This window comes from Wyeomyia smithii, chromosome 1 (assembly GCF_029784165.1).
Source record: "Wyeomyia smithii strain HCP4-BCI-WySm-NY-G18 chromosome 1, ASM2978416v1, whole genome shotgun sequence".
In the NCBI taxonomy this organism is placed as follows: domain Eukaryota; kingdom Metazoa; phylum Arthropoda; class Insecta; order Diptera; family Culicidae; genus Wyeomyia; species Wyeomyia smithii.
The window spans coordinates 126,964,043-127,036,131 of NC_073694.1; the positions used below are offsets into that span (position 1 = coordinate 126,964,043).

Consider the following 72,089-nt stretch of genomic DNA (forward strand, 5'->3'; position numbering starts at 1 on the left):
GATTGCCAATGTAGGATCCGAGTCAATCCGTCGGGACTCCAGCATTCGGGATGTTGCTTTACCCACCGTGAGTTTGGATACTGAATCGATCAAACCGCTATTCCGTCTTCGTCTCCGCCGTCTGGTTAACTGTTGGATCGGGGACTGCTAGTCGAACTGGACAGCCGAAATGCCAACACGTGGACTGATTCGACTCAACGGTCTTTCTGTTTTTCGTCTCTGTAGGCCGATAGCCTCTTCGATCGGGGACCCCTAATCGACCTGTACCGCAGAAATGCCAGCACGTGGAATATAGCGACACAATCCAACACCTCTAAGCTTGAAGGCGGATTTTTCAGGGGTTTCTGTTCCTGCGAAATAAAACTCGGAAATTGATTCCAAGAGACGGAAAAAGGCCATATCAGGCCTTTTCGATTTTATTAGCTAACTCATCGAAATTCCCTTTTTTTTTCACTGTTACGATACAATATCAAATACATTACAAATATTTTAACAATTTTACCATACCTTTTCCGTTTTTTTCTTGTTTTTATATTTTAAGTCGTACAGCGTGCACTAGCTTTTAAGTCGCAATGTGTATTATTTAGCTATAAGTTTTAGTGAATATCAAACCCTGAGATAATTTAAAATTATATTTAACACCACCAACCTTCGTGCTCACTTCTACTTTTCTGTACTAACTTTAACTACTTAATTTTCTGTGTATCCCTGTGGGTTTTTTTTGTTATCTTCTTTGCCTTTGGTAAGACCAACACTTCCTTTTATATTATAAATTTTAAACGATTGAAATATTCTTAAGACTGCGCTGCGCACTTCTACTCTTGTCGAAGGTCGGGATCAGAAGAAAGACATCTCCCCATCAGCCAAGCTTCTGAAGCTAAAGGTTGTTAGGAGGGAGTTTACATCAGCGAAAAGTAGCCGAAGTTTGACAATTCCTCCGCATCCGCTTGCGTTAGTTGGGTTCCGGAGGACGCGGTTAGTGAATGTCCCTGATGTTTATTTTTCGGGGTCCGTTCACACCATTCTATGGGCAGGTATGACGGTTGGTACGCAGCCCCAGAAGTACACCGCTGCCAAATAATTTGGTAGTGGTAGTATTTCTGTCACCTAATCGAACTGTCAGCCTGATTTACAGAGCCAAACGAAGGAGAACGACTGCCCGTGAGTGTTGCAAATAGCTTGGGTTGAAGACCCAAGGCCAGTCCCTTTGAAACCGTTGGTTACAGTACTTCTGGGTAATATCGACATAAACGTGAATTCCCGAATTGTTCGAAACATCCCTTTTCTACGAGTTCCTTTTCGTCGCACAAACTATGGGGCAAACGGAGCTCTCATCGGACTACAACGTGTTTTCAACAGTGTCTCCACCGGGTTCGACTATCACCTTCCTCGCACTAGGATTAGAAGTAATTTTTTAAGTATATTAAGACACAATCATTAGGGCCAGATAGAGTCTGTTGATTTTTCGTGTAAATAAATAAGTTGTATGCTGGCTGCTGCTCTGGCAAGTGCGTGTATAATAAAGAGTTTCTCGAAAGTGTGTGTGTGAACGACTGGAGAAGCGTAGCACACATCACATTGTCAAGCAGAAAGGAGTGGAAATGTTTTGCTTCTCGCTCGTTTAGCAACGCTGGCCGGAAGTAGCCATCTTAGAATTCAAAATGGTGTCTGTGGTCGATTTTAGCCCCTGTGTATCATTACGATTTCAGAAATACTTATATTATATTGGGTGCAAATCGGTCATTTTTGATTCCGGAGATACTCATGTTAAATGGAAACCAGCCATTTTTGGCTGTTATCCAGAAACCGGAAGTCGCCATCTTGCAATTCATAATGATATCTGAGGAAATTTTTTTTGCTGCTTGCATCATTCTGGGGCCGAGATGCTCATATTGGGTGGTATTGGTTTCTTGGGGCTGTTTTCCAGAAACCGAAAGTCGTCATCTTACACTTCAAAATGGCATAAGAAATCAATTTCTGTCCTCTGGGCGTCATTCAGATTCCGGAAACATTCATATTGAATGGTATTTGGTCATTTTCAGCTGTTTTTCAGAACCGGAAGTTGCCATCTTACTCTTAAAAATGTAGTCTGAGGTCAATTTGTGGCTCCAGTACATCATTACGATTCCGAAAATATCCATATTGGGTGGTATTTGGTCACTTTCCGCTGTTTGTCAGAAACCGGAAGTCGCCATCCTGGTTTTAAAAATGGCATTTAGAGACGCTTTCTGATCTCTGAACGTCATTTTCGGCTGTTTTTCAGAAACAGGAAGTCAACATCTTAGAGTTCAAAATAGTTTCTGTGGTCAATTTTAGCTCCTGTGTATCATTACGATTTCAGAAATACCCGTAAAGGGTGGTATTTGGTCACTTCCCGCTATTTCCAGAAACCGGAAGTCGTCATCATTTCAAAATGGCATTTGAAGACATTTTCGGACCTCTGGGCGTCATCCTGGTTCCGGAAACACCAATATTATAATTCAGAAGTTTTTATCTTAAATTTAAAAGTGGCCTCTGGAGTCGAGTTTTGGCTCCTGTTGAATTTGTATGGGAGCACTCCCTCCCCTTCCAGAGTACGCCATAGAAATTTGTGTTCGATTTTTATAAGAGCCCTCCCATCCAGTGAAATAGGTGTGGAACCACCATGAATATATTGTTTGCTCCCAAAGACCTCAACATACCAAATTTGGTTCCATTTATTTGATTAGTTCTTGAGTTGTGAAGAAATTTGATTTTCATTTTCATGAACCTGCTCCTTCAGAAGAGGAAGGGGTGTCGAACCACCATCCAAATTTTCTTGCTCTCAAAAAACTAAAAAGATCAAATTTGGTTCCATTACTTGATTATTTCTTAAGATGTGCAGAAATTTGTGTCCCATGTGTAGGAAACCCCACTCTTCCAGAAAAGAGAGGGGTGTCAAACTATTATGGACAAGTTTGTTACCCCTAAAAGCATTCACCTGCCAAATTTGGTTCCATTTACTTGGTTAGTTTCCGAGACGTGCAGAAATTTTTGTTTCATTTGTATGGAACTCCTTCCTTCCACAAGAAGGAGGGCTAAAAACATTCACATGTCAAATTTTGTTGTATTTGCTTGAAATACGGGAGCCAAAAATCAACACCAAATGCCATTTTGAAATCCGGTTGCTGGAAATCAGCCAAAAATTGTTATTCCAGAATCGAGATGAAGCTCACGGACGGTAAATCAAATCCAAACCCCATTTTTAAATCCAAGATTATGACTTCCGGTTGCTGGAATAGAGCTAGAAATGCCCAAATACCAAACAGTATGGTTATTTCAAAACCAAAATGATGTTCAGAGTCCGGAATTCAATTCCATTCCTTAAATCCAAGGTAGCAATTTCAAGTTTCTGAGATACAGCCAGAAATGGTCAAATATCATGGATATTTTCAAACCGCAAAGATATCCAAAGGTCGGAAATGGACCCCAGAAGGAATTTTAAATCTTTACAGGGCCACCACACAATTTCTAGAGAGTTATTTTATAAGTTTTTGGAGTGAAAAGTTGGCTTCGAACTCATTCTTGGTGATCATTCTCAAATGCAAGTAATGTGACAAACAGCATTATGCTGAGGTAGTTATCAAAATGGATGGATACCCTTTTTATTGGCAAAACAAATACACTTCACAAATTATTTTGAATCGAAATAACAGATTTCGAATTGTTTACGTTTGGCACCTGGGTCCTTTTGCACGTATTGCTTGACTGAAGATTAGCACAACACTTCAGCTATTCCTAGCCAAAATAATAAACTTAGTATCAGAACGTTCCTTGAAGTTTCTAACATTTTCATCTATTGCTATTTTCTCGAATGTATTCGTTAGAATTTTGTTAGGAATTGGAACATTGTAGAAACATAATTCAGAAAAACAGATTATTGGGCAGAATACATAGGATAAGGAACGACTTAAGCAGTCGCGCCTATTTCAATCAGTCGAAGAAAACAGGCCTTGAACTGCTGAATTTTGATCATAATCGACAATTCCAACAATGGAAACGAAAACTTTGATTGTCTAGCTGTCTTACAAATATAGGAAATACCGTTTATCACAAAAAAATCTGTAAACAAACATCATTCTAAACAAACCGACCTATATTGCAGCCATTCAGGAGCCACTTCGGATGCTGAAAAAAAGCCTGCGAAACAGATGGAAACTGCTTAAAATAGGTACGGGGTGATTGGAATATTGTGCATTTAAATAAAAATTATCAAAATGTCGCTGATAAACTGACAGTCAGGCTCACTTCTGATGTTTATTTTTGGTGTTCTCGCAACACTGCAAGCACCTCAGCCGCCAATTTTTTTCAATCCCAGTTTAAATTTGCGATAAATTTGTGTGTTTTAGTGTTTATATAAAAAAAAATACACAAACCTCACAAAAACAGTGTTATATCGTTGCAAAAACAGCGACTCTACTATTTGTGAGAACTTCCATGCGTCTGGTAGCTTTGACTATAATCCAGCGCTGCCATCACTAAAGTGGTTAAAGTCGCAAGTTGTAGAAAGATGTCGTTAGCATTCCAAACGAGTAAGAATTTAAAATCTTACACGCGATTTCTGGAGTTTTTTGTTCTAGCTTGGATATCTGTTATCTGTGTTATTACTATTTCATATTATGTATGTTTGAGAGATATGCGGTTGTCGTCGTAAACTTAATGGCGCAGCAACGCGGACCGGGAATCAGCTACTACCTATAAAAATGCAGTCCGATCTGTCTGTCTGTCTGTCTGATCCATATAGGCTCGGAAACTACCGAACCGATCGACGTGAACATTAGGGACCGTTTTAGGAGCCGGGAAAGGTTCCTATGATGGCTTGAGACCCCTCCATCTTCTGGAACAGAGGGGTCCCATACAAATGAAACACAAATTTCTGCACATCTCAAAAACTAACCAAGCAAATGGAACCAAATTTGGTATGTGGATGTTTTAAGCAGTAACAAATATGTCCATATTGGTTCGATACCCCTCCTTCTTCTGGAAGGCAGGGGTTCCATACAAATGAAACACACATTTCTGCACATCTTGAGAAATAACAAAGTAAATAGAACCAAATTTGGAAGGTGGATGTTTTCGGGGGTAACAAATATATCCATAATGGTTTGACACCCCTCCCTCTTCTACAAAGGAGGGGTCCCATACAAATGAAACACGGATTTCGCACAGCTCGAGAACCAATCAACCAAATACAACCAAATTTGGTATGTGAATGTTTTTAGAGGTAACAAACATGTCCATAATGGTTCTACTCCCCTGCCTCTTCGATGAGGGAGGGGTTCCGAACAAATGAAACACAAATTTCTGCTTATCTCGAGAACTAACCAACTAAATAAAACCAATCTCGGCAGGTGAATGTTTTCAGGGGTAACAAATATATCCATAATGTTTCGACACCCTTCCTTCTTCTGGCAAGTCTCCAAATGCCATTTTGAAATCCAAGATGGCGACTTCCAGTTTCTGAAAAACAGCTTCAAATGACCAAATACCACCCAATATGGGTATTTCCGAGATTGTTATGATGCACTGAAGCCAAGAATCGACCTCAGACAACATTTTGAATTGTAAGATGGCGACTTCCGATGTCTAGAAAACAGCCGAAAATGACCAAATATCACCTGTTTCTTTAACCAGAATGACTCTCAGAGGCCAAAAACTGTCTCCTAATGCCATTTTGAAATCCAAGATGGCGATTTTCGGTTTCTGAAAAACAACGAAGAAGAATGATGCTCAGAGGCCAGAAATTGTTTCCAAATGCCATTTTGAAATCCAAGATGGCGACATCCGGTTTCTGAAAAACAGCGGCAAATGATCAAATACCACCCAATATGCGTATTTCCGAAATTGTTATGATGCACTGAAGCCACAAATCGACCTCACTCAACATTTTGAATTGTAAGATGGCGACTTCCGGTGCCTGGAAAACCGCCGAAAATGACCAAATACCACCCAATATGAGTGTTTCTTTGACCAGAATGACGTTCAGAGGACAAAAACTGTCTCCTAATGCCATTTCGAAATCCAAGATGGCGACTTCCGGTTTCTGAAAAACAGCGGCAAATGACCAAATACCACCCAACATAGGTATTTCCGGGATTGTTATGATGCACTGAAGCCACAAATCGACCTCAGACAACATTTTGAATTGTAAGATGGCGACTTCCGGTGTCCGGAAAACAGCCTAAAGTGACCAAATACCACCCAATATGAGTATCTCCGGAACCAGAATGATGCAAGGAGCTAAAAATTGACCACAGACACCATTATGAATTGTTACATAACAACTTCCGGTTTCTAAAAAACGGCCAAAAATGGCCGATTTTCATACAATATGAGTATCTTCGGAACCAGATTGATACACAGGAGCTGGAATGGACCACAGACACCATTTTGAATTCGAAGATGGTGACATCCGGTTTCTGAAAAACAGCCGGGGCCAGAAATGGTCTCCAAATGCCATTTTAAAATCCAAGATGGCGACTTACGGTTTCAGAAAAATAGCCTAAAGTGACCAGATACCACCCAATATGAGTATTACCGGATCCAGAATGATGCAAGGAGCTAAAAATTGACCTCAGACACCAGTTTGAATAGTAAAATGGCAACTTCTGGGAAACAGCCGAAAACAACCGAATACTACTACATATGGATATTTCCGTAATCGAAATGATGCAAAGGGAACACCCTAAAATGACGTAGCTTTTTATAGGCTATTTTTGACACCCCCCTCCCCCATCGTAGTATTTCGTCACGAAATCAGGACCCCCTCTAGATATTTACGTAGCTGTATGCTCAGCTAATCTGCGGCGTACTGTTCTAGTCGAAACCGCCAACGATAAGTTTTCCTGAATCACTTTGACAGATATTTTGGGAGATTTTTTCACTTCCCTGATGATTCGTTGATCCGTCCGCCTATCGGTCTTCCGACGACGGCCTCTTCCGGATCTGTCAGCAAGCGAATTATAAGTATTATGCTTCTGCACATTTCCACGGACTGCTCCCCGGCTTGTTCCGAACTTCTCTGCAATCTTCCGCTGCGAAATCTGCTTCAAATGATCTTGAACAACTAGATTTCGGACTTGCATGCTGATTTTCTTTCCACCCATTTGAATTTTGATGAATACTCTTTGTGTAAACAACAAAAATCGAATTTTATATGCCAATGTGAACAACACTTTGTTTATACTGCGTCAACTGAACCACTAAGTGATTGTAAATAACATCGCACAGCCCTAGCTGTCAAAACATGTGAAAACAACGAGTTACTCAAAGGTTTTCAATGATTTCAAAACAACTTTTTGGGGTTGGCTTTTATTTTTGTCAACACATTTTTGCACACATTCAAGAGGTCATGTAAGTGAGTAAACAAAATCCAACAAAAATGACAAAACTTGTTAATTACCTGAGAAAGTGATAAATAACGAACAATTGTATGGAATGACGGCTGCAGATTTTTATAAAATAGCCCAGAAACCGAGCAATGTTTCTAAATACTCAAGGTGGGCTTTTATTTATGCCTATCACTGTACATTTCAGCCGTACACTTCTTTTCGTACTGCAGCGGTAGGGTAGATGAACCAACAGTTGTGGTAGCACCAATAGTTGTGGCATCGCTTTTAAATTCATCGTTTAAACTAATTAGAACCGAATTGCTTATGCTACATGTTGCAGAAATAAAAGATTAAACATAAGTACATATGTTACTACAACAATATATACTGAAAATATCCAAATTACTGAAGAATACTGTATTTTTCAGAAACTTACCCGGAAGGCACCACTCACTACCCATTTTCTTATTTTGTCCACGAAGGTTTTAAGATATATGTGTGGTTTTAGTACGATTATTACTCATATAATTATTTTTCCAGATAATAGTTTATTATGGAAACTGTTTCACAGGTGAAGTTCGTTAATAGATGATCATATTATTTATAAATTACTTCCTCCACTATTGGATCACAGGATACACTATGCTCTTATAGTTGCGGTATGTTTCGCAATTCTGATTTACGTTTATCAGAACATATGTATGTGGGACTACTTGTATATATTAGGGACAAGCAGGTACTAGGGGACATACCTAAATGATGTAACTTATTACTGTTCAATTTTTGAACCCCACCTTCCCCTGCCACCGTGTATTTATCGATACTTCATACATGATCGGCCACAAAAGCTATCGCTCTCACCCCTAAAATGCTATATTATTTATGTATGACCTCTTAATCGATGCTTACCCACTGCTTTTGGTCTTGTAAATCTTTTAACGAGCCTTTCAAAGCTTCAGTCACTCTTTTAGTAAACACTAACGTCGAAAATGTAGGCGCAAACATGGTACGAAGCAGAGGTAATAGACTCTAACTTCCAGTGTTGAGAAGTCACTATTTATGAAAAAAAATTCTTCTGAATATTTCAAAATGAGCGCCATTGGTCTTTCTCTTCAGCCAATTTTAGCCCTTTTTAAATGTTAGTCTAAAGACATTTTTTAAAAAGTATGCAAAATTTGTTTTATTTTAATAAAACCTACATACCCTCACTGAATTTTGCCAACATCTGACCAAATTGGCGCAAAATCCGTCTCTTAGTTAACTTCGTGCATTTTTGTGTTTACTTGCAAACCGACTTGTCAACCTATTAAAAACAATATGATAAATAGTAAAACAATCAAAAACCACTTCAAGGGAGGCAAATACCTTCATTTAACCAAGCAAACACCAATGTTTTATATACCGCAACTACAGGAACACCCATTCACAACTATAGGAACTCTACCGCAACTATTGGAACAAAAGCGTGCAACATATTTTAGTTAATTTAAACCCTCAAAGCGGGTTCAAAGTCAATTTTGAGGTGCAAAATAATCAAATAGAACCCATTTCAACGGAAAATAGTGAAATGGACCAGCTAGATTCGTTTTTCTTAGCCAAAACATGGCTAAACATGCATAACTCGTGCTTAGCTCCTCCACTATTGGGTCATTTACCCTACTATTCGTATTGCAGTGGTACACTTTAGTTCGTACATTTCTATACGTGTGCAATCGAGGAAAAACTGCAATGCTGCTGTTGATGGTAATTGAAAGTTTATCTCATAAATATGATTACCATAAATCACTCAACAAGAATTGTAAATTTTTGCACCGGATATTTATTTAATTTTATTTTCGATATTTACTAAATAATCGTGACCGGATAATATCGAAAGAGTAAATTCCTAAATATATACATTTATAGAAGGGTAAGAGCCTGCGAATGTTTGTGAATTATTTGTTTATTTACTAAGATTCATTCAGAATCTCTTTTTACATTTCAAAATTGTTAAATGATATATTATTATTCTAAGCTTTACCATAATAAACGTATATTAGCTGTCTTTGTAATACAGCGAATGTAGTTGTAGGCAAATGAAAAAAAATGTCAAGCAAAAAACAAAAATGTAATTGTGGATTGCTACGATTTTTTGCTGGAACTTGTTAATAATTGTGTTTAAAATATCTTTTTATGTTTGCCAAATAATGAACCTTTGTAAGGGATTCCATATTATTTTGAAAGTAAGATCCATATTATAGATTTGATTGAATCAGAGTTAAATAAGACAAAACCATTCATTATGATAACGTAAGTATTATTGGATTTGGTTTTTAAGGATATAGAGTTAATTCTGACACTGACGCATTACGAGAAATTCTTGGTGCTTCTTTAACAAGCACGATAAGCTTGTGCCTTGTCAAATACATGTTGTTTGCACACAAAAAATACTACAGGCATAATACTGCCAAATATAAATTATATTCTTTCAAGTGTTGTTGAATATATTTCAAAAACTGATTTCCATGGGAGGCTGAAAATAAAAACACGTACAGTCGCTGAACAAACACATTGATTCTGTCTGCAGACTCTGTATATTTTGTAACAAAAAATCCCCTAATTACAGTGTTTAGTCCCACGTCACCATTTCATACAAGTCTAGGGCTGTAAATCTTGTAGTATTATTGCAAATAGGGACATTTTTTCCAAAAAATCTAGGTTTGTAATGCTAAAAACTGCATTACTTTTTTTGCAAAGTTAAATTTTGTGCAACAAAAAATGATCGTTCATGAACCAACGACAACGAAAAAAAACGGTTGAAAAGTTCTTCGGTAAACGTGAACACGGGAAAGTCATTTTGCGAGATAATCACTCTTAAAGTTTCAAGTTTAGTTTATGTGAACGTGACGAGGCGTGCTTCAAATCGCTCCGACTTTCAATCTATAGCATAAACCGCTACGAATAGCATAAACCGCTACGAAAAAATATTGTCAAGAAGTTGTACTTAGGCATTTTTTTATTTTTTTGAAACACAAAAAGGTATATAACCTCAATGCAAATGTATACAAAAGAATTGTAAATTTCATATGCTGTTTCAGGAAATATGCTAAACGAAAAAATAGATTATACAATTATGTTCAGACAGTTGAATATGAAATAAAAATATGACTTATTCGAATTATTCAAAGTTAAAAATATATGTAACATATATAATTCGGAATTCAAAAATGTGGGACTGTTATATTGAACTTATACCTTCACCACATGAATCTTCGTTTGAAGGTAAATGTTATTTCAATTGATAATTACAATGGGCGACAAAATAAAATAAAAAAGTGCATTCCAAAAGCTCAAACCGGAAAAAAATGAAAGATTATAGCTATTCAATAGGCTGTCCCAATAAAAAAAGATGTTGAAAAAGTCAAGGTGCTCAGCCCTAAATTGAAAGATAATGTTATTTAAAGCATTTTTGTAGAACATTTCGACTTTCTAAAAGGTCGTTTTCAGGTTGCCCAAACGTGATTTATGAAAAAGTGACTTTTTCAAGCTACAAAACCGCACTTTTGCACTTTTTTCAAATCTGTTCGATTCCTAAATTTTTCCATATATTTTTTTATTTTTATGGGGTTGTTTTTGAATATTTTCCATGGTTTGGTTCGGCATCGCATTCAATTATTTGACTCACAGAGCCCACTAAACATCACAAAAAAGTGAATTTTCCTTATAATTTTCAGATAAAACCCTTCAAAACACATATAAAATTTTTTTTTTGTTCAAGAACAGAAATTTTTACCGCAAAGCGGAACTCAAGACGAAAATTTACACGAAAAAAGATCCTTGATATCTTATCGGGGGGCTGAGATATCGGCGTTTTCACATGCGATGGAAAACCTTGCATTTTGTCAAAAATGCCACTAAAGCTCAATGTCTCCATTGCACAGTGTTTTATTTTGCCGTTTGTGCGTATAATTTCCTAAATAGTGATTCAAATGTTGATTATAGCCATGAGGTATGTTCGGAGAAGTTTCAGGATATTCAAAAATGCATCTTTTAATGTAGAAAGAAGGGTGATGAAACCACCAATAAGTGAGATCAAAAATTTACTTTTTAATCAGAATAAGATAGACGCAAGGTGTCTTCAACAAAGTTTTAGGTTATCTTAAAACAAGAAACTTTACCGAAGACATCATGTTTCTATCTCTTACACATTACGAGCAACATTGAGTTTTCTATTAGAAGGCACGAAAAATCATAATTTTCGTTCTAACTTTTTTCGCAGATTTTTCCAATTTTTGAAACCTTCTACTAAGTTATCAGCCATCCAAAAATGCATTTGTTTTTTGAACATTTTTATTTTTTATCTCCCAAAATAAAACAGTTATTTAACATAATTGTTGAAATGCATAGTTTTCCATCACATAGAAAAATGCCTTCATCTCAGCTCCCCGATAAGATATCAAGTATCTTTTTTCATGTAAATTTTCGTGGTAAATCCCGCTTTGCAATAAAAATTTCAGTTCTTGCTCGAAAGTTTTTTTATTTGTGTTTTGAAGGGTTTTATCTAAAAATTATTAGAAAAATTAATTTTTTTGTGATGTTTCATGGGCTCTGGTAGTCAAAAAAATGAATACAATGCTGAACCAAACCATGGAAAATATTCAAAAAGAACCCCACAAAAATAAAAAAAAATACGAAAAAATGTAGGAATCGAACAGAATTGAAAAAAGTGCAAAAAAGTGGGTTTGTAGCTTAAAAAAGTCATTTTTTCATAAATCACGTTTGGGCAACCTGAAAACGACCTTTTAGAAAGTCGAAATGTTCTACAAAAGTGCTATAAATAACATTATCTTCCAATTTAGGGCTGAACACTTTGACTTTTTCAACATCGATTTTTTTTTGGGACACTCTAATGGATACCCTTTTTATTGGCAAAACAAATACACTTCACAAATTATTTTGAATCGAAATAACAGATTTCGAATTGTTTACGTTTGGCACCTGGGTCTTTTTGCACGTGTTGCTTGACTGAAGATTAGCACAACACTTCAGCTATTCCTAGCCAAAATAATAAACTTAGTATCAGAACGTTCCTTGAAGTTTCTAACATTTTCATCTATTGCTATTTTCTCGAATGTATTCGTTAGAATTTTGTTAGGAACATAATTCAGAAACATAATTCAGAAAAACAGATTATTAGGCAGAATACATAGGATGAGGAACGACTTAAGCATTCGCGCCTATTTTAATCAGTCGAAGAAAACAGGCCTTAAACTGCTGAACTTTGATCATAATCGACAATTCCAACAATGGAAACGAAAACTTTGATTATCTAGCTGTCTTACAAATATAGAAAATACCGTTAATCACAAAAAAAATCGAGAGGAACCACAGGTGCGAACCTATGGCCCAATACTAGTTCGACCGGACTATGGTATAACGCTACGTTCGTTGGATTATGCCTGAACGCCTCTAAGGGGTAACAAATATATCCATAATGGTTCGACACCCTTCCCTCTTCTATAAGGGAGAGGTCCCATACAAATGAATCTCAGATTTCGCACAGCTCGAGAACCAATCAAGCAAATATAACCAACTTTGTCATGTGAATGTTTTTAGGTGTAACAAACATGTCCATAATGTTTCGACACCCTTCCTTCTTCTGGAAAATACCATTTCGAAATCCAAGATGGCGACTTCCGGTTTCTGAAAAACAGCGGCAAATGACCAAACACCACCCAATATGGATATTTCCGAGATTGTTATGATGCTTTGAAGCCAAGAATCGACCTCAGACAACATTTTGAATTGTAAGATGGCGACTTCCGATGTCTAGAAAACAGCCGAAAATGACCAAATATCACCTGTTTCTTTAACCAGAATGACGCTCAGAGGCCAAAAACTGTCTCCTAATGCCATTTTGAAATCCAAGATGGCGATTTTCGGTTTCTGAAAAACAACGACAAATGACCAAATACTACCCAATTTGAGTGTTTCTTTAAACAGAATGACGCTCAGAGGCCAGAAATTATTTCCAAATGCCATTTTGAAATCCAAGATGGCGACATCCGGTTTCTGAAAAACAGCGGCAAATGATCAAATACCACCCAATATGCGTATTTCCGAAATTGTTATGATGCACTGAAGCCACAAATCGACCTCAGACAACATTTTGAATTGTAAGATGGCGACTTCCGGTGCCTGGAAAACAGCCGAAAATGACCAAATACCACCCAATATGAGTGTTTCTTTGACCAGAATGACGTTCAGAGGCCAAAAACTGTCTCCTAATGCCATTTCGAAATCCAAGATGGCGACTTCCGGTTTCTGAGAAACAGAGGCAAATGACCAAATGCCTCCCAACATGGGTATTTCCGAGATTGTTATAATGCACTGAAGCCACAAATCGACCTCAGACAACATTTTGAATTGTAAGATGGCGACTTCCGGTGTCCGGAAAACAGCCTAAAGTGACCAAATACCACCCAATATGAGTATCTCCGGAACCAGAATGATGCAAGGAGCTAAAAATTGACCACAGACACCATTATGAATTGTTACATGGCAACTTCCGGTTTCTAAAAAATGGCCGATTTTAATACAATATGAGTATCTTCGGAACCAGATTGATACACAGGAGCTGGAATGGACCACAGACACCATTTTGAATTCGAAGATGGTGACATCCGGTTTCTGAAAAACAGCCGGGGCCAGAAATCCTCCAAATGTCATTTTAAAATCCAAGATGGCGACTTACGGTTTCAGAAAAATAGCCTAAAGTGACCAGATACCACCCAATATGAGTATGCAAGGAGCTAAAAATTGACCTCAGACACCAGTTTGAATTGTAAAATGGCAACTTCTGGGAAACAGTCGAAAACAACCGAATACTACTACATATGGATATTTCCGTAATCGAAATGATGCAAAGGGAACATCCATAAATGACGTAGCTTTTTATAGGCTATTTTTGACACCCCCCTCCCCCATCGTAGTATTTCGTCACAAAATCAGCTGTATAACAAACCCCCCCTTCCACATAACATTTTTTTTGCAAATTTTATTATCAAAAACATACCTTGATTCAAAAATGAACAACAATAGACAAGGAGGTAATAAAAATAACCCTAAACATACAAAACAGTGATAAAAATGAACAATCAGAAAAAATCCAATTTTTTTTTCTTAGTTTAGGCTGATACAAATTTCGAATTCTTTTTATGTCCAAGGTTATCAAAGTTAGCAAAGGGGGTGGCAAAAAATAAATAACACCGAGACGAAAATAAAGAAATATCTTTGATCAAAGTTTGTGTGCAAGTTATGACGTTTGTAACTTGCACTCAAATAAATGTTGAAAAATAACACTTTATTATTATTATTATTTATTTTGCTTGCCTTTTGACGACACTCTCGCTGTCACTGGACTTGTTTGTTGCTAAATAAGCATATATGCTGTCGGAAAACCAATAGAATGAACGAAACGGTTTGAGCTTTTTTTTTTCTTCCCCTTCCAATATTCAAGATTTTTGAAGAGGGGGGGGGGTGACATAAAATGAAAATAAAATTTGTAACAGCCTTAATATTTGCTACGTAGCTTGGCTTGACCCCCCACCCTCCCCCTCATCACCTTTCATCACAAAACTGCAAACCCCCTCCTCCCCCCTCATGTGCTACGTCATTTATGAATGTTCCCAAAGAAGCCAAGCATTGACCCTGGACCGCATTTTAAATTCGAAGATGATTACTTTCAGTTTCTGGAAAACAACGAAAATAACTGAAATGCACCCAATATATTTCCGGAATAGAGGTGATATACAAAAACCAAATGTTGTCGTTCCGATAAAACCAATCATTTCAAACGATATAAACAAATCGCAAGGAATCAATGAATTTGAAATGTTTAAAATTGTTAAATTAAACACTAAAATAGGCGGGACGTAATTTGCCGGGTCAGCTAGTCTTTTATATATGAGAACTGTAGGAAAGCTAGGTTTATATGAGAAAAACGAAGAAATTCTTCATTAAAAGCCACATGTGTGAGTATTTTGGGGAATCATTAGCATGGGCCATACTACCCAACTGGTGCATCATCATCGGTTGTCCCCTACAAGTTTGAAACCAGCGCAATGATTGCGTGTTGGGCATAACGCAAATCATGCTCTAGCGTTTTATCAATTTAGCAGCTCCAAACTACTACGCTTAAAACATTTCCACTGGTGTTATTATCGTCATGTTGGTTTGTACTGTTATTGATAATGTTTCTCAGAAGGTTGCTCTCGTTGAAACAGTGCAACCAGCAATCAATGCTGATAATTTAGGTACTGCCTAGATTAATGAAAATACTAACTGATCGGTTCACTTTCAAGAATCCGGTTATTCGAAAACATTATTGAATCATTGACAATTGAAAAGACATCTGGTTTTGTCCATATGCATATGATTCCACGTTACTGGCACCAGCGTCACTGTGTGGGGGAACATGAATCGCTGAAGGTTGTTTTGGCTGCAGAGTATTATTATTATTATGAGCAAGTCGTTCATATGAACCGGCGCACGAGTATCAAGGACGATTTTTTGAGCGCCCCGAAATGAATGTTCGCCCGAAACTGAATTATATCCGAACATCACGATTCTCGTGTATTAGAGATGGTCGGGTTTCGGGTTTGAAAACCCGAAACCCGAGCCCGACCCGTACCCGACGAGTTCGGGTCGGGTTCGGGTTTGAAAATTTTTGAAAGTGTCGGGTACGGGTCGGGTTCGGGTTTTGTGAAAAAAATATTTTCGGGTTCGGGTCGGGTTCGGGTTTGAAAATGTCGGGTTCAGGTCGGGTTTGGGTATGAAAACCCGAAACCCGACTATAAAATCAATGAAATCTCGGGTTCGGGTTTCACAATTTCGGGTTCGGGTCGGGTTTGGGTTTCACAATTTCGGGTTCGGGTCGGGTTCGGGTTTCAAAGAAATAAAATTTTCGGGTTCTGGTCGGGTTCGGGTTTGAACGAAAAAAAAAGTTTCGGGTTCGGGTCAGGCTCGGGTTTCGACCGAAAAAAAAATTCAGGTTCGGGTCGGGTACGGGTTTGAAAAACTTTAAACCCGACCATCTCTTTAGTGTATGTGATATATATTCTGAATCTATGTCAATGTATTCGCAGTACAACTGTTGCGTTATGCATTTCACACATTTATTGTTCGATTTTAGTGCAAAAGTGCTCTAGTGAGAAATTTTTCGCTTCGAACTTATCACTTGCGATTCCTCTGGAATGCAACAATATAAGTAATCAAACAAAGAGCTTTATGTAATTCTACGTAAACCTTGTGGTCATGATTTTGTGATTAATTCTGTTTCGAATATGTATGAGGTGGAGGCGCTAATATAAAAGAGTTTCATCCATTCATTTAGGATGAATAATTGTTTATATCGCTTAAACGTCCCAGCATTTAAAATTGTACGGTAAGATAAAATTGCAGAAAATACCAGCGATACAATTTCGTCTATTAGTTTTGATGTAATATGAAAAAAACGTAGTTCAACGCCATACAGTCGTGTCCTGTTACTAATCGGCTTTTCGGCTTTTACGAGAGAGAGTTAGCAGGTCAACTGATACATAAAATCTGTAATATTCAATTAGTTTTGACTTTGAGTTGTACAGGGTGTGTTAACGATCCTTTTTATAAGTAAATATTTCATTTTTGCCGTGGGACTACGTCTTTTTTACTATACTGAGATGCTTTCTGTAAAATTGTAATAAACTGGCAAATATTGCGTCAGATTTCAAACGTTAATAACAGCATAACGACATGATGGATAACAATAACCAATATATTGTTGGATAGATAAAATGTATAACAATTTTGTAATATGCTAGTTATCACTCTAATTTCATTGCTAAGTGGTAAAATTGATAAAAAGTTTCAATAACAAATTCACGCGAATAATGAACCAATTACATGCGAGCATTCCTAGCACAGACGACGTGAATGGACACCATCCGTTCCCTGTGATATTCTCTGTATCAATATCGAAATAAAAATTGACAGAGTCTCGTTATTTTTGCTTCCATGAGCTTAGACTAATATGATCTCTCGAAGGTAAAAGTTTTCCGATAAGCTTGAAACAATCCCCATTCTTGAACAATTTCTAAACTTGCTTTCAGAACCTAATAAAAACTGATGTCTTGGAAGAAAACATGCCGGTAAAAGCAACAGTACCAGTGGAGTAAAGAACCGCAGGTCTCTCGTCGTCTATGATTGCAGCGGTACTCTTCTATTCGTACATTTCAGCGGTATACTTCTTTTCGTACTGCAGCGGTACTATTCGTATTGCAGCGGTACACTTTAGTTAGTACATTTCTATACGTGTGCAATCGAGGAAAAACTGCAATGCTGCTGTTGATGGTAATTGAAAGTTTATCTCATAAATATGATAACCATAAATCACTCAACAAGAATTGTAAATTTTTGCAACGGATATTTATTTAATTTTATCTTCGATATTCACTAAATAATCGTGACCGGATAATATCGAAAGAGTAAATTCCTAAATATATACATTTATCGAAGAGTAAGAGCCTGCGAATGTTTGTGAATTTTTTGTTTATTTACTAAGATTCATTCAGAATCTCTTTTTACATTTCAAAACTGTTAAATGATATATTATTATTCTAAGCTTTACCATAATAAACGTATATTAGCTGTCTTCGTAATACAGCGAATGTAGTTGTAGGCAAATGAAAAAAATTGTCAAGCAAAAAACAAAAAGGAAATTGTGGATTGCTACGATTTTTTGCTGGAACTTGTTAATAATTGTGTTTAAAATATCTTTTTATGTTTGCCAATTAATGAACCTTTGTAAGGGATTCCATATAATTTTGAAAGTAAGATCCATATTATAGATATGATTGAATCAGAGTTAAATAAGACAAAACCATTCATTATGATAACGTAAGTATTATTGGATTTGGTTTTTGAGGATATAGAGGTAATTCTGACACTGACGCATTACGAGAAATTCTTGGTGCTTCTTCAACAAGCACGATATGCTTGTGCCTTGTCAAATACATGTTGTTTGCACAAAAAAATACTACAGGCATAATACTGCCAAATATAAATTATATTCTTTCAAGTGTTGTTGATTATATTTCAAAAATTGATTTCCATGGGAGGCTGAAAATAAAAACACGTACAGTCGCTGAACAAACACGTTGATTCTGTCTGCAGACTCTGTATATTTTGTAACAAAAAATCCCCTAATTACAGTGTTTAGTCCAACGTCACCATTTCATACAACCCTAGGGCTGTATACCTTGTAAATATTGTCAAGAAGTTGTACTTAGGCATTTTTTTTATTTTTTTGAAACACAAAAAGGTATATAACCTCAATGCAAATGTATACAAAAGAATTGTAAATTTCATATGCTGTTTCAGGAAATATGCTGAACAAAAAAATGGATTATACAATTATGTTCAGACAATTGAATATGCAATAAAAATATGACTTATTCGAATTATTCAAAGTTAAAAATATATGTAACATATATAATTCGGAATTCAAAAATGTGGGACTGTTTTATTGAACCTGATACCTTCACCACATGAATCTTCGTTTGAAGGTAAATGTTATTTCAATTGATAATTACAATGGGCGACAAAATAAAATAAAAAAGTGCATTCCAAAAGCTCAAACGGGAAAAAAAGGAAAGATTATAGCTATTCAACCATTCCTATGAATTTTGGAGTTCGTAATTTTGTACGTGGCCGCAGTAGCTATCCAAAGCTATCCAAAAAGTCAAATATTCACGGGGAATTCTGCGCTGTTTCGGGTTAAAAAATCTATAGAAAGAAATTGAAATTGATGCTATTTTTGCAAATTTACAGTACCGAATTCAAATTTTCTTTTCGGTGCCGTTAAAAAAAAAGAATAAAAACTTTTAATATCCAATTCAATAGAATTATTTGTATTTCAATATAACTAATATCATGAACTAAAATGAAAATTATACTCGCCCGATCTCGTCTTGTCTTTTCAATGACAAAGCGTGAATAACAAAAATAAACTCTAACAATAATCAATCGGATCCCGAAATAAAATCTAAACTGTTCCACTAACACTGCAGGAAAATACATATCACTGTACTGGTTATTTATCTTTATACAATCACCATGATTATTTATCCTTATCGCCCAAATTTTGATTCCTCATAAACGGTTTAATATATACGCAAGGAACTGATAAAACGCTTTTAGTCATCGCAGGGTCTCGAACGAGTTACAACACCTGAATTTCTTACATGCGATAAAACACGCTAACCACAGTGCGTAAAAAAAATATTTCAATTTCTTCGTGCGCTACTGGTGAATTGATACGATCATACGTATCGAAGTTTTTTTTAAAGATTGTTTGATAACGATTGAAAATCGCAAATAGTGGCAGTGTGCGATGGAGATGGGTTCATCCAAGCGCAAGTCATCATTTAGGATCGATGATATTTTGCATCAACAGGCAGAACAGCAGCAAATGTTGTTCCACCATCAACAGCAATTAGTACAGAACAGTGTTCTTAAACAGTTGTCAGATTTAAATGCCGTTCAACCTAGCTCTTCAACTTCACCATTAACAACGACAGATTATTGCAGTACACAAAAGTCACCTTCTAATTCGCCGGTGGCCATTCAGGCCGGCCGAGAGTCTCCAAAGAAACCAACGGCACTCTATCCAAACCTGCTGGAATTTCAAAAAACCAGCTTTCCTCTGCATCTTCAGTTTGGAATGCCCTCGTTCAATCCTGCACTTAGTCCTGCTCTCAATGCCGCTTATCTAGAGCACTACGCCAACGTGTTACACAAAGGTTAGTTTGATAATAACATTATGATGTTATTATATTAGATAAAAATTAGATTGTTAAAAAAATTAATTTTTCTATGGATTTTCCATTACAAGTGGTACGTAAAAGCCTGTTTCAAAATTATTGCAATATACATACGAACAGTTAACAATTTTTTTCAGAAAGCAATTTAAACGAATTTGCCATATAACGGAAACCAATAAAAAACTGAACTTACGATTTATTTTGTATGCGCATGAAAGTACTCTGATAAAGAGACTGTTCCGATATTACGTGGACTGGTCGCGAGAGTGGTTCGCCATAAATATGCATCAACTAATCCTGCTAGCGCAATATCGACGCTCGCTAACAAGCTTATTCGAAGTAATTTCCCTTTGAACGTTTTGCCGGTCAAAGAGAACCGCCACCGAAAATAGGCGGTAATCTTTCAACTGTAAGATTTATAGACATCAACCATATCAAAGCGATACGTTTGCGTTGATTTACAATCATCAGTAACAATTGTGACATTTTTTCACTTTCCGTTTTTTTTTTTTTTGTACTGTTTGCTTCTGATAAGTTCAAAGCAATAACTGCGTGTAGCAGACTATATTAATACGACATTTCAACAAATATGCCCCTACCACACAAAAATGCGAACAACTGTAACCAACACTGAAAACCCTCGAATTAATCTACTTGACGGTGAAATTCGCCTTTTTAACAGTTATAAGAAAATTAAATCTAACGTCCTTAAGAAAAACAATAAATTAAAACAGATTTAGTTAACTACATTTTAATTGGATTTGTAGTAGAGGTGATTTTGTACCGGAATTTTCTTAGCCCGTTGCCGTCCTGAATCCGAAATACCTTGAATTTTGTTTACCTCTTAGGTGCCCGACGAAGTAACCGGGTACCCAAAAATTAAAATTCTTGTTATTCTTGCAGTTATCATCCGATTTCGATAGTTTTAGCACTTAAACATTCACCAACTTATTCACTTCGAAAGCACTGTTAGCGGTGCCCCGAAAGAATTTTCGCAATACCGGAAATCCGGGTTTCCGGGGATATATTCCGAAACTGATGACGTTCATGAACATTTAAACAAAATCTTATTTTTTATTTGTACAAAGATTATAAAATTACTTCCACAGGCCTCTTTTAGGATTTTGTGTGTTATGGAGATATGCCCTAAAATGATCCCTTTGGAACAAATTTCAACAAATAGATAAAACAAGATCAAATACCATCCAACATGGGTATTTCCAGATGTCTAGAAACCCGAAAACGACTTTTGAATTCCAAAATGGCGACTTTAGGTTCCTGGAAAAGAACCAAAAACGACCGAATATCAGCCATAATGGGTATTTCTGGAAACGAGATGATGCCCAGAGACGTGAAATCAACTCTAGATGCCATTTTGAAACTTAAGATGGTGACTTCCGGTTTCCGGAAAATAACTAAAGTTGACCAAATACCAAAAGAGAACCAAAAATTCGGATGATGCCTGGAAACCAGAAATCAACTCCTGACACCATTTTTAACTCCAGATAGTGACTTCCGGTTTCCGTAAAATAACCACAATTGCCAGATACCACCTCATATGAGTACTTTCGGAATCAGGATGATGTCCAGATACCTCAGAAAATCAGAAGTCACCATATTGAATTTCAAAGATTTTCGCTCGCTGGGCATCATCCCGTATACGGAAACACCTATATTGGATGGTATTCCGCCAATTTTGAGTTTCTTACAAAAACCGGAAGTCGCCATTTGGGAACCCAAAGTGGCGTCGGAGATCGTTTTCCGGTCACTTGTATCATTCCGGTTTTAAAAATACCTGTATTGGATGGTATTCAACCTTGCGTTTTTACTTTTCTAAGGTCACTAGAAGCTCCGGTAAAATCGGTTCCGGGAGAACCATTCTGAGGGCACAACGCCCAAAACCATAAAAATGGCATGTGGTAGTTGATTGTATGAACATTAAACCAATTATTTTAGGATTCTGTCCAAATATTCATAAAATTCCTTAGTTTCGGAACATTTCCCCGGAAAACCGGGTTTCGGGCTATTAAGAAAGTCCTACGGGGCACCGTTGACATGTATTCCAAGGTAGATAAGTTGCTGAATCTTTAAGTGCTAAAACTATCGAAATCGCATGATATGTAACTGCATAGTTACAAAAATTTTAATTTGTGAGTACCCGGGCACCCCGTCGGGTACGTAAGGGTGTTTATTCGTCGATACACTTTATTTAACGAATTGTAAATCGAAAACCTTTGGCTGTATAGAAAACTGAGTCAGGAAAAGTTATGATGAACTAATAGAGCTTAGCGAAAAAAAACTGAACGAAAACCACTAAGTTTTGAATTTTAAAACGGATAGTTGACTTTTTTCTTCGTGTAAACATTAGACACATTCGTGTGTAACGCGACACCATGAGGAACCGACTTTGATGTACATTTTAGGCTGGATATTAGAAATTAACTTGAAGAGCATATGATTAAACAGGTCGTAAATAATGCCAACTAAATGTACTTTCTTATGATTTAGATAGTTGTATCATGCACTGCAACCCGATACATTTTGTAACGCGACACCTTCGCTGAATATCTGCTCTGCTTTAAGTTTTTGAACCATGGTTTCTTATAGACATTTGTTCCGGAGACAAAATCCAACAAAATGACATATTACAACATAGAAAACACTGAATTTTGAGCGAAATGTTCCCAAAAACATTTCGAAAACATTAAAGTCAAAGGGAAACAAGTAGTTTATGCAAAGCTATCACTTCGCACCCTCCACTTTTCGACTGACAAGCAAAAATAGCTGTATCATTATGAAACATTGTTCCTTTTTACTGAAGCCTCGGCAAGCAACTCATCCCGTTAGGATTTCTCTGCTGCAATCTCACTCAAAATTGCACTCAAATTGCAAATTTGTTGAGGTTTCCAAGATATACCTGAGGTAAGAAAAGATATGAATCCGTTTTTTTTTTTTGAGTTCGTTGTGGCTTGGAATATTAGGGTATATTAGGTAGTGTCGTAACCATCAGGTATTGAGTGAGTTTGGTAGGAATATTGTTAATTTATAATGTACCTAGAGTTTGATGAGTTTAAATGAATGTTGAAAATTTTTCTTTATTGCTTTATTAAGGTGGCTGTCAGCCACAGGCTAGTTCGCCACCGTGTGTTGAAAAGGTATCATTCAGCAACTCCCCAAGGAACGAAGTGAAGTGTAATTGCCTGGTTGTTTTCGTGTTTCGGAGGTTTTAGCATTGAAGACCAACGAGTTTCCATCGTTTGATATTTAGGTATATCGTGTGGGTAAAATACGTTTTCAATTTTCCACTAGAAGTAAAAACATTACCAGAGTATATATGAGGTTTCTGTTTATTCTGTGTCATGTGGCAATGATTATTGTTGATGTGTTTTTCGTAAATAACGTGGTTGTTTAAAACAGTATTTACGCCAAAAAGCAAAGAAACTTAGGAATTGAATCAATTGCTTATGTAACAGCATAAGTCTATTTGAGGTTAAAATAGTCAAATACACTGTTTTACACTATTTTTTGAAATTATGGTATATTCGCGTTTCCATAATTGATTTTAATTTGCAAGCACAAAGATATTTTTACATTTTTAATGTTATCTGAAAACCATTCTAGTAATTTCCCATGGGTTTCCATTGGCATTGAATATGTAATGATCTAATTCCAGTGAAAAGCAAACTCTTCACTTCTAGGTGGATATAATTTGATGCAGATGACTATTATTTATCATGATTCCATGTTGGTTTATCAATATACACTGACAAAAGCTCGAAAACTCGTTTTTGGTAACTTTATAAAAACACATAAAATTTTCTTAACGGGACACCATAACTTTGACCCTATTGTAACTTTAAATAGAATGAATCAATTTCACATACCAGCATATGCTAAGGAAGGTCTCATCAAGTACTAAGAAAATCCTGAAAACTACTTTTCTACAGTTTGTAACATTTGCACAATACGAAAAAAAACTACTATTTTCGTAACGCGACACCATAATACAGGACCTGTTTTCCAATGACTTACCAATTGAATCTACAAAATTGCAGCAACAACTGCGTTTAGGCGGATTTATCATCCGCCCATAAAAACCCTTTACTTTCTGATGTATCATAGCTTCAAAATAGTATCATTTAAGCATATTTTTTTAAAATAGTATCAAAACTATGATTTTACTTATCTTTTATGAGTGTTTTAATTCAATCATTTAGTCAAGTTTTGCATGTAAATTCAAATGAAACAAACGTTTTCCGTGAAGTTCAATTTATCCTCTTTCACAAAGGTACAGTTCTGGGTCAAATATGCAGTTTGAAATTTTGATGTCTGGGCGTAGAAGAGCTAGGTATGTGTCATTAGGTCATAAAAATATTTTTGTAAAAAGTCCAAGATAGACTAATGTTCAACGATTTTTTCCTAAAGGTTAAGCTTTAGAGTATTTTTAAGAAAGTTCGACTTATTCATAAAAATATGACTTTTCTTGAACTGTTTGTGATTCTCTAGCAACAACTATAAGATTGCATGATAAATAATACACAATTCACTCTTTGAGAATAAAAAGATCAGATGAAAAATTCAGAAGTTTTTTTTGCATGCATTATAGGGTAGGGAATATATTCTAAGCAGCTTTAGGAACCGCCTGTGTATTGCAGCGAAATACTCGAAATGTGTTGGGTGAAATTCAAACAGAAATATATCAATCTGTTCTCTAACTTTTTCTCTGTCAGAACTTGTTTTCAGATTGTAAAACTCAGTTAGCAAACTTTTACAATAATCAATTGAAGTTACCAATCGAGGGACACTATTCCAATCACCCCGAACCTATTTTAAGCAGTTTCCATCTGTATTGCAGGCGTTTTTTTTTCAGCACCCGAAGTGGCTCCTGAATGGCTGCAATATAGGTCGATTTGTTTCGATTGGTTATTGTTCACAGATTTCTTTGTGATTAACGGTATTTCTTATATTCATAAGACAGCTAGACAATCAAAGTTTTCGTTTCCATCATTGAAATTTTCGATATTAATCAAAATTCAGGAGTTTAAGGCCTGCTTCCTTCGACTGATTAAAATTGGCGCCACTGCTTAAGCCGTTCTCTACCCTATATGGAGCGTCAAAGCTTTAGTTGTCGGAAAAAAAGACGTCTGAGAACGACCTGCAAGGAGTTGGTAATATAGCTTTAGGAGCCGCCTGTGTATTGAGACGAAATACTTGAAATATATAAAGTGAAATACAAACATGAGTATATCGATTTGTTTTCTCTGTCAGCACTTGTTTTTAGATTCTAAAACCGATTTAGCAAACTTTAACAATGATCAATTAAAGTTCCCTATCGAGGGACGCTATTCCAATCACCCCGAACCTTTTAAGCAGTTTGCATCTGTTTTGCAGGGGATTTACTTTAGCACCCAAAAAGCGCCTGAAGACAGCTAGTCAATCAGAGTTTGCGTTCTCATCATTGAAATTGTCGCTATTGATAAAAATTCAGGAGATCGAGGCCCGTTTATTTCGACTGACTAGAATAGGCGCCGCTGCTTAAGCCGTTCCTCACCCTACCTACACATAAAAATATACTTTCAGTAAAACGCCGACAAGTGAAGATGAGCGAAATGTGCATTTATATACACTAAAGTCGCTTTTGACGCGGGGGATACGTGCCGCGTAAATTCCGGAATCTGCGTAAATTCCGGAATCCGCGTAAAAAAAACCTTGTAAATTCCGGAATCCGCGTAAAAAAAACCATCGTTAATTTTGCATTCCGAGTGAAGGGAAACCGAAATCAGGGCAAAAAAAAATACCGCGTAAATTCCGGAATCCGCGTAAAAAAACCGCGTAAATTCTGGAATCCGCGTAAAAAAGCCGCGTAAAAAAAACGCGTGAAAAGCGACCTCAGTGTACATATACATACAGACATTTAGTATTCGACATTAGACATTAGGTATATTTCTTAAAGTCCAGTTTAAAGTGTGATCAGAATAAAATTCTCAAAAAAAATAAAATTCGATGTGGATTCCATCTTTTTTTAGCATCCACTAATTGAATTTTTTGATAAATATTAGGGACACTCAGCTTTTTTTTCCTAGAAAGGTATATAGACCGTTCCGATATTTATAAATACACTTACGATCAGCCGTCATTTCAAATAACGTGCAGTATTCAACCAAACGTTGGCTGCGTCCTGTTGTTTACATCCAAAAGAAACAGATGCTGTCATTTTTTCTAACATTTAGTGCGAAATTTTGAAAATGCGTGGCCTTTTTCCCGAGCAAAGAAAGCGAATTGTGCACAAATGGGGCACCGTGAGTGGTCTTTCTATAAGAAAATTAGCCAGAGAAGAAGGTATAAGTGTCGGAGCAGTTCAAACCTTATTGCGAAAGTATTGTGAAGAGTGCACATTTACTGATGCCCCAAGACGTGGTAGAAAACCCGGGCCTGTTGATCCCACAATGGACAAAAAGGTTAAGGAATACTACAAGCGGCACCCTTCAGTATCAGTACGAGATGTGGCGAGAATGCTTGGAACCTCGGCGAGTAACGTTATGCGTGCCAAGGGAAGAATGGGTCTGCAGACCCGTCGGAAGCAGAAGCAGCCAAAACGAAATCCAAAACAAGCTGAATCTGTGAAACCGAGAGCTCGGAAGCTTTATGACAAACTTCTGACCAAAATAATGGGGTGTGTTATCATGGATGACGAAACCTACATAAAACTGGACTATAAGACTCTGCCAGGACCGCAATTTTATACATCACCGAAGGGAAAGGCTGTCCCTGGACCAGTGAAAGCCATTTACACCGAAAAATTCGGCAAGAAGGTATTGGTTTGGCAGGCCATTTGTGAATGTGGCAAAATATCTCGGCCATTCATTACGAATGACACAATGAATGGTAAAATTTACGTGAAAGAGTGTTTGCAGAAAAGGTTGCTACCCATGGTTAAGCAGCATAACAATCCTCCAATCTTTTGGCCCGATCTTGCTTCCTGCCATTACTCTAAGGATGCACTAGGGTGGTATAAAACAAATAATGTCACATGTGTCCCAAAGGAGATGAATCCTCCAAACTGCCCTGAAATTTGCCCTATTGAAACTTTTTGGGCTTTGACCAAGGCAAAGCTGAGGAAATATGTCAAACCAGCGGACAATGTGGAAAAATTTTAAGAAGATTGGCTTAAAGTGGTAAAAATGGTCGGAGAACACACTGTGCAAAAGCTTATGAGTAGTGTTAAGAGAAAAATTAGAGAACTCGCGTATCCTACGAAAAATAATCCCAACTTGAACTGAAACTGGAAAGAAAACACTTATTATCTATATTTCAGAATCAAATGACCCGAAAAATCCTGTATTTTTTGTTTTATTCAAGAAAGAAGATGTATTTATAATTTTCGGAACAGTCTATAGCAATCACTGGCAAAACCGAAGGTATAAAAGTGCTCCGAATCAGTGTCATATGGAAGGTCTAGTTGCCCCATAAGACGCAATTGATTGGTTTTGCAATTGGACTCACAATCTTCACCCTTTTGCAGTAATTTTCAACAAACATTTTTCAATAGTCATTTTTGTTCTGGCTGAAACAATGCTCAAATGTTTCTATGGGTAAAAGATGTCATTTTGTGCAATTGGTTACTTGTTTGGAATTACGACTCGTTTTTAAGAAGCTATGTAAAAAAATTTTAATCATTAATTTACAAAAAATTTTAATCAATTAATTTTACATTTGCTTCATGTATGATGTATTAATGATTAAAAATATTTTCATAGTCAAAACGGTTTCTTTGATTGGTGTGACGTCTTCGGTAAAGTTGTAGATAAAAGTTTTGTCTTTCTAAAACCTGATTTTTTTTTTGTGGAACAAGTAAAAAAAATATTTATTGAAAAAAATCTTATTTCAAAAATCTATGTTTTTTTTTTCATAAAAACTGTAAAAGATTAGCTAAACATTGGTGGCTGTCCGGAAATTAGAAGCAAAAAAATGTTTTTTAGAAAGAAACACGTTGTTTACTTTTAGAGAGAAACACGAATATATAATTGTGAATTAAGTATCTCAAAATACCCACTTTTGTAAAATCTATATGATCTGTTTTTTTTACAAAAACTACACATTATTAACCTACAAAAAATAGTTCACTGAACTTGGAGAAAGAAAAACAAAATAACTTGAAATTTGTCAAAATTTCATATGGTAAATCATATAGTAAATAAGTTGTTCATCGAGAAAACTTATAAAGTGATGTTTTAAAAATGTTTAACCAACTTTTGTAAATGTTTCAAAGACAAAGAAAGGTTTTATTTACTTACGATTGAAAAAGGGTTTTGTTTTACTTTTAAACCTCGACACGAGACTCGGGCCCCGGGCCCCTCAAAAGTTCAGATATTTTTTCTTCCTACTTGCAAAAGTGGAAAATCTCGCCCAGTGCTTCTAAAACTCAATAGATAATTTTTCCTCATAAATCTCGAGCCAAACAATAATCACGTTGTCAAGATGAAAGAGGTTATTTTAAGTTAGTCTGACAAGGTTAAGTACTTGGGACTAATTTACGATTAAAAAACTTATTTTCAAAAAGCACATTGGGAGTATACAAGCAAAGTCCATCAAATGTACGAGATGGGTAAAAAGCAAGGCAAAGCCTTGGTGCTACATTCCGCTTCGGAATTTGACATTCTGTTTTTTATACACAGACTTCGCAGCCGAGTGTACAGGACAATTGCGGGGCTAGCGATACGATCCTACTGACACCAATAATCTCTCCCAGACCGAGACTCGAACCTACGACCGACTGGCTTGTTAGGCCAGCATCGTACCTTGAGTACCACAAAAGATTAAAATGACGATCGTGGTCCAAATCTTACAAAAAAAAATCGTACCTTTAGACCATCTGGGAGATATGTACGAGATGTGTATATCCTCGCATTAACAGGAATTCTAAACTTTGTTTAAAAAACAAAACTTTTGATTTACAAATTCATAAATTCGAATCATTGCTTCGATTATTTACATATTTAACTGCGAGAGTTACTTTTCGAACCTATGTTCTAACAACGTACAATATTTTAAAGATGTCTAGAGTTCCTCTATTTCCGAGACAAGTGTAAAGCTGTCCCGTTACCGTAAAATAGGGTTCGAGTTATCCTACAAACCAGGATCATATGAACCAACTAGCTCAAGATAATTGAGATTGAAGTTTTGCCACACCAAAGATTTCTTCAAGTTGTAGTGGACTTGAAATTACTGTGATTCTGATGCTACTATTTCAATGCAAATAGTAATACAATCTTTTCATACGAAAAATGTAATCAACACTTCCCTCCCTCTTTCCCCGTCCTTGTAGCCTTTTGGAAAGATGTGTCTAGGATGGCAGTTTTTGCGTTATAACATCGATAGACGCTCCTTCAAGAAACATCTCTATTATTATACAACGCCTACTAAGATACCATTGTGATTGCAGCATTCTATGTAAAAGCGTTTTCGTGCGTAATAAACTCCAAAATCTGACAAATTTGAAAAGGATGCATCACTGGAACGTTATATTTTGTTTTTTTTTTTCTGATAAGTAATTCCTGCGTAGAATCGTCTGCTGGCTTGGTAAAAAATCAAGATTGAAGAGAAGGGGGCATTTTCAAAAAATTGCAAATTAAGTTTCAAATCTAAAAAAACGCAATGCTGGCTATACTGCCGAAAAAATGATCACGTAGTTCGATTATACATCTAATACCCTTCAAAATGAAATGTCAAGGTTACTTGTAGCTCCAAGGTCCAAAGGGCCGAATATCATATATCACTCGACTCAGTTCGACGATCTGAGCATTTTCTGTATGTATGTGTGTGTGTATGTGTATGTGTGTGTGTGTGTGAGTGTATGTGTGTGTGAGTGTATGTGTGTGTGTGTGTGTAAATGTATGTGTGTGTTTGTGTGTAAGTGTGTGTGTAAGTATGTGTGTAAGTGTGTCAGTGTGTGTAAGTGTGTAAGTGTGTGTGTATGTGCAACTTTTTAATCTCACTCGATTTACTCAGACATGGTTGGACCGATTTTTTAAAATTATTCTTAAAGGAAAGGTCTAGTTCCCTATAAAACCCTATTAAATTTTATTGTAATCGGATTTTATTCTGCATGTTATTTACCAAAATGTAAAAATCGCGAAAGTTCATTATCTCAGAAAATACACAACCGATTTGAAGAAAATTGGTTTTAAATGAGCGGGCTACCTTAAAAACCCTTTACTTTTGAAATTTATAAAAATGGGACATATGGTTTAAAAGTTATGGACTGAAACGAGTTCTGGAGACTATTTAAAACAGCAAATTAAACTTCAAATCGAAAAAACGTACTGTTGGAAATACTGCCGAAAAAAACCATTAGTTCGATTTTACCTCTAATACCGTTCAAAATGAAATGTCAAGGTTACTTGTAGCTTTTCAGGGTCCCTAGATATTTGCAATTTAAAAAACTTTGGATTACTGAGTTTCTTCCCAAAATACATCGACTCACAAATTTTGATTGAAATCGAAGATGGTCGATGCGTTTCCTCGGACACTTGAGATGAAATGACCCACATCTTTCATATGTTTAAAACCAGAATTCCTTGTATTTTCCCTTGTTTTTACAAAACCCTGAAACATGTAAATAATGACGAGCAAAAAATTGAATCATATAACAATCTACGTATACGCAGACACCTCAGACCAAAACATCACTGGTTAGGCACGTACAAATGAGTACATTCTTTAATTCAAAATAGTTAAAAACAAAATTGTAACTCCCCTCCCCTCACCTTAAATCCCCACTAGCTCGTAGTCGGCCGCGAGATATAAAAATATGCCTCCCTCTTTTCCCTGCTAATTTAAAATTTAAAAAATGTACTTGGCTCAGTTAAACATAAATTGTATCGTGCCGTGTCAGATAAACTATTTTAAAACTAACAATCTACGTAATCTGAATTTAGCCTTTAAGGATATTATCGAGCAAAATTTTCCCTTTCGCTAAGGTTTTGGTTAGTGGTGTCAACTCATACAAAGGACCAATGAAATGGAAAAGATAACAAATTTCCATTTCATTGGTCCTTTGTATGAAATTAATTTGCGCATAAAACCTACTTTTCAAGTTGCATCCCATCTTAAATTACTGCAAATGTCTATGCATGACATCTCGAGATTTTTTCTCGATAGGGGAGTGTCACCCCTCCGGATCTCGCCCGAAGCTTGCGGGACTAGGAGGTAATCTTCAGGCCTTCAGACGAACGAAAATTTTCGACCCGCTCTGATAACGTCATAGGGTGAACATGTTAAAAACGCTTCTCGAGGCATAGCTCCTGGGTCCATTTATTAAGAAACATGCAGAAAATCATATATGAGACTATTTGGAATCCCTAGCAATTCATGAAACAATCCTTCCATGCAAATTCGACATATATTTTCAAGACTTTCAACCGACGGCTGGTTCACCTCATTCAATGTTTTCTGCTACACGCAAAAGTTCAAGTCTTGTACAATCATGTGTCTTCCCAATTCGCACAAATTTTGCACTAAAATCGCACAATCAATGTGTGAAATGCATAATGCATAACAAAATGTACTGCAAAAACATTGACATGATTAAAATCAGAATATATATCATATACACGAGAATCGTGATGTTCCAGTAAACTTCAGTTTTGGGTGAACGATCATTTTGGGGCGCTCGAAAAATCGTGCTTCACAAAACCAGAGTCATGAATAAAAAATGCAAAATGTTCCGAAAAAACTTTATGTCTTTTTAATTGTTAATGATTCAATGATGTTACTAAATTACCGGATTCATGAAAGTGAACCGATCAGTTAATATTTTCACTAATCTAGTCAGTACCTATATTATCAGCATTGATTGCTGGTCGCACTGTTTCAACGAGAGCAACCAGTTGAAAACATTATCATTACCAGTACAAATCAAATTGACGATACTAACACCAGTGGAAACTTTTTAAGTGTAGTAGTTTGGAGCTGCCAAATACATTAAAAAAACGCTAGAGCATGTTTTGCGTTATGCCCAACACGCAATCATTGTACTGGTTCCAAACTACATCAACAACTGCGCTAAAAACGCACAATTTTGTACTGGCTTTGCACCATCCATTACAGCTACGGGCGAAATGCCCCACCTCCAGTCGGGTGGATATGTGTCATTGCTTTAGTGTTTACTTCTGAGACTTCAAGCGCTGTTTCACTCCGTGTGCTGAACTGTGGGTGGGGCATATTAGCTTTCTGCATTGGGGCATGGGCATGCTATATTGCACCTGGAGAGTTTTCCCCGGTAGAATGGAAAGCTTGCGATTTCTTTTTTTATAAATAAGTTATAGTGTTTTTGTATAATAGTAATTACAAAACAAAGTAATAACAGCAGTGCATTACCTACTAAATAGTGTATCTAACTGCATATAAAATTTGTTGTTTGTAATAAAAAGAACAACAATATTGACCAGAAAACCTGTTTTTATTTCAAAAACATTTTTTTTTATTGCTAAATGTCGTGAAGTATTTCATGGCTTAGATAACGGGCCGAGAAAGCCATCATATCATCGAATCTCGACTGAACAAGTAATTGGAAACACTAACCGTTGGCTACAGAATATATATAGAATATTCTCACATCAGAGATTTGCCTTTTTTCGCGGCAAAATCTCTTCTCGATTTTTCACCACTTTATAACTCTCTCTTGAAATTTTTTTACAGCGTCCAACAATTCTTGATTCCTTGAGTTTTTAATCAATTTCATACATTCTCAATTTTATGCACTGATATTTTTTTCAATTCGATCAACCTAATCATTTCTGATTTTTTTGAAAAAAAGTATTTTTGCCTTTCTCCTAGAAAGGTATAGCAATCACTTGCGAAACCGAAAGTATAAAAGTGCTCCAAAGGGCCGAATGGCATATACCACTCGACTCAGCTCGACGAGCTGAGCATTTTCTGTATGTGTGTGTGTGTATGTGTGTGTGTATGTGCAGATTTTTATTCTCACTCACTTTTCTCAGAGATGGCTGGACCGATTTTCACGAAATGATTGCAAATGAAAGGTCTTTTCTCATAAGACCCTATTCAATTTTATTGTAATCGGATTTTTAGTTTAGAGGTTATGTATCAAAATGTAAAAATCATGAAATATCATAATCTCGAAAACTACACAACCGATTTAAACAAAATAGATTTCAAATGAACGGGCTACCTGAAATACCCTCAACTTTTGAATATCATGAAGATTAAACTTGTGGTTCAAAAGTTATGAAAAGAAACGTGTTATGAAGACTGTTTAATCTCACTCATGTTTCTCAGAGTTGGCTGAACCGATTTTCATAAAATCAGTGTCAAATGTAAGGTTTACTTGCCCCATAAGACCCTATTGATTTGTTTTGCAATCGGACTATTACTTTGCCTGTTATGTTTAAAAATGTGGAATCCAGCTATGAAAAGTAACATATTCCGAAGACTACTTGGACTCACTCACTTTTCTCAGAGATGACAGAACCGATTTCCACAAAATTAGTTTCAGTTAATAAGTCAAGCTGCCTCATAACACCCTATTGAATTTTACTGTAATTGAACTGTAACTTCGTCTGTAATGTACCGAAATGTGAAAATCACGAAACTTCATTATCTCAGAAACTACACAACCGATTTGATCAATATTATTATCAGATAAGCGGGCTAGTTAAGGGTTAACTGATGAATTATGATTGAACACGTTGTTTCAAAGTTTGGCTGCTCTATACGTTCCCATTTCATTTGATTATAATCGAACTTGAGCAACCGTTGTGTATTGAATTGTTAATATAACAACGAAAGTCTATTATCTCAAAGATTACACGACTTATTTGAACATAACTAGTGTCATACGAACGAGTCATCTCTCAAACTTACAAATAACAAACTTCATAACAATTTGATATGTGGCTCAAAAGTTATGGAAAAACCTAAATTAATCCACCTAGCGGTGAGACCCAGCCTTTCTCATTCGAACTTATTATTTGTTAAAATAGATTTACACCAACACTTAAAAAATACACCTTGATAATTTCTGCTGGATTTGTTATTCTCTTGTTTCTGTTCACACAACTATACCGAACATTTAAAATATAACATTCACACACATATGAACATACATTAACACATATACATGCAAATAACATTAAATCCTTTCAAATATATGATGCGATTTTGTTTTTGATCAAGGTATAATCGATTTGTACTCATATACTGCGTATAAATATTTAGATTGTTTATATCAACTTTAGTTAGTAGATTTTAAATAATTTATAATTAAATGTTCCTTATAATTTAATTTGAATTCTTTAACGCAGTTGATATTACTAATCGTTTCTGAGGGGCATCCAATGAATGGGCAAATACCAATCAATATGGGTTCTTGATATCTGGATTATACCCAGTGGCCAGAATCCGACCTCAAACCCCATTTTTAATCCAGATGACTAATACGATTTGGGGTAGCGGTGTGATACCCGGAGGCCAGAAATTATCTTTAGACGCCGTTTTAAATTACTAGACAGTAGCTTCCGGTTTCTGGAAACCAGTCTAAAAGGGACAAACATTACGCAATGTGAGTTTTGCAGTACCCGGGGTGATGCTCAGAGGCCAGGAATCAACTCCATACTTCATTTTGAAAATCCGAATTTGCGCTTCCGGTTTCTGGAAAACATCCTTAAATTGCCAAATATAACCCAATAAAGGTATATCCACTCTTTGGATTTTAAAATATTGATGTTGTATTTGAAGGAATAATTGGAGCATAGTATTTGAAATTCGACGTAATATAATAAATAAATAAATAAATAAATAAATTTGTACTAATTAAAAAGTTTTTTCTATCATATCATGTCGTAATTTCAAACTCACACAGTCCGTTCATTTGATACTTATTTTGTTCAAGTCCGTTGTGTAGTTTCTGAGATAATGGAGTTTCATAACTTTTACATTTTGATACATAACAGACAAAGTTACAGTCCGATTATAATTAAATTCAATAGGGTTTTATCAGGCAACTAGACCTTTCTTTTGTAACTTATTTTGTGAAAATCGGTCCATTCATCTTTGAGAAAAGTGGGTGAGCTCGAGCAGTCTTAGAAACCTGTTACTTGACATAGCCTGATTTCCCATTATTATACATAACGGACAAAGTTAAAGTCCAATAACAATAAAATTCAATAGGGTCTCATTTGGCAACAAGACCTTCCATATGACACTAATTTTGTGAAAATCGGTATAATTAAACTCTCAGAATGCTTCTAAGACAAGAGCAAGAAATCCCCAATTATTACTCCTATTTTCCATTAGAGTAGATTTTCTGTTGAAAGTTTGTGAAAAATGAGATATTCTCAGCAATTGAACTCCTATCCGTCATTTAAAATTTAATTCAGCCTTCTATGTTTGTAGAGTCCCAGAAAATCGATTATTCTCAAAAAAAAATTTTCCTGGATGACATCTAACCTTGACCTTTCATACCTTTCTAAGTCATTTGACATAAAAATTAATTTCATTTGTAAAGCAGCAAAAATGAAAGCGACCAAGCTGATCTGAAAAAAGTAACTTTTGTGACCATTTCTAGAACTAAAAAGTGACCAACTTGCAGCCCTGTATATATACCGTACGGCGCCCTAATTCTGCGCGGCTCCCAATTCTGCGCACTTCAATCAAAATGTAGATGCCGTTTAGCAAAAGAAAAGATACATAAGCAGAAAGTGGACAGTAATTATATAGGAAATCACTTCCAAACATCATTTTTGAAAATCTGCTTTAAATTGATTTTGTTTAACACTTGACCCCTCTAGTTCCCAGTGCCGCCCTCAGACGGTCTTTAGACATACCTCTAAAAAGCTTCAATCAATACTTAAAAACTGTTTGTAAAGTTTCATAGTTATTTTTTCGAAGTCCTTCTGAAATTTAACTTGGGCACTAAAGGGTTAATATGAAGTGTGCAAAACTAAAGTCAACTACACAATGGTACAGACCTCCAACAAACAAACAATAGACAACCAGCGAGGACAAACATACCGATTAATCTCAAATTATGATAGGTGTCCACAAATAAATATGTTGTAATAAAACAGATTGTTCTATCGACAAACGAAGGGGGCTTAAGAAGACGCCAGCCAGTCACATGATTACACGGGGCTAGCGTTATTGGCGCCGCAATGATCCCATCCTTCGTTTACGGTATAATCCTACATCGAAATCAGTGTGCTTTAGAATACTCAATACATTGTCCCCTACACATATTGTGTGAGGTACACCTTTCGAGGAAATATACGTTAAACACTTTCATGAACCTCCACGCAGCAGTAACATATATAGGCTAACCCAAAACTAACCATACGGGTGCTGATAGAATGCAAAGAGCACCGGCTCGCCATGGATTCAAACTGACAAGCGAAACTGTCTGCTGCATAGTCCCAATGCTAGTTGATCAGCAATCAATTATCGATGTCTTCCTCAAGTCAACGACGATTTGAAATTTGAAAAACAGTCAAAAGCGTGTGCGCCTATCATTGGCGGCGTAGGTTTGCCCATCTGACAGTCGCAGATTGATAAGTCAGCAGTGTTCTGACGGGTACTCGCATACCATCATGCACATAGCCAGCGCATTAATTGGCTTCTACTAGATAATTCAGATGGAGGTCTTAGGTATCAGTTCCGTGTGCAAGTGTTCACATTTGGATTCAATTCAATTATTTCATAAAATTATCATTTCATATGGATTAGTCAACCGTTTGTAATCTTTTCGTACTCGAAACGATAAACGATAATAGATAGCACGAAGAAAACGAGTTCATAACCGTTGTCCAAACTGTTTATCACTCGAGTGAATACAGAAAAATTGCTAAAAAAGTATAGCGTTCATAGCAAAGCTGTTCGCCGCTGGATTTGCCTAATTCCAAAATCAATGTTCAACCAGAAATGATAACGATTAGCTTCGGCACGTATCGCAATGATCTAGCTATCTTTGCACTATCTGCAGCAGTGATTTGGGGTTTATTTGTCAGCGAATCCGTATCAAAATGACACCTTTTTCCTAGGGCGATTAATCGACTGTGGTTGGAATAGGGGATGGACAAGCAAATAAGACTATGTGTTGATATGGAAAAATTCAAGGAGCAGTAACGGCTTCTTGCCATAGGCGCAATTTCAAGATAAACCATTCGTGCTAGAGTGCATAATTGAAACAAATTAGTACGTCAAACATGTGGGTAAACTTGGCACAGGATAATATAAAAACCAAACACAAAGCCGTGATATAATATAAACAGAATATGTCCTGGATCGTAGGCTCAAACCACAAAAGAGGCATCAACTAATTTGTATTCCATAAGAAAGAGCTCGATATTTATTCTCCTTTTAATCGCAAGCAACTGTAGGGGTGTGGTTTCTCATCGATTTCCAAAAAATGTGATTAATTTGAAATCTCGACAATGCTCCACGAGATGAATAATTATACGTTACACAAGCTCAAACTTGTGCCGTGTCAAATAAATTATAGATAAACAAAAAAACAAGCTCAAACAAAGTGTAAGACCCAGCAACAAAATTATTTTAAGTTGCATTGTTGGTTATTCAACTTTGGAGAGTCTGAATGAAACAATGATATCCAGTTTTCACTTTATTTTATTCTTCAAATATTTATTATTTTGCATTGATTGGAAGGCGTATCAATGTTATTCCTAACATATTGAATAAAAGATCTAGTTCTTTCATTTGATATTAAGTTTAACAAAATCGGTTCAGCCATCCTTGAGAAAATGAGAAAGAGAGGTGAGTATTATTTTCACTCAATCACGCGCACATATAGAATTCCGAGACTAGACGAATTAAGCCGAACATTTTATCCACACCTAATCCGTTGGGTCCAATTTAAAAATGGTTTCAAGTCTAATAGTATATCTAGCAGAAAAATAGGTGAATATATAAACATGTATGTGGGCTTGGACTCATGTTATATGGCTAACTGAACATGTGATAAACATTCATAATTTCATTCGAAAAAATAATTAGAATTCAAAGATATAACTTTTTGTTTCAACTTAACACTCGTCATGTCAAAAACTGTAACAGATATTCGAAAACTCAAATAACTTACACTCATCGACTGTGATTCTCAATTACTTTAAAATCAGGAAAAAACAATTCAGTATACGCAATCAGTATCGGCGTGCAAAATAAAGAGTGGGTTGGTAATTATTGCAACAAATTAGATTAACTGGTAAAGCGGTTATAAAGTTATCAAAATCAAACTAAATTCATATAGTAGTTCAGTATATGTTTTACTTGAGTTTACACAAGTTGATTTAATTTTTAGATGAATTTGAGTTTTCACTCATTTTTTACTCGACATTTTTGATTGACCCCCAGTTGTACAGTTTTTTCTGATGTTTAGTTTTCTTCCACTACAATTAACAATTAACAATCCACTACAATTAACAATTTCCTTTTCGTTTTTAGCCTCCCCAAACGTTGGTCAAACAATGTTTGTGCTTCATCATGACTTTATATTTAGGTTCTGATGCCCAGATTCTACTTAAAAACAACGATCAGAGCCCTCTCATTTTAGTGCGTTATTTTTGATTTTTGGTCCTGCTTCTGACTTGTGGTCAACTGCCATACGTTCCTATAATCTTTGGATGACACCTGATAAACCGTTGCAGGTGTCAACCCAAATCATGTATATTTACCAATTTTCCCTAGTAACGACGCGATAATCCAGGACTTTGTATGGGGGAGAACAAAATCCTTTCGACCACGGTTTGCTAATTTCGTTTGATCCGGTCCGGAATCCCATTGACTACTGCAAAATATTTTCTTCTCCTAATTCAGAACTGAAGCCGAGGTTGCTCGTGCGATTTTGTTCATTTATACACAGACTTAGCAGCTAACTGTGCAGCCAAGTGCACAGGATAATTGCGGATTGAATCGGTTGAAAAATAACCGTGTTTAAACATAACAATGTGAGCTAAGGTAAAAAACAGGGTTTTGGCCATAACATATAATTTTCGTGGTATTTGAAAAACTTCAAGTAAACGCGAAGTAACACTTGACTAAAGGTACAACCCACACTAAGTCACATCAGAAGTTCTTGCATTTTTACATCATTCGTAGCTACGTGAAACAATTGTGCGATAGAAGCCAAAAATCTTGTTTTTCTTAAAAAATATATAACTTAGCCAAATTTCAACCGATTTCCGCAAAACTACTTTCGTTTGATTCGGAATTGAATATAGTTTCAAAATTACAGTATATTTGTGGTATGTTTCTTACAAAAATAGACGGCAAATTTCAAATTAAATTGAAAATTGCGTGAAAAATCTAAAAGATAAGTTTCAAACTCGAATAACTCAACATGTTTTGTTGATATTAGAACAAATCTGTATATATTTTGAAAGTTCTATTCGTCCCCTTTCTAAAACTGCTGAAATATTGAAAATCGGTTGATAAATGGCTGAGGAAAAAAAAATTTTTTTACGCTGAGGTCCAATAAACCGTATTTTGACCATAACTTCAAATTTTGGGGATGTTTTGAAAATTTCTAGTATTAGCGAATGTTACACTCAACAAGACCTACAACCTACACTAGGTCACTCCAGAAGTTCTTGCATTTTTTTTTCATTTGTAGCACATATAATTGAAGAATGGACGAATATTTCATAGACATGAAATCGAGAAAAACGCGTTTTAAATGGTTTTGTTAGTACAAAGGTTTTGAACGTCCATGAAAACTTTTATAATGAGTATATCACCCTTCATATACAGTAGTGGAAAAAATATGTGTGAGCATTGCCTATAAAGTCTTTTGCATTTTAACCTATCATGTATAAGGCATACTTGAACGCAATACCTCTGTGAGATTGCTTACATTATGGGCGATGAATAGGAAAATGCTATCTGTCAAAATTCATGGTATTTTGTCCGTGAGCGGAAAAAACTTTCGTTGATCAATATTTTAAGTGGAAAAAATAATAGGTGTAAAGTAAACTATACATCGTGACGTGACTGTTAACACGGTTAACACAATTTGTTTATTTAAAATAATTGTTTACGGTTTTCTGTGAGTGGAAACAGTAAGTCTATTCTGATAATCTAATATTTCATAAGTTGGGTTTATAGTTTTGTTTTTTGTTCACCGGTAAAGGGTCGCGCTAATCATTTCAGCCCTGACACAAAACAGCTGATCAAAAACTAACTACAAAATGAAGGTGAAACTTTCAAAAAAAAATAGCAGAAACCATCGACTGCTCATAGAATATAGTTGAAAAATCTGTTAAATGCCAGAAGAAATCAGAAACACGAGCGTGGAAAAGAAAACTAGTTCTGGAATGACCGAAAGTACTGAAATTCGTAAAAAGATGCATTCCTCATATCTATAGCCATCGAAACGGAACTTGATTTGAAGACTCCTTTTTAAAAGTTTTTCAGGCAGTACTAGCACGGTATTTACAATCAATCAGGCGGATCCGGATGGTTTTAGACGTCACCTTCAATTCATGTTTCGTCTTGATGACTATAGATGTGAGAAAAGCATCTTTTTTACGATTTTCAGCACTCGGCGGTCGTTCCTAGAACTAGTTTTCCTTTCTACCCTCGTGTTTCTGATTTCTTCTGGCATCAAACAGATTTTTCAACTGTATTCTGTGAGCAGTCGATGGATTCTGCAATTTTTTTGAAAGTTTCACCTTAATTTTGTAGTTTTTGGTCTACCGTTTTGTATCAGGGTTGAAATGTTTACCACGACCCTGTACCGGTAAACAAAAAGCAAATCTACAAACCCAACTTATGAAATATTAGTTCATCGGAACAGACTTACGGTTTCCACTCACAGAAAACCATTTTTCAGTAAGCAAATTGTATTAAAAGTCACGCCACGATGTATAGTTTACTTTACACCTATTATTATTTCCACTTAAAATATTGGTCTATGCAAGTTTTTTTTACGGTTTACGGACAAAATACCATGAATTTTGACATATAGCAATTCCCATTCCACTGCCCATAATCTAAGGAATCTCACAGGGGTATTGCGTTCAAGTATGCCTTATACATGGTAGGTTGAAATGCAGATGTTTTTATAAGCAATGTCACACCTATTATTTTTCCCACCACTGCACAGTGGTCCAATAAGGCAAAAAGGGGAACTTAATTCCATAGCGCCTTTTACTTTCATCCTAGCTTAAAAGTGTTTTCGGAACAACTGTTTGTATGAATGACCCGCGAAATCGCAAATTGTCAAAAAGTATGAAAAGTTTACTATACTAAAAAGAAAAGAAATAACTTTTTTGTGTTAAGATATAGAAGAATAGTTTGTTTAGCAAAGTTGTAGAATATTCAAAAATATGAAACTTTGTTGAACAAATGAAAATCCTATCTTCTTTCGGTGCAAAGTTCTAAAGTAAATTACATGGACCTTACTTAAAAGTTAGTTTTTTGTACTTAACTTTTGTTAGTTGCATTTTACACGAAAGTATTGTTCGGAAAAATTGTTAGGGCACACAAAACACACATTTTTGCCAAAGGTCATATATCTCCAGGACTTTTCCTTTCAAAGTTATATCATATTTTAGCTTATTTTTTCCATAACTTCAAGAACGTATAAGTTAAAAAGATGCAAGTGGAATCATGATGTCAATACTTTTCTTTGAAGTTAAGCTGAAGTACTATAAACTCCTCTAGGTTCCATTTGTCCCAGTCCACCTATATTAGAGTACGGCGAGAATATGTTACAGTAGGTTTTCATATATCCAACATACTAACTTTTTGTGTTAAGAGATAGAGGAATGGTTAATTCGGCAAAGTTTTAGAAAGTGCAAAAATATGAATACTGATATCTTCATTGGGTACAGAGTTACAGAGTATTTTCTGTAAAAGTTACCTAAAAGTTAATTTTTTGCACTTAACTTTTGTTAGCTACATTTTACAAGAAAACGTTGTTCTAAAGAAGCATTTGGGCATACAAAACACACGTTTTTGTTCAAGACCACACATCTCCAGGACTTTTCCTTACAAAGTTATAGCACATTTCAGTATATTTTCTCGATAACTCTAACAACGTATAGAATTAATATTAGGTGGATTGGGGCAGATGGAACTTATAACAGTTTTGAGCACTCGAGCTAGACTTCGAGAAAAAGTATTAACTCCATGATTCTACTTGCCCCTTTTTACTTTATAGGTTCTTAAATTATGGAGAATTTAAATCGTGGTAATAATAACATTAGGCAGGTCCGAGAAAAAAATCTTGTCGCTCCAAATATTTTTCGTAAAAAAGCAAAATTCGATGTAAGAACTATACGGTCGCTTACCTAAAACCCGTAACCATCAGTCCACAAGACCATCTCGAAAGTTTGACAATATAATATACAAGGATAACACACTGGTTGGCCTAAATGCGTGTTCTTGGATATCAGCCAACTTCTGAATTGTTTTGGATATTAACCAAAATCGTTCAACATTTGCTGTCTCTACAATTGCATTTTTCGACAATCAGTTTCCGTGTAGACGTTGTTTAGAATGTTTATTTTTTGATAATGGGCAGTGTTGGTGAAACGCAATTTGAATAAATCCTGCTATTAAACGTGGTGAATAAGCCCCAATGGAAAACTTTCAAAAATCGATAAATAGTACAGCTACAATTTTGGAAAATATTAAGCAAAGATTGTAGAGCATGATTCAAATATTGCAGAAAAAACGATAAGAAACAGGAGAATATAGAAGGAGATAGGATCGCGGCTAGTTAAAATTTTGCCGCAAAGACGTGAGGGGGCGAAGTTGCTCAATTAACAGTAGGGTATAGTAGCTTCTGAATTTAGCTGTATACTACCTATAATAAAACTCTAAAATACCTTTAATAAAACTCAATACCAAATATAGTCGATTTCTAGAATACCATTTATTTTCAGCGTCACCTCGGTTGTTTCCATTTTACCCACCACACTACAGCTACTTGTTGCCGCCATGTGGTTCAAAACGTAAAGGTGGCCAAGTTCGTTTTACACCCCAACAAACGCAGAATCTGGAACGAAGATTTTCGAATCACAAATATTTGTCGCCCGAGGACCGTCGGCATTTAGCTGTTCAACTTAAATTAAGTGATCGACAGGTAATAGTCAGATACATTATATACGAGTATTAAATAAAGAATACATCGAGTATTGTAGGTCAAAACCTGGTTTCAAAATCGCAGGGCGAAATGGAGACGCGCCAACGTCGGAAGTCATTCATCTGAATCGCCAGTTGATATGGGAGAAAATGTGAGCAAAAATTCCAATCCTTTGGCTGTTACGTCAACAGTTGAAGCGACTATAGATCCAATGAAAAAATACTCCAATGATTATAACGCATCCTCGAATAGCGAACCCGCTGAACTTTATGATAGCAAAAACTCCGACAATTACTCAGAACATGAAAGTTCTAGTGAGGCCGAAGACAGTTGTTATGAGGACGGAAGTGTGTCCTCAATTAACGTAATATAGATATAGATCAATCCATAAATAGTTTCAACATACGCACAATAAATTATTTCATTTGACTTAGCCAGACATAGCGTCGTCTCATTTCAAATCTAGTCACGTATCACGAAAGACTCCGCAATGTCTAACCACTTGGCAAAACATCGTTTGGGCAGCAATAATCGATTGATAAGCTCAACGCAGTATATACTGCAATACACCGTGTGTGTAATATTTACCTGTTGGCATCCTGTACCCTACATCATCAAGCAATTAATCACAACCAATTGCTCATATTTTTTCTTTGGAACACCATTTATTCATTATTTTGTCACAGTGATAACGCAAAATTTACCCTATTAAATAGTCATTCATTCACGATTTGATAGGTTTTGAAATCAACCGATATCGGCCAAGCTACATGACATTCCATCCATTCTTAATTGATCATCCAATATTGATATTGCGCTGTTTTCAGGTGCCCGCATATCTCGCGGCTTACTTAGACGGCATCGATAATTTTTTTTTGATTTTTGATTGCGTCAAATCAAGCAGTTCTATCATCCAAATTATATACCATTAAGTTAAAGAGGAAGTTGTTTGTTTTAACTGCAGAACACACCCAATGTTATAATTACTGTCTTCAGGTGGTGGAAATCAGACACAAAATCAGATCACTCTAATCTCCAACCAGTATTTTTTTGTCATGTAGACATTGAATATTTCTGAATCTCTTTTTTTGTAATGAACTATGATAACCACCTATTTGGAGGGCACTTTATACCCTTATAAGGCAGTGGTAACATGGTGGTAACTATATTGCCACCAACCAAAAATATTTTTTCGTTAATCTAATGTCGTTTTCGTTCTTGCGGTGTAGCTACCCCGCGGACTACACTTTGTCCTATAGCTGTTTTTTTTTTTCATTTTCCGGACTATTCCGGACTACCCCTTTTCTGTTCCGGACAGTCCGCGAAAGAACAGAGTGCAGTTTTGAAGACACCAACACAATCACACGTATGGGTCAAAATCAAAAAAAAAATGTGTCAAAATCGGTTTGCTTTGATTATCGTTCTTCGCGTGTCAAAGGTGTCAAACATCAGGTTGGATTTTATTTTGTCAAAACATTTGCGAAATGGTGGAAATTTTTAAGCTTTTGGAATCATCATCGTCCGAATCCGTACAGTAGCCAAACGCTACTGTACTGTACAAAAAGACAATGGCGTTAATGACCAAAACAAAACAAAGTGATAGCTACCTCTGGTATTACGCACACCATTGCAACTGCTCGGAAAGTGTTTTTTTTTTCAGCTGCAAAGTGTAGTCCGGGACGGTATAGTCCTGCCGTAAAAACGAATTCGACATAAGAATATTGTATATACATTTTTCTTAACCGACGCCCTTCAAAGGAATCTAACAACACTCCAGATTTTCTAGGACTGTTAAAAGTTTACAATGTTAATTTGGAGGTCATTTTCATGTAAACAAACCGCGATTTCAGAATGCGTATGAAAAATTCTGTGTTTAAAATCCAACAAATTGGTGAGTTTTTCTTACTTACTCATACTTTTATAATTACAATGAAATAAATCTTACAATGCAATGGCAAAACATTGGCCACCATCGTTGCTGGGGTTAACGGGCAGTGGCAACTATATTGTCATTAATTTTTTCAATTGATTCAATAGTGTACACTGGGGTTTTTTTTTACGCGGTTGGTTGTACCGTGTTGAGAAAATCCGCGTAATTTTAAAAAATCGCGTAAAAAAACTCCATTCAATAATAAGATCCGATTAAAAATAATGGCACGTAAGTAAATGTAAACTTGAAGATGATTTAAAAATGGTAACGAAACACACAAAATAAGTTTTTAGTGTTTCTAAAATGCATATTCATTGAAAAACATGACAATAACTTTTTTATAATAATTTTACTACATGTTTAAGCTTTCGTTTCTTCAACGGAAGTAAATCGCAACGTCCCTGACTCGTACCGTTGTACAATCATTAATGTATTTTTGTTTCTTCTTCTCGAATCAACGGAAATTGCCCATTTTTTGATAATAACACCAAATATATTGAAAATATGCATTATTTAGATTAATAAAACAGAATATCTTATTGTCATGAACCATCCGATTGATTTTTACTTTATTGGATTTACTTATACTAAACTTATTTAATACCGCGTAAAAATAATCTTTCAAATCGCGTAAAAATAATCCGCGTTATTTCAAAAAACCACGTAAAAATAATCCTCGTTATTGTAAAAAATCGCGTATAAAAAGTTGCGTATAAAAAACCGCATAAAAATAACCCGCGTAAAAAAAGACCCCCGTGTATTTTCAAACAATGGTACATATGTGTTTTTCCTAATGTTATGCTTTACTGAAGTTTTTGCGCTTTTTCCACGGCCTTATAACGGGTTAGGATCTGATCAAATATTATTCTGAATTGGCTTCATGGTCTTGTTGCAGATTTAAATTCGGACAGTCAACAACATAACGGTTAAAAAAATCAAGGGAGTAAAGCTACTTCTGCAGTATTTTAAAGAATTTACATGAGAATGAACTCCATTAGCCGTCGTTTCCTTATTGTTGAATTGTTGCATAGGACGTACATACTTTTTCATTATGTACGGCAAAGCACACATGTGTAAAAAAAAATATTTTGGATATCTACCTATTTTGACGATTACATGGGAAATGACATTTTTTGAATGACTCCTTGAAAGATGTCGCAATCACTATTAACTTGGACCAGAACGGAGCTATCTGGACTGGGTAAAGTTTCCGGAATCCGGAAACGTCTGGTCAAAATCAAACTCAACGTTATTTGAATCACAAACAGCAGACTTACAGGTTTCTTCATTTGCATTTCTATGAATGTGCGTAATTTCAATCCAAGTAACATATTTTAAAGCAAATAGGTATATATTAGGGTGGCAATGACTGTATGGAAAAAAATTCATCATCGAATTTCAAAAACTGCATACATATTTTGTTTATTGGCTCAAAAAACCATCTATGCAAAATTTCAGCTCAATCGGACGTATGACATGTAAGTGTACGGTTCATTATAATCGGATGATAATTCTAAGATATATTGACCGAATATTCGAGAGGAATTCATTACATGTTAACTAGTTGTGCAGGTCAACTCACTCATAAAACTCTTGCAAGCATAGTTGATGTGACTCTTAAATGTGAGCTTATCGTCAACCTTAACCCCCAAAAGCTTCAAAGATCGCTTTGAGGTGATGGTGCAGTCTCCGACTCTGACCGCCGCCTGTTGCTCTGATTAGCGGTTATTCAAAACCGTGACCTCCGTCCTGGTGTGCATCCAGACTTCGACCTTGCGTACACACGTCGACCTCCTCGATCGACTCGCCTTAAATCTCTAGCGTTATGTCGTCTGCAAAGCCGACGATCACAACCCCTACAGGGAACTTTAATTTCAACACCCCACCATACATGACTGACGATTGCGCAATAGCGTATGCCCCTTCTCTTGCGCTGGAGTGCTAAATCCGCCGTCTTGATGACGGAGAGGATAGCATCCAGCGTGGACCTGCCCTTCCGGAAACCGAACTGGTTACTTGCCAGACCGTTTACACCCTTCGTGCACCTCACCAGCCTGCTGAGGATAAACCACCTTGCCGCAGTGTCCAGCCCGCAGATAGGCCTGTATGCCGATGGGTCCCCTGGCGGTTCTCAGCTTTCGGCAGTAAGACCAAACTCTGCCGCTTCCACCTATCCGGGAAGTCATCCAGGCACCTCTGCATGACTGCCCGATACAGGCCGGGGGCCATTTTAATCACCAGCCAGATTGCCAGGTTAGGGATTCCATCCGGTCCCTATGCCTTGCTCACCTTTAGAGAGTTGGCGATCATGATAAGTTCCTCATTCGTAACCCCAACCTCTCCCTCGATCTCGACACGGCTGTCGTCGCTCATCGCAGGTTGGCCGACCATCCCTAGTCTGTGTCTGAGATACTGGAACATCGGACGTGAGACTCGACTGCCGGAGGCCAAGAACTAGGCTCGTGGCGTGGAAAGAGCGTTAACCCACGGGTTAACGGTTAGGGGGGTTAGGTCAGCGGGTCTCAGGTATGGTGGCGTCGCACGCCCGCGATAGTATGGCAACTAGTTGGTCACCAGTCGGGCGGAGCCAACTGGCTTCATCGCACTCTCTTCTCATTGCCTCTTCGAATACCTCGGCATAGAAATGCGATGTCTTCTAGTTCGTAGAGCGACCTTCCCACTCAACAGCCATATTTGTTTACACTTGTATACTAAGCGCGATGCAAATGACACATTGCACTAGGTTGCAGTGCTGCCATCACTCCTCCTCAACGCGCGCTGCTCGTAGACCAATTTTTTCCCGTAGCATCCAACCTAACTCGACCTAACGGTTTAGTAAGAATGTCGGCAAGCATGTCCTGTGTTGGACAATATTCTACGTTTATCAGCTTGCGTTCAACTAAATCTTTAACGATATGAAATTTTGTATCTACATGTTTAGACCTTTTCGATCCGCCGTTTTTATTCAACAGTTTCATACAGCTTTGGTTGTCTTCCAGGATACGAACCGGGTCTTTGCACTCTTCATGAAAGTCTTGGAGCAGTTTACGAAGCCACAATAATTCTTGGCAGCCTTCTGATACCGATGTCTGGTCTTGTATTTACGGATAGATACAACAAACCTCCGATAAGGCTCTGAAACTTTTCATTATCCGGAAGGGCCTCACTCTCCTCCTTTTGCTGTATGTATCCGGGATCCATAGGGGTATTTGATCCTTTCGCGTTTTCAAGGCCAAAACGTAACAGCAACTTTTCGATATAAGCTCTCTGATTCAGGCTGTAACCTGCTTTGTTTCGTGATACCTGTAATACCAGAAAATGTTTAACATCTCCTAGCACTGACAGTTGAAACATATTTCCCAAATATAAAATAATTTTATCATACTCGCATTTGCTGCATGTCGCAATCAGCATATCGTCGACGTACACCAAAATGTACGATCGCTTACCGTCGCCAAATATCTTATAATACCAATATAGTTCACTCTCGAATTCCTCATATAATTTCGAGAAGACGCATAGGGGACACCCCCTCTTGTGGTGAAAAAGGTAACTAAACTCATTGCACAGTGGTACACTGAACCAACTTGCCAGGTCGTAACTGAATGATTCATCATTAAGAATCATCAGATTATGCAAACATCTAAAATCATATGAAATATTCGATTGAATGATAATTGATGTTAAATGGCATGATTCATCATGTGAATTGCGGTAAATAAAAATTTGTTAAGCAAAGAAAAGACTTCCGTATTTTAAAGGATGCCAACCGACATTCAAAGCAAATGAATTTAAAAACAGATGTGAGTGAAAATCATCCACGAGAGCCCCATAACGAGAATCATACAATACCTGATTTTATATACTTTGATGTTGGATTAATTTTCATTTGTTTGGAAATTGGCAACCAAGTACTTATAATGTGAGTTGCGAGCGTTGCGGTTGGACTTTTTCACTCTGGCTTGGTTTCGGTTAAGTTATTTTTCGGTTTCGATTCTACTGCTAAATAAAAGTGATTTCACTCGTTAAATGTTTGAACGGGAAAAAACAAATAATACCTTTGCAGTGCGTGAGTTAGTTTATGGTCAAAAAACCTAAAGCATTGATCTATTTTATTTGGTGTTGCCTTCTATCAAGCATTTGGCTAAGGCCTATAATAGAATTGATTAATTTTCAACGACGTTTTGAAGTAGCGATATCGGCGGCTTACAAAATAGCCCTTGCTCCAATCAGTATCGGTAAGTTCCTTTGACTACCTTGTTTACATGGTCTGTTGGGCACATTTAACGAAGCTGCAAGAGCCCTATTATATATGCAGTTAAAACGTTCCGTGAAAAAGATAATTGTTTCTACAGTTCAAACGCACTAGGAGCGATTATGCCCAATAGGCCAATAGCTCAGCTGATTGTGCTTTCATATGCGTTTTCGAAAACCTCTGAGAACTATTCTTGTATTGATGATCCAGAAATGGATACTTGCGTGATTTTTTAAGGCTCAAATACAAATTAAAAAAAAAGCAAACGATAACACTGGTCGACAAAAGTGGAAAAATGATGCTCAGAGCTCAAAATAGTTTTCCTAAATAGATTATAGTTTTCTAACCATTGCTTTGAATTTTGAAGCCAGAAGTGCGTCAAAATGCCACACAGTGAATGCTCGTCGGATTCGTCGCTTCTACGTTAGCTTACGGGAAAACTTATGTAAGTCCCTTAAAAAGTTATCTTTGCCAGTGGTATAATTAACACAGGAATGGTTAAAAAGCTAAAATTTTTCTTCCAGTTCTTCGAATTCTAGGACAAAACTTGTGTTCACCAGTATAATGTATTGTGTTATTTAGTTGCACCTTTTCAATGCAAAAGTTACAATCAAAAAAGTGATAAGCGAATAAATGGTAAATATACCATAGAAGAGATAATGATACCCAGATTTGAATTACGATTCCCGATATTAAACAACAATGGGATTGTTCCCTTTTACCAAACAATGCTGTAACAATTTTCGTAAAATCAATGCCACTAAATTTCGAAAGTTATGCATTGATAGCTATGTAAACTTTTATATGAGGCCATTCTAGTACGAGCAGTAGTGGTTTATTCTTTTTGCAGGGGTGGTAGCAAGTTACTTTTTAGTGACTTAGTTTTTATTTCAGAGCCGGCCACTACAAACTGTAGTGACGTGCTACAAGGTACCGTTATTGGTTGAACGATTTTAGTCTGATGCCATGTGGAGTCGTGTGATAAGGCGCGAGCCAAATAAATAGCTTTTGCGGTTAGGTTTTACAGTTATTGTAGATTGTTGACGAGTGACATTTTTCGCAAAGGGTTTTCAAAATATATATGGTGATTTCGTGCAGTGAGACGATGATGAACAGAATAACCGGAAAGACGAACCGAAAGACGAAAGCTTAAACACAGTGGACGTATAGTTTGCTGGATGTATTATACTACTTGGAGTTCATGTTTGAAACACTTCCGCTTTGTTGTTGTCAAAGGCTATTTTCCGACCTGAGTCGTACTTAGAAATTGGATTGTTTGGTGAATAAAGAGCACATTGGTTCCCGTAATTCTGTGGTTGGTGATGTCGGTAGGCTAGCTCTCCCACACACGGTTGTGACGTCGGGTTCGAGCTGCTAGTTTTCTCGACTCAGCACTGGGGCACAGTGTATCGTTGTACCACAGACAAACTAACTTGTGCCACTCAATGACGATTTCATTGACCAGGAAAATAACGCTAATTTAGAAATGTGCAATAATGCTGCTAGTGCCGCTATAAGCAAGCGTGCAAATTTTGTATCAAAGACAAAAACCATCAGTAATGCCGCTTGTGTTGATTTAAGCAAGCTCGCATACCCTTTAGTAAAGACAAAAACCGTTTTACGGAATTAAGTGCTAAATAAATTTAAAATAAGGTTTCGTACAAAGTTGAATAAGCTTTGCTTGATCTGATTATTATTTCGATTTTGTTTATTAGAGGGTTTGTTTCTTTACATGACTTCTCTTCATCTGTTGGTCACTTTTTACCATTGCGTTCTAAATTACTCTGGAACTCGAATTTTTCATAATTTTTTTCTGTTTCTTTTCGTCCTTTTTTATATGACTTGTCAATGTAAAATTTGTCGGGAAACTGGTCTTCGGGACATCAGTACATTCAGGGCAATAACTTTTGGGAAAACAGGCTTCGGGATAATGGTTTTCGAAGAATTGTTGAACAATCGCATTAACGCCGCTCATGTTGGTTGCTTATTTCATTTTCGCGTTTACCGGGACTGTTACAAAACAGATAGAACAAATTCCATAAACTCTTCTATTCTTCAGGGCACTGCGTTGGAGATTCCTGACATGGAGCATGAATTTTACTTGGTGGAGACGGATAGTTTGAATTTATTAGACCAAAGAGAAGAAGCTGTAGACGAACAGAACAATGTTCGACTATTGTCAGTCAGGTAACTAAACTCAAAATTAGCACTGTTATTATTCGTCGAATTCAACAATCCAACACTTCAACAAATAGAACAGCATTTTCTCGTAATACTTTGCATACCTAACCCGTATATTTTATCTAACTCAACAGGCTAATATGTGCAATAAGGTGCCGGAAGTATCGCTGTTTAGTTATGTAATAAACGACGTACAACAGGAAATAGAGCAGCACGGTATCAGAGCCCTGAAGCCAAGTAATTGGAACATAGAATCAGACAATCAAGAACTCGATACTCATGTAGATAGCTTGGACAACACGTTCTTTACGCCAAATGACCTGCGAGAATTATTGAAGCGTACAGACACCGGCAAAGCTATTTTAAGTAACGCTGAACATGGAACACTTTCGAAAGACAGCAAAAAAGAACTATCAGGAATAATTGCGGAAAATCATATAAAGCGAAGTGGAGGACGAGGACGCTTTTCAAAAGATTATTTGAAAAACTATTCGAAATGCATTGAACTTCTTCTGCCACACGAAAAGCAAGATATGGTAAATTTGCAATTTCCGTAACGAAACCCAACAAAAAGTTCATCATAAATTTTGATACTTTTAGATTACGTATTATATTCCAGCAGCACCACATGAACGGCGAAATCCCGGTGGTAGCATTCATCAAGCATATAAACGATTGAAAGGGACCATCAGTAAAAGGCAAGATAGGGAATTAGACCATCAAAGGAAGTTGGGTGGAAAAGAAAACTCATCTACATCAGATATAATCGAGCGGGACTCCAAGGTTGACCAGGCACGAAGATGGTTACAGCTCAACGTCCATCCGTGGGATATTGTATTAAAAATGTGGAAGGAAACGTTTTACCTTCGTATTACCTGCTTAAGAAGCCTGAAGTGTGGCGATATTTTTATAAAATATCCCCACTATAAAGAGGAGCTCGGATATCAACTGGTAAGCAAGCAACATTTTTCGCCGAAAGTAACATATTATCTATTTAGTTAAAAACTGGTTTTATCGTCTAGCGACAATGGATTTTTCTCTCAACTACACGTTATACACACTGTCGGAAGTCAGGTGCTGTTTAGTCCATCCGATGCATGACTTCCGACACAATATAAAACGTGTAGTTAAAGAGGAATACCGATTATCACTAGTGGATGGATTCGGTTTTAAACTGTAACGATAATATTGCTCACTGAAGCATATTCACATCAATTATAATCTGCCCACTGGCGTAGCGTGGTGGGCGGTGACACCCAATAGAATAATTTTCATGCGAGCTGCCTTCAAAAGGGTGACTTTCGCGCGAATAATTACCAATTATCGATGTGTTACCCACGAAATTTGATTTTTTTGTTGCGATTTGCTTGTTTTTTAAAATAAAGTCAAGTCAAGTCACAATTATTGATCACAAGATAGTTTAATTGCAGCATAAGTGGTTTACACCCAAATTTTCCGCCCCGGGTGTCACTCAGTCATGCTATGCCAATGAATCTGCCGTTCTTGAACTGTGTGAAAATTTCACCTAGTTCACAGTACTTATATTTCATGGCCAATATGCAGAATAGCAGATCTCTTGCATTAATTTTGTGCCGCGTATCAGTTTCATATTATATAGAACTTCTTATACAAGGGACTTTTATGCGTTTTACGTTAGCTGGCGGTTGAAAGAATCGAATAAGTTTTAATGTCTCATTTCCATGTTCCAGATCGATGAAGATTACCGTGATTTGGGATACAAAGAAAAAAGAGCTAACTGGAAAAATATAATCGACAAATTAAGGACGTATTTCCTATTGAAAGTTCGAAGCCAGAACTCTCTTGTAGTGCTGGAATTTATGAATCGTTCAAATCAATCTGAAGGTAAAGATTATTAATAGTCTATCACATTCACACTTAATTTATGTTATTTTTATTTTTCTTCATTTTAGATGCCCTCATTTGTTGCTTTTTAATTCTACTCAATTGTTGTGTAAAACCTAGCAAAATTACAAAGACCATGAGACCAGCAATTCTAACCGCACAGGAAGATGTGCTAATGTTTGCTGGTAGTCTGGACTCTGCGCGCGAGTCCATCAAAACACTTTTTGAAGCTTACGCTGTCCAAAATATTACGCCACATCCCAAAATAGTCGCCATTGGAGTTGATTACACCTCTACGAAAGGAGAGTTCTATGTGCTTTACGAGGATATAGTATACAAACTGGATTCAGCGGCTCGAGCCGTAAATGTCTTGATTAGGATGAGCAACATTTTTAAACTACCGTTTTCAAAAATTACCAAGCTTGTGTGGTATACTATCGAAGAAGTTATCTATGACACAAGAGCGCCAGCTCAATATAAGCAAATCGAAGAGATTAAAGCGATATGTCTATGAATAACTCTATTTGTTGCTTCGTCAAAGATTGCCGATACATTTCCACACAAGCTTCGCAATATATAAAACATTTACAAACTCATAATTTAGAGAAACCACTTCGTCTGGTTTGCACGTACAAACAATGTAAACAAAAATTTACAACTGTATACCGCTTTTCAAGACATATTTCAACCCATCTACAATTAAACGCTGCAGAGCAGCGATGTGAGCAGGAACATCGAGATAAATCTGTCATACTCACGAATGATATATCACCACTGGTAAGCACCATTTTTATTTTATTAAAACTACTTGGTAAATTCTGCCTCGAAGAATGTATGAGTGTTATATTTAAGGCCCGAATACACACACGGCGTAATGATGCCTTCTCCATACAAATTAAAAGGCGTAATCGCGCCTTCCGTAGGGACGCCTTCCAGCCAGAACCTTTCGGCTGTGCCTTCTATTGGAGAAGGTAGTCGTTCGCCGCCTTCGGCTGCGTACTTGACTGCCTTCCGTGTAGACGCATCGTGCCTTCCACACGGCCTTGTGTCGCCTTCTTTTGGCGAAGGCGGTGGCATCGCCGTGTTGTATCATTTTTCGCCTGCTGGTGGTTCTAGAAGTGTGTTGCTTTATTTTTTCTTCCAACAAACATAAACAAACATGAATTGGGTAGCATGACAACAAGAAGGTTAGCACACGGCGGAGTTCGAGACGGCGTGCTTGCGTCTTCCGTGTAGACGAAGGAAGATGGTAGATGCTAGAAGGCACATTAGAAGGTTTCAAGAAGTTACTGACAATTTTCGTCAGGGAGGCGTTGTCACGCCGTGTGTGTATTCGGGCCTTTAGTTTTTTGAAAAATATGAAAATCCCCTCACAAAACCTGAACCGAATATAGACTTGAAACCTAGCTCGGAATTAGTGCTTTCTTTATAAATATACAACTTTTAAAATTGAAACCTAAAAACCTCGCAGTTCCATAGGGTACTAAAGATATTTTTTCATTATTTTTAGGTATCAGTTCCAGCAGTACATTCCCAAAGAGCTTCAACGGTTACCGAGAGCAGTGGGTTTGTTCAATCGTTACGGGATATTGATCGCATGGCACTGAATTTCCTGCTTGATCTCCACAAACGGCGTAACATAACACGAAAGGGTGTTCTTGATGTTCAATCTAGAGTTAGAGATTTAAATAGTCATCTTGAAGGCCTCATCCGTTCAGTAATATCGTTTCAAACTTTCGACCCGCAAACACGTTATGTTACTGATATCTATCTACATAAAATGTCTACCATGTTTGATTTCATTGATACAGAGCACAAATTCTTCAAGTTTCTCACAGAATCAGATCTTTTTAAACAGCCAAGAGTTTTTATCATTAAGAACAATAGCATTAATGAAGTAGACAATGACATTAGTATCAAATATACACATTTAATCTTACTGGATATAGAGTTTCAAATCAGGAAATTTTTTGAAACCGAAAATGTATTAATAGATATAATCACCAACATCAACAAACTAATGCAAGTCAGAGATAAATATGTAAATTTCGTTAGTGGTATTTTATATCAAAGCAATGTTGATAAACACCCAGGAAAACTAATTATTCCACTATTTTTCTATACCGATGAATTTGAGATCAATGATCCATTGAGCTCCCACAACAAAAGGCATTCGATTTCTGGTTTATATTATTCATTTCCAACACTGCCTGAGCACCAACTAAGTAAATTAAGCAATGTATTTATTGCCGGTGCAATCAAGAAAGTTGATATTTCTGAACATGGAATAGATACGTTTATGAAGCATGTAGTAGATGTGTTCAAAAAAATCGAAGAAAATGGAATTACTATCCATACCAGTAACCGAGAATACAAAATACACGTTTCGTTGATGCTTGTTCAAGGAGATAACCTAGGTATTCACCAAACATTACAGTTTGCTGGATCATTTTCGGCAAAGTTCTACTGTAGATTCTGCTGGAGGCCGAGAGAGTTCTTGCAGTGTGATACGAAAGAATACGAAGAATACTTACGAACGATCGAAAACTATGAAACAGACGTTGCACTTAAACAGTCAGAGTCTGGTTTAACTGGCAGTTCCGCGTTCAATGGAATGACATCTTCCCACGTAATAAGAAATTTTTATGCGGACTCTATGCATGATCTTTACAGTATGGGAGTGTGTCATTATGGGTTTCTTGAAATTATTAACCATTGTATTTACACGAAACGTTATTGTACTCTAGATGATATTAATAGGAAACGAAAGATGTTAAACAATTATCGGTTTGAGCAAGCCCTGTCTCGCATGCCAGACTTAGAAGAACAATTTGTAAAGGCAAGAAAAGGAAAATGTGTCAGCCTTAGAATGACGGCTAATGAAATGGCTGTATTTAGTCACAATTTCACCTTCATTTTCGGTTCTTTCTTTCCACCAGACGATGCTGTATGGAATTATGCCACCGTACTAATAGAATTAATCGATACCATTAACTTACCCGCTTTCACAAATGAAAATTTAGAACGATTGAACAATCTTGTTAGTGAGCATCATAAACAGTATATTACACTATTTAATCAACATCTGAAGCCTAAGCAACATTTTTGACGCACTATCCAAGAATAATAAGAAATAGCGGCCCAATAGGGAAAATGTCATGTTTCCGCCAAGAAGCTCGTCACAGAGATTTCAAGCAATACTTTGATGTCAACTCGTCAAGAAAAAATGTTTGTTTAACTATGTGCATTAAAGCTAGTTTATATTTTACTCATGATGTAGTAAACTCGTCCTTTTCCAAAAGTGTGATAGACTGTATTTACGATGAATCACTCTGGGGCCAAAAACCGTATGTAGATAGTGTTTGTAATTTTAGCATTGATAGGCGTGAAATTGTTAAAACCGCTCAGTCCATAACACACAAAAACACAAAGTATTGCTCGGGAAACTTCGTAGCAGTAAGTCAAGAATCTATAGTAGAATTGTATCAAATATTAGAATTTCTCAAATACGATAATGAAGACTACGCATCTGCGTCAAGATGGAAAGTTCACTGTTTCAACAAACATTATCAGGCGTTTGAAATAGGAGAAAAGCTAGATGAAATTTATGTCATGGTTATGAATATTTTAGATGGACCACCTTTTACTATAGAGCAAATTGATAAAAAAGTTATGTTTCGCAGAAAATTGTATCAATCGTTTGATTAAATAAAAAGCAGAAAACAAAAATCGAAAAACTTATATTTACATGGTTGATAATTCACAATAAAGTAGATTTGTAGTGTAATACGTCCATTTTATTTCATAATGATTAATATCCTGAAACTATGAGATATTTTTTTTCTTTTCTATGTGTTCTAATCTCATATTGCAGTGTGTTATGTTTCAAACTTAAATTGTATGATCACTTAAGAAAAACGCGATGAGTCTCTCACTATTTCAATGAAAAACATACAGTTTGTTTATTTTTTCCTTCCTTCCAATGAATGATAATCATCCTGTCTCAGAATTGTTTACATACAGCAATGCTATGTTTATGTTACTGAACTCGCGGATGATATTCATCCTGAAGCTAACACAAAATCCGTATAGGGCTTCAATGAAGCAATAATCATACACTAATGTGCGGCCGATTTGGTTCAGTGTACAGTAACGCAATTTAGGCGGACATGAGCTTTTTGATGTGATTTTGTGGTTTTAAAGCAAAAGTTTCTTCTGAGGCGTTGTTTCTTATACTTAGTCCTTTATTAATGTTCAAATGAAAATTAGGGTGGCCCTAAAATCAACGAAACGAAATAAACTAGCTTTTTTATTTGCAGAAATAATTGTATACATTTTTCGGCAAAGTTGTAAATCGACTATTTTTTTGTAGCGATTTAAAGCAATTTGACGTAACTGACCTAGGGTTAAAAACAGATTTTTTGCTTTATTTTTTCAGTTCAAATGTAATAACAAAGTTTTCTTTGGTTAACCTTAAGAACACAAAAATACGCAACTTTTGACGGAAAAACATTGTCGATATGTTGTATAGGTGAAGAGCTTTTATTTTTTAAATAAAACGTTCAATAAAAACATATTTTTAAGCTCTTGAGGTCTGAATACACTGTTATTAAATTTGAACTGAAAAAATAGAGCCAAAAAACTGTTTTTTTCGGAACCCACTCTAAGCCAGTCACGTAAAATTGCTCTATTTCGGTCAATTTATTAGCTACAAAAGTTTTTTTTTGCTCAAAATTAGTTAATCTACAACTGTGCCGAAGAATGTAAAAAGTTACTTCTGCAAATAAAAAAGTTATTTTTTTATTTCGCCGATTTTAGGACCACCCTAATTTTAATTTGCACATAAATTAAGGACTAGCTATAAGAAACAACTTCTTAGAAAAAACTTTGACTTTAAAATAAAAAAATCGCATCGAAAACCTCATGTCTGCCTTAATTGCCTTACTGTACCACTGTGCATTGTTGTTGCATTTCTGTGAGCGTATGACACATTCTTACACACGAAACTGAAAATATTCAATTTTAGACTTAGTTGACTCAATTTCATATTTTCACAGAAAAAATGACAAATCATGTGGAAAAATTACTTATTACAGATTGCGTACGTAATTCCGGACTAGAAATGATAAAAGGAGGAACCTGCGACTCTAGTTGAATCTTCTATATAATATGCTTGTATTTAACAACGAATGACCTGGTTGTACTGAGATTCGAGCCCGCAATCTTCCGCTTTGTACCAATTAGTAGTAAATACATGGCTAGTTTGTGCTTGATTTAATATTAAATGTCAAATACTCAAAACACCCGTGACGAAGAAATCTTCTAAAACTAATGTTGTGAAATAAATTTCTAGAACTTTCTTAGCCTCAATAATGAACTTTGAGTACTTTATGCGAACAATATACCTGCATGCTTTTTTCTGCGTGCTCGAAGATTGCTGCATATACTTTCACAGCTCCTTAAGGGATTTTATTAGCGCTCCAATAGAGCGGAGTGTGGTTTTTTTTGTCGACTAGTTTGAAACGTTTGTACCAGCAAATAATTGTCAGTGTTACGTATGTCTTAAGTATGTGGTTGTATCTCGACCATATTTACTGTTTAAAAGTCGTGTGAAACTTTCACTTGTAAATTCCTTGTTTCCACAATGGTGAATATATGTACACTGCGATCACTTTTTACACGGGTTGTTTTTATGCGTTTTTCAAACGGGACATTTTCACAATAACGCGGATTATTTTTACTCGATTCGGAAGATTATTTGTATGCGGTATCAAATAAGTTTAGTATAAATATATCGAATCTTATCTTTTAAATGCGGTACAACCAACCGCGTAAAAAGCAACCCCAGTGTATATTATTGTTTTAAGCTTTCACTTTCTTGACGTAAACTAATAATGCGATATATTTCTTTAATTTTAAAATTCTTGAAATAAAAAGAAAACAATTATGACAAATCTTCCATACTTACAAAGTTACAATTTGACATCTACTCATTCGAATTACACTTTATTAAACATTTATTATATTCACTTGACATGTAGAACAGATTAGATGTACAAGTCACCTATTTTGTTATAAGAAGCGACAATTGGTTTATCTCCACGATAATAAGAAAATCCACGAGACAGTTGTGATCAGCTGATCACAGTTGAGGTCGCTACTTCGATAGAACCCCGATCGGGGAAGCGCGAAAAGCAAATATCCAATCGATTGCTCCAGTCTCGCGAGAATAGCCATCCTTAACACAACAATAAGATACCACTCTAGATTTTTTGCAGACATTAAGATTTTGTGTTTGGTTCTGTTTTGGGTTTGAGGTTCAAAAACAATAACACAAACAAACGTACCAACCGGGAAACGTCACCCATGCACTGCCTCATGCATAAGCGAACGTTATTCTCATTATAAAATTCACCATAATATGTGCATTTTTTTCAGTGTACCCATTTGGGTAATTTAATTGTCAAAAGTGATTCATTTTCGAATGTCCTGTAGAACAACATCAGAAGTGGCGCTCCTAGCGGTCGAAAAGGTGACTAGCGCTTCTGTCTTTCTTTCTTTCTTTCAATGTGTTTTTATGATTTCACGTAAGTGAACTATATTGGTATTATGAGATATTTGCCGTCGCGATAGCGCACATACAGGCACGGATCAGCTTCGGCTTGGTTAAATCCGTTCTGCTTCAGTACATCATCCAATTTTTGGTTCCACATCCTAGCGGACTGCTTCAGACCGTACAGGCTTCGGCGCAACAAACGAACTTTGTCGCCATCCGCAGTAAAACCCGCCGGAAGCTTCATATAAATTGTTTCCTCCAGATCGCCGTTTAAATAAGCCGTCTTCACATCGATGTGTTTCACATGCATTTGGTGACGACTAGCAATGGTCAACAAAACGCGTAATGTCACGTGCTTCGCAACAGGTGCAAACACCTCATCATAATCGGTGCCGTACCGCTGTGTGTAGCCTTGCGCTACAAGACGCGCTTTGTAACGGTTAACTTTACCTTGTTCATTTGTCTTCTTTTTGTAGATCCATCGGCACCCAACCGTCTTTTTTCCAGGAGTCAATGAAGTAATATCCCAGGTGTGACAATCTCGAAGTGACTTTATTTCATCCGCCATTGCAGCCTTCCAATGTTCATTTTCTGTGCAGCTAATTGCCTGTTTGTACGTACGTGGTTCATCAGATTCTTGCTGGACAAACTTACTGCTTGGATCAAACCTCTGCGGTGGATTACCTTTCGTTTGTCGCTTAGATCGCCTTGGTGTTCCGACGGATTCTACTAATTGCTCCTCCTGTATGGGAAGTCTTCACTATTGTTGGCATCTTCATATGCGCTTAGATCCGAAAAATCCTCGGAACCTATAACGTCCTCGCATTCACTTTCATTGGTTTCAGTTTTCTCCTTTGCACTATTGAATTCACTGCCTATTTCCTCCGCTTCTAAATTAGCATTTGAATTATTTAACATGTTTAATTCAGTCAACGGAAATAAATCTATTATATTATTCACTTATGATTGTTTCACACTTTCAATTCCAACCGATGGCAAAAACTTGCATTGTTGTTGCATTTCTGTGAGCGTATGACACATTCTTACACACGAAACTGAAAATATTCAATTTTAGACTTAGTTGACTCAATTTCATATTTTCACAGAAAAAATGATAAATCATGTGGAAAAATTACTTATTACAGATTGCGTACGTAATTCCGGACTAGAAATGATAAAAGGAGGAACCTGCGACTCTAGTTGAATCTTCTATATAATATGCTTGTATTTAACAACGAATGACCTGGTTGTACTGAGATTTGAGCCCGCAATCTTCCGCTTTGTACCAATTAGTAGTAAATACATGGCTAGTTTGTGCTTGATTTAATATTAAATGTCAAATACTAAAAACACCCGTGACGAAGAAATCTTCTAAAACTAATGTTGTGAAATAAATTTCTAGAACTTTCTTAGCCTCAATAATGAACTTTGTGCTCGAAGATTGCTGCATATACTTTCACAGCTCCTTAAGGGATTTTATTAGCGCTCCAATAGAGCGGAGTGTGGTTTTTTTTGTCGACTAGTTTGAAACGTTTGTACCAGCAAATAATTGTCAGTGTTACGTATGTCTTAAGTATGTGGTTGTATCTCGACCATACTTACTGTTTAAAAGTCGTGTGAAACTTTCACTTGTAAAATCCTTGTTTCCACAATGGTTAATATATGTACACTGCGATCACTTTTTACACGGGTTGATTTTATGCGTTTTTCAAACGGGACATTTTCACAATAACGCGGATTATTTTTACTCGATTCGGAAGATTATTTGTATGCGGTATCAAATAAGTTTAGTATAAATATATCGAATCTAATCTTTTAAATGCGGTACAACCAACCGCGTAAAAAGCAACCCCAGTGTATATTATTGTTTTAAGCTTTCACTTTCTTGACGTAAACTAATAATGCGATATATTTCTTTAATTTTAAAATTCTTGAAATAAAAAGAAAACAATTATGACAAATCTTCCATACTTACAAAGTTACAATTTGACATCTACTCATTCGAGTTACACTTTATTAAACATTTATTATATTCACTTGACATGTAGAACAGATTAGATGTACAAGTCACCTATTTTGTTATAAGAAGCGACAATTGGTTTATCTCCACGATAATAAGAAAATCCACGAGACAGTTGTGATCAGCTGATTACAGTTGAGGTCGCTACTTCGATAGAACCCTTCGATAGTACGTACGTGGTTCATCAGATTCTTGCTGGACAAACTTACTGCTTGGATCAAACCTCTGCGGTGGATTACCTTTCGTTGGTCGCTTAGATCGCCTTGGTGTTCCGACGGATTCTACTAATTGCTCCTCTTGTATGGGAAGTCTTCACTATTGTTGGCATCTTTATATGCGCTTAGATCCGAAAAATCCTCGGAACCTATAACGTCCTCGCATTCACTTTCATTGGTTTCAGTTTTCTCTTTTGCACTATTGAATTCACTGCCTATTTCCTCCGCTTCTAAATTAGCATTTGAATTATTTAACATGTTTAATTCAGTCAACGGAAATAAATCTATTATATTATTCACTTATGATTGTTTCACACTTTCAATTCCAACCGATGGCAAAAACTTGGCATCTCGGCTAATTACTATTTTCTCGGTCGTTGGGTCAATGAAACGCCATGCCTTATGTTGCCATGAATCGCGAACAAACCGAAAACCATCGTTCAGATGAAAACCGTTATAATACGCGGAAAGTGGATAGAAGTAATTCTTTATTAACGGTTTGTTTACACTTGTATACTAAGCGCGATGCAAATGACACGTTGCACTAGGTTGCAGTGCTGCCATCAAGGACCATTAGCTGCATGGATAACTGGTCGACCATTAGAGTGAACCTTTCGGTAGACCAACGTGTCGAAGCATAGCAACTGCAGTAGAACACTCCGTTCACCTTTGAAACAACCTCAAAAATCGGGAACCTGCTCGTCGTCCATACGGCCGCCATATTGGACTTATCCGCAACCCAATTAACGTTTCCGGGTGGGATGCGGTAGGGGTCCGATACGATGGCGATGTCCGACAGTGACTCAGTGACTGCTTGGTATAGAAGCTGCTGAGCCGCATAGCAGTGGTTCAGGTTCAGTTGTGTTACTCTTATTTTGGCGTCTCGTTTTCTAGAACATACCATGCACTTGGGAGACTCCCCGCAATCCTTCGCTGTATAGCCTGCACCACCGCAACGCCTACATAACTGGCTCCTGTCGGACCTCTTGCAGATCCAGGACTTATGTCCCCTCAAAGCACCAGAAGCAAACGTTCGGTTGTTGGGTGTCACACGCAAAAGTTGAAGTCTTGTACAATCATTGTGTCTTCCCGATTCGCACAAATGTTGCACAGAAATCGCACAATAAATGTGTGAAATGCATAACGCAACAGTTGTACTGCGAATACATTGACAAGGAATGAAATCAGAATATGTATCATATACCGACACTTTATTTCTCACGTCGAGTGTATTAGTGACTGCTACTCATGGAGCAGTGCAAGCAGCAAACAACGACTTGTGAACTCACTAGATTTAAATAGCTATAATACTCGAACGATTTATCTCGATGGATTTGGTCATTAAAAAGTACCATTGAATGATTTGCAAAAAAAAAACGAAACAAAATTATGTTAACAACATTTTGTAATCAACGCTAGCTTCACCGCAAAACTAGCAAAACCCTCCATCCCACAAAGCCACAAAAGCGTTGCCGATTTTTTTATGGCAACACTTGTAAATTGTGAATAAGTATTATTCGTCATCCTTTGCACGCGCTTTTTTCTCAAACGACGAGAGAAATTTCTCTCTCGCTCGTAGAATTTCCATTTACGTGCGACAAGACTAGAAATTTGCTGGTTGCTCTTTCGCTTCTCTTTCGGTTCGTATTGCGACGCGCAAGGTCTCGTCGCTTTACGAAATGAGCAAGATAACCGTGCTGTATATACATGATACCAGTGGTGTTAGTGTCACTCATACTGGCGGTGCGTGCTTGCTGCGGGGAATGCATGAAGAAGAAAGAGTATCTCGAAAGCGTGTGTGCAAAAGACTTGAGAAGCGTAGCATATGTCTCGTTCTCAAGCAGAAATGAGGAGAAAGGTTTTGCTTCTCGCTCGCTTTGCAATGCTGCTTGATACCAGTTGAAACTGTTTAAGTGTAGTAGTTGGGAGCTGCCAAATACATTGAAAAAACGCTAGAGCAGTAATTGCGTTATGCCCAACACGCAATCATTGTACTGGTTCCAAATTACATCAACTTTTTCGCTAAAAACGCACAATTTTGTACTGGTTTTACACCATCCAACTTTTGCGTGCACCTCTCATTTTCATCAAGACTTCTGAGTACTTAGACCCGTCAGTCTTGAAGGAATGGGTGTGTGGGAATGTGCGTATGGTTGTATGTATATAAACACAGAGAACAGACGTTCATCTTATTTTCAAAAGATGTGTAAAAACTTGCAACCGTCATTTAACCGTAAGTGGTAATACTCCCGCTACGTGGCGCTCGCATCACTTAAAAATCAGCACATATATCGATAAAATATCGATACAGCAATATTTATGCAGTGTAACTAGGGCACCACAAAACAGATGTCGTTCGTGTATTAGTGTATTTGGATTCAAAATTTTACACACGATTTTCAAATTTCTTTATATGAACATGAATGTCTGTTCTCTGTGATATAAATGCTCGCATGTGTGTATGCATCAAAATCTTTACAAGTTTTCTTCAAACTGGTTATAATGATTTTGTAAGATTGAGAATCGATTGATTGTAGTGGAATTTTCGATTCACAACATATATTGTATAAAACGTTTCTGATGTGACGAAAAAACCACGAGTTTTACGTTTAGTGGGATCAACAGAAACAATGACTACGTCCAAGATGCACAAAGAATCAAACAAATTGAAAAAATAATAGGATTAGATTCGAAAAAACCATATTAAAAAATCCGTTATGGTAACTAAAATAAAATAGGTGAACTATGAGAGGCCTGAGATCCTCCCCTCCTCAATCTTGCACTGATAACTCATATTCCAGTTAGCACCCCGAACAGTGTGAGATAAGCACATTCCTGCTAGAGGTGTCGTCATGGCTTCCTATTTGCTGAAGTAAAAAAAATAGTACAACATACTTCTTGGTCAAAACTCGAATCACTAGCAGGCGGAAAATGATACAACACGGCGTTGCCAGCGCCTTCGCCAGTAGAAAGCGATGCTTCGACACGGAAGGCAGCTATGTGCGCAATAAAAAGTGTTAGAGGACCGCCTTCTTCACCAGAAGGCGAAGTTGAAAGGTTCTCGTTAGGAGGCCTCCCTACGGAAGGCGTGACTACGCCTTCTAATTTGTATGGAGAAGGTGTCATTACGTCGTGTGTGTATTTGGGCCTTAAGTGTTGTGCGTGTTCTGCCTCTACGTAAAATTTGGGCATCTGACTGTTTTCCTGGAAATAGTAACAGTATAATTAGTGGAAACTCAGAGTTTAAGTTCTTCTGCTGCCTGGAATAGTGAAGGAGGAAATCGGTGGATCTTTCGGACCATGATGAGTAAGGTGTGGTATGGTAGTGCGACCTACTAATACCTGAACATAATATTACGAAAAGTCAAGTGCATCAACAATGGGGTGTCAATGAAATGTTTAAGAGAAACTAGGTTTTCGAATTTCGTTCAGTAGCAATGTTTGCATTAAAAAATGGACTTCTTTCGGATGGTGATAGAAAACAACCAAGACAGATAATTGATTTTAATGAATTTGGAAGGTAATTATATAAGCTCACTTGCAAAAGCAACTCCACGCCCTTGCGAGTGGTTTTCCGGGAGTTTACCGGAACATTCGCCATTGTGGACGAAAACATGCATGTAGGCATGTTTCTGAATTCTTTCTTCGTTTTATTTAACAATTCCTCCTCAATTTTCGCGTCAAAATTGTTGAAGTAAGTCTTACGCTTCTGGTTTGCTTAGAAACTCTGGATGGGACGCAGCTGAGGAACGTTGGGTGGGTTGGCCGACCTGGGTACCGCATCGATTTTCAGCCGCTTCATCTCCTCCAACGATTGCATTGAGTAGTGGGCCGAATCCAGATCCGGCCAGAGCTTCCGGCAGGCACTTTGTACTATAACGGCCAGTACGGAGCTTCTCGCTGATTGTCAGCAACAACAGCACCTTCTTTGGGAACTTGGTGTGTGGAGTGAATTTCATCTCAGAGCTCACTTCCTTCGTGGGTGAAGTAAAATACGGAGTGCCCTACCAGTCGTTGCCATCCAGGGTGAGATAGGTCTCGTCGTCTACCACTACCATCACGTCGCGATTCGCCGGAGAAATCGACTCGACCATCTCATTCAGTCGCTGACACTGTGCATTGCCTGCAGCTCCGAGACCAACGGACGGGACTTTCTGATGTCCATGTTCGCCGCTTTCTGATGTCCATGTTCGTCATGTACTTTTTCACTGTTTGGCTGGTTGCACCGACCTCCCGATCAAGCGTACGCAGCGATATAGCCAATTTCCCCCTCGGTCTTCCTCTTTAGCATTCTTTGGAGTTTCTTGCCGCTCAGGGTCATCGGCCGAACGGAACCGGTCTTTCTTTCGATGCTCTGATTGTAGTCTAACAGTGCCAAGATGTTGTAGATACCGGATCAAGCATAACCGGTGTCCCTTTTCCGTACGATGCCCGTTTTCGACGCGGCGGGTTCTTTGATCGCGCACACTTCTCAACGAAGTAGCTCCACTGTTTTCACCGTTACGGTTAGAGTTCGAGTCAGTTTTTTCCTGCTGACTTATGGGCTACTATGATTGATGCTGCATGGGCAGTTTCGTCAGTGCGTGTAAAGGTAAACCCATGAAAAATCGGCATTTTTGGAGCAGTTTTTTAATGCAAACGTTAGGGCTCAACAATTTTGTCTTCTCGAAAAAAGTCTTCATCCGAAATTTGAGCTCAATCGAACTTCTGATGAGGTTTCACTTACAGTCGTGAAAGTCTTACATTTTTGACCAACCTAAAAATGCACAAGAGTAGTTCTTGAAGTTTCCGAAAATGATTTTTTTAAGCAAATCTCTAAGAAATGCATGAAATACCGAAATCTGATGTTATTTCATAAAAATTTATTTGAAAATAAAAAAAATCAGGGACATGGAAACCTTTGTGTTGGGAGACTCGAGCTACATCAGAACACGCAAGAGATCAAAAAATTGTAGCTTTGACCGCTTTGAGGCTCTACTTCCCGATGTCCGATTGAGCTCAAATTTGGCATGGTGAATTTTTACGAGAAAACATTGTTAATCTTTAGAACTCTATCGTAAATGAAATTTAGAACTCTATCGTCAATAAAATTCTCTATCGTAAATGGAACAATTGAAAATATAATGCTTTTTCCTAAGAAACTTTACAACTTTTCATAAATCTGTAGATTGATAACCTCTCACTCAACAATATCCATCGAAAAATGTGTCGCTCGCAACATTACCTTTTTTTTTGGTTCTGTCGGATAGTTCCGTGCGGGTAAGTACCCACATGGATATTTTCCGAGTGGGTACTACTACCCATACTACCCACATGAAACGCCGGCCCTGGTGATAATGTTAGGAGTGGATGAAAAGTGTTGTAATTAAGCGTGATAAAGAATATGTGTTTTTCCGAAGTTTAAACTACACATTTTAATCCAACATTAAACCTGTACACTGGTTCAGTTATATTTAACAAAGCCTCACCGGTGTAATCTTTCAAAACTGTGTACCTTGTGAAGAATTTAAAAAAATGATATTCGCTTATGCATGGTGAAAAACAGAACTGTATAGTTCTTGGCAACAAACGGCACAAAAACTGTGTTGCCGAAACGATAGATTTTCTCTTTGCGCGAACAAGAGATTTTTGTGCTATATTGGCAATTGATGTGTGATTCGAGAGTGTGCAAAGTGTGTGTGTGTCATGGGCTTCCATCGTCTGGAAGAAAGTACCAAGTTTTGTTTATAAGACATTAAATAATGTGTTTGTGTAAATATCATTATATTTTCATTTTTTGAATTAAGTTAAGTTTGTGAACTTAATATTATTATATTTTTCTTTTTTTGTTGTTTTATTAGTTGTTTTTTTCGGATGTAGGGCATTTTTGACAAAAATGTGATTTTGTGCTGTGGCTTCAGCTTTTGGCAACTAACTTAATACTGTATTTTGGCTTTAGATGCATGAAATTTTGCCATTTTTTTCTATTTAATAGGCAAAACTCGCGTTAACAAGAATAAAAAGGAACGGCGTGAAATGTTATGTTGCTGATTATCTGTGTAGACAGGAGGGAATAGTACAAAAGATCAAAATAATGGTCGCAGTGGTCCAAATCTTAAAAAAATGTGTCTCCGACCCGTGTAAGATTTGCTCATATGAAGGTTTTCGAAATGTAGTAATGCGACATCCATAAATTACGTAACACAAAAAAACCAATTGTCGGACCTCCACCCCCATATTTAAAACTTTCGTAACGCTGTGACGCATTTGGGGTTATATACCTTTTTAGTAAAAAAAATCGAAAATTTTGTATTGCATTATCTTGAGGACATTTTTACAAATTTTTATGAAGATCTGAGCAATAAGAAGAAAGTTAGAGCGATTTGCAGCGCGCCTCGCCACGGCCGCATAAGCTAAACTTGAAACTTTATACGCGTTTATCGCGGAATGATGTTTCTCAAAAAATGACTTTGCCGTGATTCTGATTGCGGGAAAACTACCGAACCGATTTCTTCATCTTTTTTTTAAATTTTCGTTATTAAATTCGCCGGTCCTTGAACGATCGCTTTTTGAAACATACAGTTACATTTTTCCGCAAAATTTTTTCAATGCAATTGCAGCGCTCAAAACGTGCATTTTTTGGGAAAAACCTAAATTATTCCACCTAGCGGTCAGACCCAGCCTTTCTCATTCAAACTTATTATTTGTAAAAGTAGATTTACATGAACGCTTCAATCCAATAAATGTGTATTCACCTTTTGGGTTCTAAAATAACGATGTTGTAATTGAAGTATAAAATATGAAATTTGACGTAATGTAAATGCTCAAGAAATAGCGAAATAAAAGAAATGACTCTTAATTTCGAACGATTCAATCACGAGCGATACCGGGAACATTCAAATAGTACGATACCACATTTAAATTATATTGAGACCACATATATTGATCAAAGCAGGTATAGTTTTAAATAGCATTTGAATTTCTTTACTTTCCATAACTTTTGAACCACATATCAAATAGTTATGAAGTTTGTTATTTGTAAGTTTGAGAGATGACTCGTTCGTATAAAACTAGTTATGTCCAAATAAGCCGTGTAATCTTTGAGATAATAGACTTTCGTTGTTTTGTTATCAATTTAATACATAATGGTTGCTTAGTTTGATTATAATCAAATGAAATGGGAACGTATAGGGCAGCCAAACTTTGAAACCACGTGTTCAATCATAATTCATTAGTTAACCCTTAACTAGCCCGTTCATCTGATAATAGAAAAGCAAGCGAAGAGAAAAGTGAGTGAGTTTATGTTTTCTTCGGAATATGTTTCTTTCCATAGCTAGATTTCACATTTTAAACAGGCAGAGTAATAGTCCGATTGCAAAAAAATCAATAGGGCCTTATGGGGTAGCTAGACCTTTCATATGACACTGATTTTGTGAAAATCGGTCCAGCCATCTCTTAGAAACATGAGTGAAACTAAACAGTCTTCAGAAGACGTTTCTTTTCATAACTTTTGAACCACATGTTCAATTTATATAAAATTCAAAAGTTAAGAGTTTTAACATTGCCCGTTCATTTGATAACAATTTTATTGAAATCGGTTGTGTGGTTTCTGAGATATTGACGTTTCGTGATTTTTACATTTTTAAACAGAACCTCTAAAATAAAATTCCTATTAAAAAATAAAATAGAATTCCTATTGAAATTCAATAGGGTCTTATGGTGCAACTAGAACATTCATTTGCATATAATTTCATTAAAATCGGTCCAGCCATCTCTGAGAAAAGTGAGTGAGAATAAAAATCTGCACATACACACACACATACATACAGAAAATGCTCAGCTCGTCGAACTGAGTCGAGTGATATATGCCATTCGGCCCTTTGCAGCACTTTCATATATTCGGTTTCGCAAGTGATTGCTATACCTTTCTAGGAGAAAGGCAAAAAGTTAAAAAAATTATTAATTAGGAGTAAAATATTCGTGCCGAAGAAATAGCGAAATAAAAGATATGACTTTGAATTTCGTACACTTCAATCACGAGCAATACCGGGAACGTACGAATAGCGCAATACCAAATTTAAATTTTGTTGGGGCCATATGTTTTGATCAAAGCAGTTACAGTTTTAAATAGTCTTTGAATTTCGTTTCTTTCCATAACTTTTGAACCACATATCAAATTGCTATGAAATTTCTTACTTCTAGAGAAACATTTCAAAAGGTCTTATTTGCATTGATCGATTTTATTATCGACCACTTTCATTCAATCACCACAACTTATCAAACACCTTTTATGACACGTTTTTTGCACAAGTTGATAGCGGAGGGATCACTCTAGCCTTCTAAACGAAAATCACGCTTGGGAGAGTTACTGAGGCTGAACCATTACCAAAATGAAAAGACGCTCCGGAAAAACGATGAAAGCAGATAGGACCTTTTGATATGTTTATCTAGACTTGTGAGTTTGAGCGACAACCCGTTCAAATGACATTAGATATGTTCAATAAGTCGTGTGATCTTTGAGATAATAGACTTTCGTTGTTTTTATAATATAATACATAACGGTTGGAATTAATATACGATTATAGTCAAATAAAATGGGAACCTATACTGCCGTTCTAATCATAGTAGTCCCATGTTCTACACAAACCTTATGCACGCTGGGACAACTATGCTTGGAACGGCAGTATAGGAAAGCCAAACTTTTCATGGGACACTAAGATTGTTGAATTTAGTCCAGCCATTTTTGGGAAAACGAGTGAATTTGAAAAGTCACCGGAACATGTTTCTTTTCACAATTTTTGAACCACGTGTTTAATCACTATAAAACTCATCAATTAACATTTAACTAGCCCGTTCATTTGATACCAATATTGTTCAAATCGGTTGTGTACTTTCTGAGATAATGAAGTTCCGTGATTTTCATATTTTGATACATTAACGACAAAGTAACAAACCGATTACATTGAAATTCAATAGGGTGTTATAGGGCAGCTCGACCTTTCAATTGACACTAATTTCGTGGAAATCGGCTCAGCCATCTCTGAGAAAAGTGAGTGAGTTTAAGTAGTCTTCGGAATATGTTTCTTTTCAAAGCTGCATTTCACATTTTTAAACATAACAGGCAAAGTAATAGTCCAATTGCAAAAAAAAATCAATAGGGTCTTATGGGGTAATAAGACCTTCCAAATGACACTGATTTTGTGGAAATCAGTTCTGCCATCTCTGAGAAACATGAGATTAAACACTCTCCAGAATACGTTTCTTTAAATAACTTCTGAGCCACACGTTCAATCTTCATGAAACTCAAAAGTTAAGGGTTTTTTAAGTAGCTCGTTCATTTAAAACCAATTTTGTTAAAATCGGTTGAGTAGTTACTAAGATAATGATGTTTCGTGATTTTCACATTTTTAAACATAACCTCTAAACTAAAAATCCGATTGCAATGGAATTCAATAGGGTCTTATGGGGCCACTAGACCTCTCATTTGCAATTAATGTCATGAAGATCGGTCCAGCCATATCTGAGAAAATCGAGTGAGATTGGGAGAGCGTTACACACACACACACATACACACACACATACGCACACACATACATTCAGAAAATGCTCAGCTCGTCAAACTAAGTCGATTGATATACGAGATTCGACCCTTTGCTGCACTTTTATATCTTTGGTTTTTCCAGTGATTGCTATACCTTGTTAGGAGAAAGGCAAAACGTTCCCGTTTGCACTGAAAACAAAATACTCGTAAAAGCGATCGTTCAAGGACACGGCACACTTCAA

The 72,089-nt window shown here is 36.7% G+C and overlaps 2 protein-coding genes across 2 annotated transcripts; both read left to right on the top strand.

Moving 5' to 3' along the window:
• Positions 1-19,584: 19,584 nt before the first annotated feature.
• Positions 19,585-43,715, top strand: LOC129718101 (homeobox protein HEX homolog pha-2). The gene is made up of 3 exons (XM_055668523.1): positions 19,585-20,167; positions 43,108-43,307; positions 43,366-43,715. Exons 1-3 carry the CDS (start codon positions 19,759-19,761, stop codon positions 43,678-43,680), a joined length of 924 nt encoding a protein of 307 aa, XP_055524498.1. The 5' UTR covers positions 19,585-19,758; the 3' UTR covers positions 43,681-43,715.
• Positions 43,716-49,167: 5,452 nt separating this feature from the next.
• LOC129718098 (uncharacterized) lies at positions 49,168-57,223 on the top strand. Its single transcript, XM_055668519.1, has 7 exons — positions 49,168-49,475; positions 51,552-51,679; positions 51,808-52,209; positions 52,274-52,624; positions 53,383-53,536; positions 53,605-54,313; positions 55,047-57,223. Exons 3-6 carry the CDS (start codon positions 51,814-51,816, stop codon positions 54,048-54,050), a joined length of 1,347 nt encoding a protein of 448 aa, XP_055524494.1. The 5' UTR covers positions 49,168-49,475; positions 51,552-51,679; positions 51,808-51,813; the 3' UTR covers positions 54,051-54,313; positions 55,047-57,223.
• The last annotated feature ends 14,866 nt before the right edge of the window (positions 57,224-72,089 follow it).

Excerpts from the sequence above, each read along its gene's own strand:
- LOC129718101 (XM_055668523.1), top strand. The coding sequence starts at position 19,759 with ATGGAGATGGGTTCATCCAAGCGCAAGTCATCATTTAGGATCGATGAT. Across the intron at positions 20,168-43,107 it reads CGCCAACGTGTTACACAAAG|CGTCACCTCGGTTGTTTCCA; the intron begins GTTAGTTTGATA and ends ATTTATTTTCAG. Across the intron at positions 43,308-43,365 it reads TTAAATTAAGTGATCGACAG|GTCAAAACCTGGTTTCAAAA; the intron begins GTAATAGTCAGA and ends CGAGTATTGTAG.
- LOC129718098 (XM_055668519.1), top strand. The coding sequence starts at position 51,814 with ATGTGCAATAAGGTGCCGGAAGTATCGCTGTTTAGTTATGTAATAAAC. Across the intron at positions 52,625-53,382 it reads AGGAGCTCGGATATCAACTG|ATCGATGAAGATTACCGTGA; the intron begins GTAAGCAAGCAA and ends TCCATGTTCCAG. Across the intron at positions 53,537-53,604 it reads TCGTTCAAATCAATCTGAAG|ATGCCCTCATTTGTTGCTTT; the intron begins GTAAAGATTATT and ends TCTTCATTTTAG.